This window comes from Schistocerca nitens, chromosome 6, assembly GCF_023898315.1.
Source record: "Schistocerca nitens isolate TAMUIC-IGC-003100 chromosome 6, iqSchNite1.1, whole genome shotgun sequence".
Classification (NCBI taxonomy): Eukaryota; Metazoa; Arthropoda; class Insecta; order Orthoptera; family Acrididae; genus Schistocerca; species Schistocerca nitens.
Window position 1 is genome coordinate 670,447,523 of NC_064619.1, and position 72,089 is coordinate 670,519,611.

Consider the following 72,089-nt stretch of genomic DNA (forward strand, 5'->3'; position numbering starts at 1 on the left):
CCACAGTCGCATCTACAAGCTTACTCTGGCTAGTTCACCAGAAGCGATACGCCATTATTTGTTGTCCTTAAGACTTTCACAGTACTCCTGCCGGGAGCTCCTCGAGTTTGCCGTTGGAATTCTCCTGTTGACGAGGCATTTGGATACCTTATGAGAGTCATAGTTACTCCTGCCACTTGCTCCCCATTTTACCACAGTCACATCTACAAGCTTACTCTGGCTAGTTCACCAGAAGCGATACGCCATTATTTGTTGACCTTAAGACTTTCACAGTACTCCTGCTGGGAGCTCCTCGAGTTTGCCGTTGGAATTCGCCTGTTGACGAGGCATTTGGCTACCTTAAGAGAGTCATAGTTACTCCTGCCACTTGCTCCTCGTTTTACCACAGTCGCATCTACAAGCTTACTCTGGCTAGTTCACCAGAAGCGATACGCCATTATTTGTTGTCCTTAAGACTTTCACAGTACTCCTGCCGGGAGCTCCTCGAGTTTGCCGTTGGAATTCTCCTGTTGACGAGGCATTTGGATACCTTAAGAGAGTCATAGTTACTCCTGCCACTTGCTCCTCGTTTTACCACAGTCGCATCTACAAGCTTACTCTGGCTAGTTCACCAGAAGCGATACGCCATTATTTGTTGTCCTTAAGACTTTCACAGTACTCCTTCCGGGAGCTCCTTGTGTTTGCCGATGTAATTCGCCTTTTGACGAGTCATTTGGCTACCTTAAGAGAGTCATAGTTACTCCTGCCAGTTGCACCCCGTTTCACACAGTCACATCTACAAGCTTACTCTGGCCAGTTCACCAGGAGCGATACGCCATTATTTGTTGACCTTAAGGCTTTCACAGTACTCCTTCCGGGAGCTCCTCGAGTTTGCCGTTGGAATTCGCCTGTTGACGAGGCATTTGGCTACCTTAAGAGAGTCATAGTTACTCCTGCCACTTGCTCCTCGTTTTACCACAGTCGCATCTACAAGCTTACTCTGGCTAGTTCACCAGAAGCGATACGCCATTATTTGTTGATCTTAAGACTTTCACAGTACACCTTCCGGGAGCTCCTCGAGTTTGCCGTTGGAATTCGCCTGTTGACGAGTCATTTGGCAACCTTAAGGGAGTCATAGTTACTCCTGCCACTTGCTCCTCGTTTTACCACAGTCGCATCTACAAGCTTACTCTGGCCAGTTCACCAGAAGCGATACGCCATTATTTGTTGACCTTAAGACTTTCACAGTACTCCTGCCGGGAGCTCCTCGAGTTTGCCGTTGGAATTCTCCTGTTGACGAGGCATTTGGCTACCTTAAGAGAGTCATAGTTACTCCTGCCACTTGCTCCCCATTTTACCACAGTCACATCTACAAGCTTACTCTGGCTAGTTCACCAGAAGCGATACGCCATTATTTGTTGACCTTAAGACTTTCACAGTACTCCTGCTGGGAGCTCCTCGAGTTTGCCGTTGGAATTCGCCTGTTGACGAGGCATTTGGCTACCTTAAGAGAGTCATAGTTACTCCTGCCACTTGCTCCTCGTTTTACCACAGTCGCATCTACAAGCTTACTCTGGCTAGTTCACCAGAAGCGATACGCCATTATTTGTTGATCTTAAGACTTTCACAGTACTCCTTCCGGGAGCTCCTCGAGTTTGCCGTTGGAATTCGCCTGTTGACGAGGCATTTGGCTACCTTAAGAGAGTTATAGTTACTCCTGCCACTTGCTCCTCGTTTTACCACAGTCGCATCTACAAGCTTACTCTGGCTAGTTCACCAGAAGCGATACGCCATTATTTGTTGATCTTAAGACTTTCACAGTACTCCTTCCGGGAGCTCCTCGAGTTTGCCGTTGGAATTCTCCTGTTGACGAGGCATTTGGCTACCTTAAGAGAGTCATAGTTACTCCTGCCACTTGCTCCCCATTTTACCACAGTCACATCTACAAGCTTACTCTGGCTAGTTCACCAGAAGCGATACGCCATTATTTGTTGATCTTAAGACTTTCACAGTACTCCTTCCGGGAGCTCCTTGTGTTTGCCGATGTAATTCGCCTTTTGACGAGTCATTTGGCTACCTTAAGAGAGTCATAGTTACTCCTGCCAGTTGCACCCCGTTTCACACAGTCACATCTACAAGCTTACTCTGGCCAGTTCACCAGGAGCGATACGCCATTATTTGTTGACCTTAAGGCTTTCACAGTACTCCTTCCGGGAGCTCCTCGAGTTTGCCGTTGGAATTCGCCTGTTGACGAGGCATTTGGCTACCTTAAGAGAGTTATAGTTACTCCTGCCACTTGCTCCTCGTTTTACCACAGTCGCATCTACAAGCTTACTCTGGCTAGTTCACCAGAAGCGATACGCCATTATTTGTTGATCTTAAGACTTTCACAGTACTCCTTCCGGGAGCTCCTCGAGTTTGCCGTTGGAATTCTCCTGTTGACGAGGCATTTGGCTACCTTAAGAGAGTCATAGTTACTCCTGCCACTTGCTCCCCATTTTACCACAGTCACATCTACAAGCTTACTCTGGCTAGTTCACCAGAAGCGATACGCCATTATTTGTTGACCTTAAGACTTTCACAGTACTCCTGCTGGGAGCTCCTCGAGTTTGCCGTTGGAATTCGCCTGTTGACGAGGCATTTGGCTACCTTAAGAGAGTCATAGTTACTCCTGCCACTTGCTCCTCGTTTTACCACAGTCGCATCTACAAGCTTACTCTGGCCAGTTCACCAGAAGCGATACGCCATTATTTGTTGATCTTAAGACTTTCACAGTACTCCTTCCGGGAGCTCCTCGAGTTTGCCGTTGGAATTCGCCTGTTGACGAGTCATTTGGCAACCTTTAGGGAGTCATAGTTACTCCAGCCACTTGCTCCTCGTTTTACCACAGTCGCATCTACAAGCTTACTCTGGCCAGTTCACCAGAAGCGATACGCCATTATTTGTTGACCTTAAGACTTTCACAGTACTCCTGCCGGGAGCTCCTCGAGTTTGCCGTTGGAATTCTCCTGTTGACGAGGCATTTGGCTACCTTAAGAGACTCATAGTTACTCCTGCCACTTGCTCCCCATTTTACCACAGTCGCATCTACAAGCTTACTCTGGCTAGTTCACCAGAAGCGATACGCCATTATTTGTTGACCTTAAGACTTTCACAGTACTCCTGCTGGGAGCTCCTCGAGTTTGCCGTTGGAATTCGCCTGTTGACGAGGCATTTGGCTACCTTAAGAGAGTCATAGTTACTCCTGCCACTTGCTCCTCGTTTTACCACAGTCGCATCTACAAGCTTACTCTGGCTAGTTCACCAGAAGCGATACGCCATTATTTGTTGATCTTAAGACTTTCACAGTACTCCTTCCGGGAGCTCCTCGAGTTTGCCGTTGGAATTCGCCTGTTGACGAGTCATTTGGCAACCTTAAGGGAGTCATAGTTACTCCTGCCACTTGCTCCTCGTTTTACCACAGTCGCATCTACAAGCTTACTCTGGCCAGTTCACCAGAAGCGATACGCCATTATTTGTTGACCTTAAGACTTTCACAGTACTCCTGCCGGGAGCTCCTCGAGTTTGCCGTTGGAATTCTCCTGTTGACGAGGCATTTGGCTACCTTAAGAGAGTCATAGTTACTCCTGCCACTTGCTCCCCATTTTACCACAGTCACATCTACAAGCTTACTCTGGCTAGTTCACCAGAAGCGATACGCCATTATTTGTTGACCTTAAGACTTTCACAGTACTCCTTCCGGGAGCTCCTTGGGTTTGCCGATGTAATTCGCCTTTTGACGAGTCATTTGGCTACCTTAAGAGAGTCATAGTTACTCCTGCCAGTTGCACCCCGTTTCACACAGTCACATCTACAAGCTTACTCTGGCCAGTTCACCAGAAGCGATACGCCATTATTTGTTGATCTTAAGACTTTCACAGTACTCCTTCCGGGAGCTCCTCGAGTTTGCCGTTGGAATTCGCCTGTTGACGAGTCATTTGGCAACCTTAAGGGAGTCATAGTTACTCCTGCCACTTGCTCCTCGTTTTACCACAGTCGCATCTACAAGCTTACTCTGGCCAGTTCACCAGAAGCGATACGCCATTATTTGTTGACCTTAAGACTTTCACAGTACTCCTGCTGGGAGCTCCTCGAGTTTGCCGTTGGAATTCGCCTGTTGACGAGGCATTTGGCTACCTTAAGAGAGTCATAGTTACTCCTGCCACTTGCTCCTCGTTTTACCACAGTCGCATCTACAAGCTTACTCTGGCCAGTTCACCAGAGCGATACGCCATTATTTGTTGACCTTAAGACTTTCACAGTACTCCTTCCGGGAGCTCTTCGGGTTTGCCGATGTAATTCGCCTTTTGACGAGTCATTTGGCAACCCTAAGAGAGTCATAGTTACTCCTGCCACTTGCTCCCCATTTTACCACAGTCACATCTACAAGCTTACTCTGGCTAGTTCACCAGAAGCGATACGCCATTATTTGTTGACCTTAAGGCTTTCACAGTACTCCTTCCGGGAGCTCCGCGAGTTTGCCGTTGGAATTCGCCTGTTGACGAGGCATTTGGCTACCTTAAGAGAGTCATAGTTACTCCTGCCACTTGCTCCTCGTTTTACCACAGTCGCATCTACAAGCTTACTCTGGCTAGTTCACCAGAAGCGATACGCCATTATTTGTTGTCCTTAAGACTTTCACAGTACTCCTGCCGGGAGCTCCTCGAGTTTGCCGTTGGAATTCTCCTGTTGACGAGGCATTTGGATACCTTAAGAGAGTCATAGTTACTCCTGCCACTTGCTCCCCATTTTACCACAGTCACATCTACAAGCTTACTCTGGCTAGTTCACCAGAAGCGATACGCCATTATTTGTTGACCTTAAGACTTTCACAGTACTCCTGCTGGGAGCTCCTCGAGTTTGCCGTTGGAATTCGCCTGTTGACGAGGCATTTGGCTACCTTAAGAGAGTCATAGTTACTCCTGCCACTTGCTCCTCGTTTTACCACAGTCGCATCTACAAGCTTACTCTGGCTAGTTCACCAGAAGCGATACGCCATTATTTGTTGTCCTTAAGACTTTCACAGTACTCCTTCCGGGAGCTCCTTGTGTTTGCCGATGTAATTCGCCTTTTGACGAGTCATTTGGCTACCTTAAGAGAGTCATAGTTACTCCTGCCAGTTGCACCCCGTTTCACACAGTCACATCTACAAGCTTACTCTGGCCAGTTCACCAGGAGCGATACGCCATTATTTGTTGACCTTAAGGCTTTCACAGTACTCCTTCCGGGAGCTCCTCGAGTTTGCCGTTGGAATTCGCCTGTTGACGAGGCATTTGGCTACCTTAAGAGAGTTATAGTTACCCCTGCCACTTGCTCCTCGTTTTACCACAGTCGCATCTACAAGCTTACTCTGGCTAGTTCACCAGAAGCGATACGCCATTATTTGTTGATCTTAAGACTTTCACAGTACTCCTTCCGGGAGCTCCTCGAGTTTGCCGTTGGAATTCTCCTGTTGACGAGGCATTTGGCTACCTTAAGAGAGTCATAGTTACTCCTGCCACTTGCTCCCCATTTTACCACAGTCACATCTACAAGCTTACTCTGGCTAGTTCACCAGAAGCGATACGCCATTATTTGTTGACCTTAAGACTTTCACAGTACTCCTGCTGGGAGCTCCTCGAGTTTGCCGTTGGAATTCGCCTGTTGACGAGGCATTTGGCTACCTTAAGAGAGTCATAGTTACTCCTGCCACTTGCTCCTCGTTTTACCACAGTCGCATCTACAAGCTTACTCTGGCTAGTTCACCAGAAGCGATACGCCATTATTTGTTGATCTTAAGACTTTCACAGTACTCCTTCCGGGAGCTCCTCGAGTTTGCCGTTGGAATTCGCCTGTTGACGAGTCATTTGGCAACCTTAAGGGAGTCATAGTTACTCCTGCCACTTGCTCCTCGTTTTACCACAGTCGCATCTACAAGCTTACTCTGGCCAGTTCACCAGAAGCGATACGCCATTATTTGTTGACCTTAAGACTTTCACAGTACTCCTGCCGGGAGCTCCTCGAGTTTGCCGTTGGAATTCTCCTGTTGACGAGGCATTTGGCTACCTTAAGAGAGTCATAGTTACTCCTGCCACTTGCTCCCCATTTTACCACAGTCACATCTACAAGCTTACTCTGGCTAGTTCACCAGAAGCGATACGCCATTATTTGTTGACCTTAAGACTTTCACAGTACTCCTGCTGGGAGCTCCTCGAGTTTGCCGTTGGAATTCGCCTGTTGACGAGGCATTTGGCTACCTTAAGAGAGTCATAGTTACTCCTGCCACTTGCTCCTCGTTTTACCACAGTCGCATCTACAAGCTTACTCTGGCTAGTTCACCAGAAGCGATACGCCATTATTTGTTGATCTTAAGACTTTCACAGTACTCCTTCCGGGAGCTCCTCGAGTTTGCCGTTGGAATTCGCCTGTTGACGAGTCATTTGGCAACCTTAAGGGAGTCATAGTTACTCCTGCCACTTGCTCCTCGTTTTACCACAGTCGCATCTACAAGCTTACTCTGGCCAGTTCACCAGAAGCGATACGCCATTATTTGTTGACCTTAAGACTTTCACAGTACTCCTGCTGGGAGGTCCTCGAGTTTGCCGTTGGAATTCGCCTGATGACGAGGCATTTGGCTACCTTAAGAGAGTCATAGTTACTCCTGCCACTTGCTCCTCGTTTTACCACAGTCGCATCTACAAGCTTACTCTGGCTAGTTCACCAGAAGCGATACGCCATTATTTGTTGATCTTAAGACTTTCACAATACTCCTTCCGGGAGCTCCTCGGGTTTGCCGATGTAATTCGCCTTTTGACGAGTTATTTGGCAACCCTAAGAGAGTCATAGTTACTCCTGCCACTTGCTCCCCATTTTACCACAGTCGCATCTACAAGCTTACTCTGGCCAGTTCACCAGAAGCGATACGCCATGATTTGTTGACCTTAAGACTTTCACAGTACTCCTGCCGGGAGCTCCTCGAGTTTGCCGTTGGAATTCGCCTGTTGACGAGGCATTTGGCTACCTTAAGAGAGTCATAGTTACTCCTGCCACTTGCTCCTCGTTTTACCACAGTCGCATCTACAAGCTTACTCTGGCCAGTTCACCAGAGCGATACGCCATTATTTGTTGACCTTAAGACTTTCACAGTACTCCTTCCGGGAGCTCCTCGGGTTTGCCGATGTAATTCGCCTTTTGACGAGTCATTTGGCAACCCTAAGAGAGTCATAGTTACTCCTGCCACTTGCTCCCCATTTTACCACAGTCACATCTACAAGCTTACTCTGGCTAGTTCACCAGAAGCGATACGCCATTATTTGTTGATCTTAGGACTTTCACAGTACTCCTGCCGGGAGCTCCTCGAGTTTGCCGTTGGAATTCGCCTGTTGACGAGGCATTTGGCTACCTTAAGAGAGTCATAGTTACTCCTGCCACTTGCTCCTCGTTTTACCACAGTCGCATCTACAAGCTTACTCTGGCTAGTTCACCAGAAGCGATACGCCATTATTTGTTGACCTTAAGACTTTCACAGTACTCCTTCCGGGAGCTCCTTGGGTTTGCCGATGTAATTCGCCTTTTGACGAGTCATTTGGCTACCTTAAGAGAGTCATAGTTACTCCTGCCAGTTGCACCCCGTTTCACACAGTCACATCTACAAGCTTACTCTGGCCAGTTCACCAGAGGCGATACGCCATTATTTGTTGATCTTAAGACTTTCACAGTACTCCTTCCGGGAGCTCCTTGGGTTTGCCGATGTAATTCGCCTTTTGACGAGTCATTTGGCTACCTTAAGAGAGTCATAGTTACTCCTGCCAGTTGCACCCCGTTTCACACAGTCACATCTACAAGCTTACTCTGGCCAGTTCACCAGGAGCGATACGCCATTATTTGTTGACCTTAAGGCTTTCACAGTACTCCTTCCGGGAGCTCCTCGAGTTTGCCGTTGGAATTCGCCTGTTGACGAGGCATTTGGCTACCTTAAGAGAGTCATAGTTACTCCTGCCACTTGCTCCTCGTTTTACCACAGTCGCATCTACAAGCTTACTCTGTCTAGTTCACCAGAAGCGATACGCCATTGTTTGTTGATCTTAAGACTTTCACAGTACTCCTTCCGGGAGCTCCTCGAGTTTGCCGTTGGAATTCGCCTGTTGACGAGGCATTTGGCTACCTTAAGAGAGTCATAGTTACTCCTGCCACTTGCTCCTCGTTTTACCACAGTCGCATCTACAAGCTTACTCTGGCCAGTTCACCAGAAGCGATACGCCATTATTTGTTGTCCTTAAGACTTTCACAGTACTCCTGCCGGGAGCTCCTCGAGTTTGCCGTTGGAATTCTCCTGTTGACGAGGCATTTGGCTACCTTAAGAGAGTCATAGTTACTCCTGCCACTTGCTCCCCATTTTACCACAGTCACATCTACAAGCTTACTCTGGCTAGTTCACCAGAAGCGATACGCCATTATTTGTTGACCTTAAGACTTTCACAGTACTCCTGCTGGGAGCTCCTCGAGTTTGCCGTTGGAATTCGCCTGTTGACGAGGCATTTGGCTACCTTAAGAGAGTCATAGTTACTCCTGCCACTTGCTCCTCGTTTTACCACAGTCGCATCTACAAGCTTACTCTGGCTAGTTCACCAGAAGCGATACGCCATTATTTGTTGATCTTAAGACTTTCACAGTACTCCTTCCGGGAGCTCCTCGAGTTTGCCGTTGGAATTCGCCTGTTGACGAGCCATTTGGCAACCTTAAGGGAGTCATAGTTACTCCTGCCACTTGCTCCTCGTTTTACCACAGTCGCATCTACAAGCTTACTCTGGCCAGTTCACCAGAAGCGATACGCCATTATTTGTTGACCTTAAGACTTTCACAGTACTCCTGCTGGGAGGTCCTCGAGTTTGCCGTTGGAATTCGCCTGATGACGAGGCATTTGGCTACCTTAAGAGAGTCATAGTTACTCCTGCCACTTGCTCCTCGTTTTACCACAGTCGCATCTACAAGCTTACTCTGGCTAGTTCACCAGAAGCGATACGCCATTATTTGTTGATCTTAAGACTTTCACAGTACTCCTTCCGGGAGCTCCTCGGGTTTGCCGATGTAATTCGCCTTTTGACGAGTTATTTGGCAACCCTAAGAGAGTCATAGTTACTCCTGCCACTTGCTCCCCATTTTACCACAGTCGCATCTACAAGCTTACTCTGGCCAGTTCACCAGAAGCGATACGCCATTATTTGTTGACCTTAAGACTTTCACAGTACTCCTGCCGGGAGCTCCTCGAGTTTGCCGTTGGAATTCGCCTGTTGACGAGGCATTTGGCTACCTTAAGAGAGTCATAGTTACTCCTGCCACTTGCTCCTCGTTTTACCACAGTCGCATCTACAAGCTTACTCTGGCCAGTTCACCAGAGCGATACGCCATTATTTGTTGACCTTAAGACTTTCACAGTACTCCTTCCGGGAGCTCTTCGGGTTTGCCGATGTAATTCGCCTTTTAGCGAGTCATTTGGCAACCCTAAGAGAGTCATAGTTACTCCTGCCACTTGCTCCCCATTTTACCACAGTCACATCTACAAGCTTACTCTGGCTAGTTCACCAGAAGCGATACGCCATTATTTGTTGACCTTAAGGCCTTCACAGTACTCCTTCCGGGAGCTCCTCGAGTTTGCCTTTGGAATTCGCCTGTTGACGAGGCATTTGGCTACCTTAAGAGAGTCATAGTTACTCCTGCCACTTGCTCCTCGTTTTACCACAGTCGCATCTACAAGCTTACTCTGGCCAGTTCACCAGAAGCGATACGCCATTATTTGTTGTCCTTAAGACTTTCACAGTACTCCTGCCGGGAGCTCCTCGAGTTTGCCGTTGGAATTCTCCTGTTGACGAGGCATTTGGATACCTTAAGAGAGTCATAGTTACTCCTGCCACTTGCTCCCCATTTTACCACAGTCACATCTACAAGCTTACTCTGGCTAGTTCACCAGAAGCGATACGCCATTATTTGTTGACCTTAAGGCTTTCACAGTACTCCTTCCGGGAGCTCCTCGAGTTTGCCGTTGGAATTCGCCTGTTGACGAGGCATTTGGCTACCTTAAGAGAGTCATAGTTACTCCTGCCACTTGCTCCTCGTTTTACCACAGTCGCATCTACAAGCTTACTCTGGCCAGTTCACCAGAAGCGATACGCCATTATTTGTTGTCCTTAAGACTTTCACAGTACTCCTTCCGGGAGCTCCTCGAGTTTGCCGTTGGAATTCGCCTGTTGACGAGGCATTTGGCTACCTTAAGAGAGTCATAGTTACTCCTGCCACTTGCTCCTCGTTTTACCACAGTCGCATCTACAAGCTTACTCTGGCTAGTTCACCAGAAGCGATACGCCATTATTTGTTGTCCTTAAGACTTTCACAGTACTCCTGCCGGGAGCTCCTCGAGTTTGCCGTTGGAATTCTCCTGTTGACGAGGCATTTGGATACCTTAAGAGAGTCATAGTTACTCCTGCCACTTGCTCCCCATTTTACCACAGTCACATCTACAAGCTTACTCTGGCTAGTTCACCAGAAGCGATACGCCATTATTTGTTGTCCTTAAGACTTTCACAGTACTCCTTCCGGGAGCTCCTCGGGTTTGCCGATGTAATTCGCCTTTTGACGAGGTATTTGGCTACCTTAAGAGAGTCATAGTTACTCCTGCCAGCTGCACCCCGTTTCACACAGTCACATCTACAAGCTTACTCTGGCTAGTTCACCAGAAGCGATACGCCATTATTTGTTGACCTTAAGACTTTCACAGTACTCCTGCTGGGAGCTCCTCGAGTTTGCCGTTGGAATTCGCCTGTTGACGAGGCATTTGGCTACCTTAAGAGAGTCATAGTTACTCCTGCCACTTGCTCCTCGTTTTACCACAGTCGCATCTACAAGCTTACTCTGGCTAGTTCACCAGAAGCGATACGCCATTATTTGTTGATCTTAAGACTTTCACAGTACTCCTTCCGGGAGCTCCTCGAGTTTGCCGTTGGAATTCGCCTGTTGACGAGTCATTTGGCAACCTTAAGGGAGTCATAGTTACTCCTGCCACTTGCTACTCGTTTTACCACAGTCGCATCTACAAGCTTACTCTGGCCAGTTCACCAGAAGCGATACGCCATTATTTGTTGACCTTAAGACTTTCACAGTACTCCTGCCGGGAGCTCCTCGAGTTTGCCGTTGGAATTCTCCTGTTGACGAGGCATTTGGCTACCTTAAGAGAGTCATAGTTACTCCTGCCACTTGCTCCCCATTTTACCACAGTCACATCTACAAGCTTACTCTGGCTAGTTCACCAGAAGCGATACGCCATTATTTGTTGACCTTAAGACTTTCACAGTACTCCTGCTGGGAGCTCCTCGAGTTTGCCGTTGGAATTCGCCTGTTGACGAGGCATTTGGCTACCTTAAGAGAGTCATAGTTACTCCTGCCACTTGCTCCTCGTTTTACCACAGTCGCATCTACAAGCTTACTCTGGCTAGTTCACCAGAAGCGATACGCCATTATTTGTTGATCTTAAGACTTTCACAGTACTCCTTCCGGGAGCTCCTCGAGTTTGCCGTTGGAATTCGCCTGTTGACGAGGCATTTGGCTACCTTAAGAGAGTCATAGTTACTCCTGCCACTTGCTCCTCGTTTTACCACAGTCGCATCTACAAGCTTACTCTGGCCAGTTCACCAGAGCGATACGCCATTATTTGTTGACCTTAAGACTTTCACAGTACTCCTTCCGGGAGCTCTTCGGGTTTGCCGATGTAATTCGCCTTTTGACGAGTCATTTGGCAACCCTAAGAGAGTCATAGTTACTCCTGCCACTTGCTCCCCATTTTACCACAGTCACATCTACAAGCTTACTCTGGCTAGTTCACCAGAAGCGATACGCCATTATTTGTTGACCTTAAGGCTTTCACAGTACTCCTTCCGGGAGCTCCTCGAGTTTGCCGTTGGAATTCGCCTGTTGACGAGGCATTTGGCTACCTTAAGAGAGTCATAGTTACTCCTGCCACTTGCTCCTCGTTTTACCACAGTCGCATCTACAAGCTTACTCTGGCCAGTTCACCAGAAGCGATACGCCATTATTTGTTGTCCTTAAGACTTTCACAGTACTCCTGCCGGGAGCTCCTCGAGTTTGCCGTTGGAATTCTCCTGTTGACGAGGCATTTGGATACCTTAAGAGAGTCATAGTTACTCCTGCCACTTGCTCCCCATTTTACCACAGTCACATCTACAAGCTTACTCTGGCTAGTTCACCAGAAGCGATACGCCATTATTTGTTGACCTTAAGGCTTTCACAGTACTCCTTCCGGGAGCTCCTCGAGTTTGCCGTTGGAATTCGCCTGTTGACGAGGCATTTGGCTACCTTAAGAGAGTCATAGTTACTCCTGCCACTTGCTCCTCGTTTTACCACAGTCGCATCTACAAGCTTACTCTGGCCAGTTCACCAGAAGCGATACGCCATTATTTGTTGTCCTTAAGACTTTCACAGTACTCCTTCCGGGAGCTCCTCGAGTTTGCCGTTGGAATTCGCCTGTTGACGAGGCATTTGGCTACCTTAAGAGAGTCATAGTTACTCCTGCCACTTGCTCCTCGTTTTACCACAGTCGCATCTACAAGCTTACTCTGGCTAGTTCACCAGAAGCGATACGCCATTATTTGTTGTCCTTAAGACTTTCACAGTACTCCTGCCGGGAGCTCCTCGAGTTTGCCGTTGGAATTCTCCTGTTGACGAGGCATTTGGATACCTTAAGAGAGTCATAGTTACTCCTGCCACTTGCTCCCCATTTTACCACAGTCACATCTACAAGCTTACTCTGGCTAGTTCACCAGAAGCGATACGCCATTATTTGTTGTCCTTAAGACTTTCACAGTACTCCTTCCGGGAGCTCCTCGGGTTTGCCGATGTAATTCGCCTTTTGACGAGGTATTTGGCTACCTTAAGAGAGTCATAGTTACTCCTGCCAGCTGCACCCCGTTTCACACAGTCACATCTACAAGCTTACTCTGGCTAGTTCACCAGAAGCGATACGCCATTATTTGTTGACCTTAAGACTTTCACAGTACTCCTGCTGGGAGCTCCTCGAGTTTGCCGTTGGAATTCGCCTGTTGACGAGGCATTTGGCTACCTTAAGAGAGTCATAGTTACTCCTGCCACTTGCTCCTCGTTTTACCACAGTCGCATCTACAAGCTTACTCTGGCTAGTTCACCAGAAGCGATACGCCATTATTTGTTGATCTTAAGACTTTCACAGTACTCCTTCCGGGAGCTCCTCGAGTTTGCCGTTGGAATTCGCCTGTTGACGAGTCATTTGGCAACCTTAAGGGAGTCATAGTTACTCCTGCCACTTGCTACTCGTTTTACCACAGTCGCATCTACAAGCTTACTCTGGCCAGTTCACCAGAAGCGATACGCCATTATTTGTTGACCTTAAGACTTTCACAGTACTCCTGCCGGGAGCTCCTCGAGTTTGCCGTTGGAATTCGCCTGTTGACGAGGCATTTGGCTACCTTAAGAGAGTCATAGTTACTCCTGCCACTTGCTCCTCGTTTTACCACAGTCGCATCTACAAGCTTACTCTGGCTAGTTCACCAGAAGCGATACGCCATTATTTGTTGATCTTAAGACTTTCACAGTACTCCTTCCGGGAGCTCCTCGAGTTTGCCGTTGGAATTCGCCTGTTGACGAGGCATTTGGCTACCTTAAGAGAGTCATAGTTACTCCTGCCACTTGCTCCTCGTTTTACCACAGTCGCATCTACAAGCTTACTCTGGCCAGTTCACCAGAGCGATACGCCATTATTTGTTGACCTTAAGACTTTCACAGTACTCCTTCCGGGAGCTCTTCGGGTTTGCCGATGTAATTCGCCTTTTGACGAGTCATTTGGCAACCCTAAGAGAGTCATAGTTACTCCTGCCACTTGCTCCCCATTTTACCACAGTCACATCTACAAGCTTACTCTGGCTAGTTCACCAGAAGCGATACGCCATTATTTGTTGACCTTAAGGCTTTCACAGTACTCCTTCCGGGAGCTCCTCGAGTTTGCCGTTGGAATTCGCCTGTTGACGAGGCATTTGGCTACCTTAAGAGAGTCATAGTTACTCCTGCCACTTGCTCCTCGTTTTACCACAGTCGCATCTACAAGCTTACTCTGGCCAGTTCACCAGAAGCGATACGCCATTATTTGTTGTCCTTAAGACTTTCACAGTACTCCTGCCGGGAGCTCCTCGAGTTTGCCGTTGGAATTCTCCTGTTGACGAGGCATTTGGATACCTTAAGAGAGTCATAGTTACTCCTGCCACCTGCTCCCCATTTTACCACAGTCACATCTACAAGCTTACTCTGGCTAGTTCACCAGAAGCGATACGCCATTATTTGTTGACCTTAAGGCTTTCACAGTACTCCTTCCGGGAGCTCCTCGAGTTTGCCGTTGGAATTCGCCTGTTGACGAGGCATTTGGCTACCTTAAGAGAGTCATAGTTACTCCTGCCACTTGCTCCTCGTTTTACCACAGTCGCATCTACAAGCTTACTCTGGCCAGTTCACCAGAAGCGATACGCCATTATTTGTTGTCCTTAAGACTTTCACAGTACTCCTTCCGGGAGCTCCTCGAGTTTGCCGTTGGAATTCGCCTGTTGACGAGGCATTTGGCTACCTTAAGAGAGTCATAGTTACTCCTGCCACTTGCTCCTCGTTTTACCACAGTCGCATCTACAAGCTTACTCTGGCTAGTTCACCAGAAGCGATACGCCATTATTTGTTGTCCTTAAGACTTTCACAGTACTCCTGCCGGGAGCTCCTCGAGTTTGCCGTTGGAATTCTCCTGTTGACGAGGCATTTGGATACCTTAAGAGAGTCATAGTTACTCCTGCCACTTGCTCCCCATTTTACCACAGTCACATCTACAAGCTTACTCTGGCTAGTTCACCAGAAGCGATACGCCATTATTTGTTGTCCTTAAGACTTTCACAGTACTCCTTCCGGGAGCTCCTCGGGTTTGCCGATGTAATTCGCCTTTTGACGAGGTATTTGGCTACCTTAAGAGAGTCATAGTTACTCCTGCCAGCTGCACCCCGTTTCACACAGTCACATCTACAAGCTTACTCTGGCTAGTTCACCAGAAGCGATACGCCATTATTTGTTGACCTTAAGACTTTCACAGTACTCCTGCTGGGAGCTCCTCGAGTTTGCCGTTGGAATTCGCCTGTTGACGAGGCATTTGGCTACCTTAAGAGAGTCATAGTTACTCCTGCCACTTGCTCCTCGTTTTACCACAGTCGCATCTACAAGCTTACTCTGGCTAGTTCACCAGAAGCGATACGCCATTATTTGTTGATCTTAAGACTTTCACAGTACTCCTTCCGGGAGCTCCTCGAGTTTGCCGTTGGAATTCGCCTGTTGACGAGTCATTTGGCAACCTTAAGGGAGTCATAGTTACTCCTGCCACTTGCTACTCGTTTTACCACAGTCGCATCTACAAGCTTACTCTGGCCAGTTCACCAGAAGCGATACGCCATTATTTGTTGACCTTAAGACTTTCACAGTACTCCTGCCGGGAGCTCCTCGAGTTTGCCGTTGGAATTCTCCTGTTGACGAGGCATTTGGCTACCTTAAGAGAGTCATAGTTACTCCTGCCACTTGCTCCCCATTTTACCACAGTCACATCTACAAGCTTACTCTGGCTAGTTCACCAGAAGCGATACGCCATTATTTGTTGACCTTAAGACTTTCACAGTACTCCTGCTGGGAGCTCCTCGAGTTTGCCGTTGGAATTCGCCTGTTGACGAGGCATTTGGCTACCTTAAGAGAGTCATAGTTACTCCTGCCACTTGCTCCTCGTTTTACCACAGTCGCATCTACAAGCTTACTCTGGCTAGTTCACCAGAAGCGATACGCCATTATTTGTTGATCTTAAGACTTTCACAGTACTCCTTCCGGGAGCTCCTCGAGTTTGCCGTGGGAATTCACCTGTTGACGAGGCATTTGGCTACCTTAAGAGAGTCATAGTTACTCCTGCCACTTGCTCCTCGTTTTACCACAGTCGCATCTACAAGCTTACTCTGGCCAGTTCACCAGAGCGATACGCCATTATTTGTTGACCTTAAGACTTTCACAGTACTCCTTCCGGGAGCTCTTCGGGTTTGCCGATGTAATTCGCCATTTGACGAGTCATTTGGCAACCCTAAGAGAGTCATAGTTACTCCTGCCACTTGCTCCCCATTTTACCACAGTCACATCTACAAGCTTACTCTGGCTAGTTCACCAGAAGCGATACGCCATTATTTGTTGACCTTAAGGCTTTCACAGTACTCCTTCCGGGAGCTCCTCGAGTTTGCCGTTGGAATTCGCCTGTTGACGAGGCATTTGGCTACCTTAAGAGAGTCATAGTTACTCCTGCCACTTGCTCCTCGTTTTACCACAGTCGCATCTACAAGCTTACTCTGGCCAGTTCACCAGAAGCGATACGCCATTATTTGTTGTCCTTAAGACTTTCACAGTACTCCTGCCGGGAGCTCCTCGAGTTTGCCGTTGGAATTCTCCTGTTGACGAGGCATTTGGATACCTTAAGAGAGTCATAGTTACTCCTGCCACTTGCTCCCCATTTTACCACAGTCACATCTACAAGCTTACTCTGGCTAGTTCACCAGAAGCGATACGCCATTATTTGTTGACCTTAAGGCTTTCACAGTACTCCTTCCGGGAGCTCCTCGAGTTTGCCGTTGGAATTCGCCTGTTGACGAGGCATTTGGCTACCTTAAGAGAGTCATAGTTACTCCTGCCACTTGCTCCTCGTTTTACCACAGTCGCATCTACAAGCTTACTCTGGCCAGTTCACCAGAAGCGATACGCCATTATTTGTTGTCCTTAAGACTTTCACAGTACTCCTTCCGGGAGCTCCTCGAGTTTGCCGTTGGAATTCGCCTGTTGACGAGGCATTTGGCTACCTTAAGAGAGTCATAGTTACTCCTGCCACTTGCTCCTCGTTTTACCACAGTCGCATCTACAAGCTTACTCTGGCTAGTTCACCAGAAGCGATACGCCATTATTTGTTGTCCTTAAGACTTTCACAGTACTCCTGCCGGGAGCTCCTCGAGTTTGCCGTTGGAATTCTCCTGTTGACGAGGCATTTGGATACCTTAAGAGGGTCATAGTTACTCCTGCCACTTGCTCCCCATTTTACCACAGTCACATCTACAAGCTTACTCTGGCTAGTTCACCAGAAGCGATACGCCATTATTTGTTGTCCTTAAGACTTTCACAGTACTCCTTCCGGGAGCTCCTCGGGTTTGCCGATGTAATTCGCCTTTTGACGAGGTATTTGGCTACCTTAAGAGAGTCATAGTTACTCCTGCCAGCTGCACCCCGTTTCACACAGTCACATCTACAAGCTTACTCTGGCTAGTTCACCAGAAGCGATACGCCATTATTTGTTGACCTTAAGACTTTCACAGTACTCCTGCTGGGAGCTCCTCGAGTTTGCCGTTGGAATTCGCCTGTTGACGAGGCATTTGGCTACCTTAAGAGAGTCATAGTTACTCCTGCCACTTGCTCCTCGTTTTACCACAGTCGCATCTACAAGCTTACTCTGGCTAGTTCACCAGAAGCGATACGCCATTATTTGTTGATCTTAAGACTTTCACAGTACTCCTTCCGGGAGCTCCTCGAGTTTGCCGTTGGAATTCGCCTGTTGACGAGTCATTTGGCAACCTTAAGGGAGTCATAGTTACTCCTGCCACTTGCTACTCGTTTTACCACAGTCGCATCTACAAGCTTACTCTGGCCAGTTCACCAGAAGCGATACGCCATTATTTGTTGACCTTAAGACTTTCACAGTACTCCTGCCGGGAGCTCCTCGAGTTTGCCGTTGGAATTCTCCTGTTGACGAGGCATTTGGCTACCTTAAGAGAGTCATAGTTACTCCTGCCACTTGCTCCCCATTTTACCACAGTCACATCTACAAGCTTACTCTGGCTAGTTCACCAGAAGCGATACGCCATTATTTGTTGACCTTAAGACTTTCACAGTACTCCTGCTGGGAGCTCCTCGAGTTTGCCGTTGGAATTCGCCTGTTGACGAGGCATTTGGCTACCTTAAGAGAGTCATAGTTACTCCTGCCACTTGCTCCTCGTTTTACCACAGTCGCATCTACAAGCTTACTCTGGCTAGTTCACCAGAAGCGATACGCCATTATTTGTTGATCTTAAGACTTTCACAGTACTCCTTCCGGGAGCTCCTCGAGTTTGCCGTTGGAATTCGCCTGTTGACGAGTCATTTGGCAACCTTAAGGGAGTCATAGTTACTCCTGCCACTTGCTCCTCGTTTTACCACAGTCGCATCTACAAGCTTACTCTGGCCAGTTCACCAGAAGCGATACGCCATTATTTGTTGACCTTAAGACTTTCACAGTACTCCTGCTGGGACCTCCTCGAGTTTGCCGTTGGAATTCGCCTGTTGACGAGGCATTTGGCTACCTTAAGAGAGTCATAGTTACTCCTGCCACTTGCTCCTCGTTTTACCACAGTCGCATCTACAAGCTTACTCTGGCTAGTTCACCAGAAGCGATACGCCATTATTTGTTGATCTTAAGACTTTCACAGTACTCCTTCCGGGAGCTCCTCGAGTTTGCCGTTGGAATTCGCCTGTTGACGAGTCATTTGGCAACCTTAAGGGAGTCATAGTTACTCCTGCCACTTGCTACTCGTTTTACCACAGTCGCATCTACAAGCTTACTCTGGCCAGTTCACCAGAAGCGATACGCCATTATTTGTTGACCTTAAGACTTTCACAGTACTCCTGCCGGGAGCTCCTCGAGTTTGCCGTTGGAATTCTCCTGTTGACGAGGCATTTGGCTACCTTAAGAGAGTCATAGTTACTCCTGCCACTTGCTCCCCATTTTACCACAGTCACATCTACAAGCTTACTCTGGCTAGTTCACCAGAAGCGATACGCCATTATTTGTTGACCTTAAGACTTTCACAGTACTCCTGCTGGGAGCTCCTCGAGTTTGCCGTTGGAATTCGCCTGTTGACGAGGCATTTGGCTACCTTAAGAGAGTCATAGTTACTCCTGCCACTTGCTCCTCGTTTTACCACAGTCGCATCTACAAGCTTACTCTGGCTAGTTCACCAGAAGCGATACGCCATTATTTGTTGATCTTAAGACTTTCACAGTACTCCTTCCGGGAGCTCCTCGAGTTTGCCGTTGGAATTCGCCTGTTGACGAGTCATTTGGCAACCTTAAGGGAGTCATAGTTACTCCTGCCACTTGCTCCTCGTTTTACCACAGTCGCATCTACAAGCTTACTCTGGCCAGTTCACCAGAAGCGATACGCCATTATTTGTTGACCTTAAGACTTTCACAGTACTCCTGCTGGGAGGTCCTCGAGTTTGCCGTTGGAATTCGCCTGATGACGAGGCATTTGGCTACCTTAAGAGAGTCATAGTTACTCCTGCCACTTGCTCCTCGTTTTACCACAGTCGCATCTACAAGCTTACTCTGGCTAGTTCACCAGAAGCGATACGCCATTATTTGTTGATCTTAAGACTTTCACAATACTCCTTCCGGGAGCTCCTCGGGTTTGCCGATGTAATTCGCCTTTTGACGAGGCATTTGGCTACCTTAAGAGAGTCATAGTTACTCCTGCCACTTGCTCCTCGTTTTACCACAGTCGCATCTACAAGCTTACTCTGGCTAGTTCACCAGAAGCGATACGCCATTATTTGTTGATCTTAAGACTTTCACAGTACTCCTTCCGGGAGCTCCTCGAGTTTGCCGTTGGAATTCGCCTGTTGACGAGTCATTTGGCAACCTTAAGGGAGTCATAGTTACTCCTGCCACTTGCTCCTCGTTTTACCACAGTCGCATCTACAAGCTTACTCTGGCCAGTTCACCAGAAGCGATACGCCATTATTTGTTGACCTTAAGACTTTCACAGTACTCCTGCTGGGAGGTCCTCGAGTTTGCCGTTGGAATTCGCCTGATGACGAGGCATTTGGCTACCTTAAGAGAGTCATAGTTACTCCTGCCACTTGCTCCTCGTTTTACCACAGTCGCATCTACAAGCTTACTCTGGCTAGTTCACCAGAAGCGATACGCCATTATTTGTTGATCTTAAGACTTTCACAATACTCCTTCCGGGAGCTCCTCGGGTTTGCCGATGTAATTCGCCTTTTGACGAGTTATTTGGCAACCCTAAGAGAGTCATAGTTACTCCTGCCACTTGCTCCCCATTTTACCACAGTCGCATCTACAAGCTTACTCTGGCCAGTTCACCAGAAGCGATACGCCATGATTTGTTGACCTTAAGACTTTCACAGTACTCCTGCCGGGAGCTCCTCGAGTTTGCCGTTGGAATTCGCCTGTTGACGAGGCATTTGGCTACCTTAAGAGAGTCATAGTTACTCCTGCCACTTGCTCCTCGTTTTACCACAGTCGCATCTACAAGCTTACTCTGGCCAGTTCACCAGAGCGATACGCCATTATTTGTTGACCTTAAGACTTTCACAGTACTCCTTCCGGGAGCTCCTCGGGTTTGCCGATGTAATTCGCCTTTTGACGAGTCATTTGGCAACCCTAAGAGAGTCATAGTTACTCCTGCCACTTGCTCCCCATTTTACCACAGTCACATCTACAAGCTTACTCTGGCTAGTTCACCAGAAGCGATACGCCATTATTTGTTGATCTTAGGACTTTCACAGTACTCCTGCCGGGAGCTCCTCGAGTTTGCCGTTGGAATTCGCCTGTTGACGAGGCATTTGGCTACCTTAAGAGAGTCATAGTTACTCCTGCCACTTGCTCCTCGTTTTACCACAGTCGCATCTACAAGCTTACTCTGGCTAGTTCACCAGAAGCGATACGCCATTATTTGTTGACCTTAAGACTTTCACAGTACTCCTTCCGGGAGCTCCTTGGGTTTGCCGATGTAATTCGCCTTTTGACGAGTCATTTGGCTACCTTAAGAGAGTCATAGTTACTCCTGCCAGTTGCACCCCGTTTCACACAGTCACATCTACAAGCTTACTCTGGCCAGTTCACCAGAGGCGATACGCCATTATTTGTTGATCTTAAGACTTTCACAGTACTCCTTCCGGGAGCTCCTTGGGTTTGCCGATGTAATTCGCCTTTTGACGAGTCATTTGGCTACCTTAAGAGAGTCATAGTTACTCCTGCCAGTTGCACCCCGTTTCACACAGTCACATCTACAAGCTTACTCTGGCCAGTTCACCAGGAGCGATACGCCATTATTTGTTGACCTTAAGGCTTTCACAGTACTCCTTCCGGGAGCTCCTCGAGTTTGCCGTTGGAATTCGCCTGTTGACGAGGCATTTGGCTACCTTAAGAGAGTCATAGTTACTCCTGCCACTTGCTCCTCGTTTTACCACAGTCGCATCTACAAGCTTACTCTGTCTAGTTCACCAGAAGCGATACGCCATTGTTTGTTGATCTTAAGACTTTCACAGTACTCCTTCCGGGAGCTCCTCGAGTTTGCCGTTGGAATTCTCCTGTTGACGAGGCATTTGGATACCTTAAGAGGGTCATAGTTACTCCTGCCACTTGCTCCCCATTTTACCACAGTCACATCTACAAGCTTACTCTGGCTAGTTCACCAGAAGCGATACGCCATTATTTGTTGTCCTTAAGACTTTCACAGTACTCCTTCCGGGAGCTCCTCGGGTTTGCCGATGTAATTCGCCTTTTGACGAGGTATTTGGCTACCTTAAGAGAGTCATAGTTACTCCTGCCAGCTGCACCCCGTTTCACACAGTCACATCTACAAGCTTACTCTGGCTAGTTCACCAGAAGCGATACGCCATTATTTGTTGACCTTAAGACTTTCACAGTACTCCTGCTGGGAGCTCCTCGAGTTTGCCGTTGGAATTCGCCTGTTGACGAGGCATTTGGCTACCTTAAGAGAGTCATAGTTACTCCTGCCACTTGCTCCTCGTTTTACCACAGTCGCATCTACAAGCTTACTCTGGCTAGTTCACCAGAAGCGATACGCCATTATTTGTTGATCTTAAGACTTTCACAGTACTCCTTCCGGGAGCTCCTCGAGTTTGCCGTTGGAATTCGCCTGTTGACGAGTCATTTGGCAACCTTAAGGGAGTCATAGTTACTCCTGCCACTTGCTACTCGTTTTACCACAGTCGCATCTACAAGCTTACTCTGGCCAGTTCACCAGAAGCGATACGCCATTATTTGTTGACCTTAAGACTTTCACAGTACTCCTGCCGGGAGCTCCTCGAGTTTGCCGTTGGAATTCTCCTGTTGACGAGGCATTTGGCTACCTTAAGAGAGTCATAGTTACTCCTGCCACTTGCTCCCCATTTTACCACAGTCACATCTACAAGCTTACTCTGGCTAGTTCACCAGAAGCGATACGCCATTATTTGTTGACCTTAAGACTTTCACAGTACTCCTGCTGGGAGCTCCTCGAGTTTGCCGTTGGAATTCGCCTGTTGACGAGGCATTTGGCTACCTTAAGAGAGTCATAGTTACTCCTGCCACTTGCTCCTCGTTTTACCACAGTCGCATCTACAAGCTTACTCTGGCTAGTTCACCAGAAGCGATACGCCATTATTTGTTGATCTTAAGACTTTCACAGTACTCCTTCCGGGAGCTCCTCGAGTTTGCCGTTGGAATTCGCCTGTTGACGAGTCATTTGGCAACCTTAAGGGAGTCATAGTTACTCCTGCCACTTGCTCCTCGTTTTACCACAGTCGCATCTACAAGCTTACTCTGGCCAGTTCACCAGAAGCGATACGCCATTATTTGTTGACCTTAAGACTTTCACAGTACTCCTGCTGGGACCTCCTCGAGTTTGCCGTTGGAATTCGCCTGTTGACGAGGCATTTGGCTACCTTAAGAGAGTCATAGTTACTCCTGCCACTTGCTCCTCGTTTTACCACAGTCGCATCTACAAGCTTACTCTGGCTAGTTCACCAGAAGCGATACGCCATTATTTGTTGATCTTAAGACTTTCACAGTACTCCTTCCGGGAGCTCCTCGAGTTTGCCGTTGGAATTCGCCTGTTGACGAGTCATTTGGCAACCTTAAGGGAGTCATAGTTACTCCTGCCACTTGCTACTCGTTTTACCACAGTCGCATCTACAAGCTTACTCTGGCCAGTTCACCAGAAGCGATACGCCATTATTTGTTGACCTTAAGACTTTCACAGTACTCCTGCCGGGAGCTCCTCGAGTTTGCCGTTGGAATTCTCCTGTTGACGAGGCATTTGGCTACCTTAAGAGAGTCATAGTTACTCCTGCCACTTGCTCCCCATTTTACCACAGTCACATCTACAAGCTTACTCTGGCTAGTTCACCAGAAGCGATACGCCATTATTTGTTGACCTTAAGACTTTCACAGTACTCCTGCTGGGAGCTCCTCGAGTTTGCCGTTGGAATTCGCCTGTTGACGAGGCATTTGGCTACCTTAAGAGAGTCATAGTTACTCCTGCCACTTGCTCCTCGTTTTACCACAGTCGCATCTACAAGCTTACTCTGGCTAGTTCACCAGAAGCGATACGCCATTATTTGTTGATCTTAAGACTTTCACAGTACTCCTTCCGGGAGCTCCTCGAGTTTGCCGTTGGAATTCGCCTGTTGACGAGTCATTTGGCAACCTTAAGGGAGTCATAGTTACTCCTGCCACTTGCTCCTCGTTTTACCACAGTCGCATCTACAAGCTTACTCTGGCCAGTTCACCAGAAGCGATACGCCATTATTTGTTGACCTTAAGACTTTCACAGTACTCCTGCTGGGAGGTCCTCGAGTTTGCCGTTGGAATTCGCCTGATGACGAGGCATTTGGCTACCTTAAGAGAGTCATAGTTACTCCTGCCACTTGCTCCTCGTTTTACCACAGTCGCATCTACAAGCTTACTCTGGCTAGTTCACCAGAAGCGATACGCCATTATTTGTTGATCTTAAGACTTTCACAATACTCCTTCCGGGAGCTCCTCGGGTTTGCCGATGTAATTCGCCTTTTGACGAGGCATTTGGCTACCTTAAGAGAGTCATAGTTACTCCTGCCACTTGCTCCTCGTTTTACCACAGTCGCATCTACAAGCTTACTCTGGCTAGTTCACCAGAAGCGATACGCCATTATTTGTTGATCTTAAGACTTTCACAGTACTCCTTCCGGGAGCTCCTCGAGTTTGCCGTTGGAATTCGCCTGTTGACGAGTCATTTGGCAACCTTAAGGGAGTCATAGTTACTCCTGCCACTTGCTCCTCGTTTTACCACAGTCGCATCTACAAGCTTACTCTGGCCAGTTCACCAGAAGCGATACGCCATTATTTGTTGACCTTAAGACTTTCACAGTACTCCTGCTGGGAGGTCCTCGAGTTTGCCGTTGGAATTCGCCTGATGACGAGGCATTTGGCTACCTTAAGAGAGTCATAGTTACTCCTGCCACTTGCTCCTCGTTTTACCACAGTCGCATCTACAAGCTTACTCTGGCTAGTTCACCAGAAGCGATACGCCATTATTTGTTGATCTTAAGACTTTCACAATACTCCTTCCGGGAGCTCCTCGGGTTTGCCGATGTAATTCGCCTTTTGACGAGTTATTTGGCAACCCTAAGAGAGTCATAGTTACTCCTGCCACTTGCTCCCCATTTTACCACAGTCGCATCTACAAGCTTACTCTGGCCAGTTCACCAGAAGCGATACGCCATGATTTGTTGACCTTAAGACTTTCACAGTACTCCTGCCGGGAGCTCCTCGAGTTTGCCGTTGGAATTCGCCTGTTGACGAGGCATTTGGCTACCTTAAGAGAGTCATAGTTACTCCTGCCACTTGCTCCTCGTTTTACCACAGTCGCATCTACAAGCTTACTCTGGCCAGTTCACCAGAGCGATACGCCATTATTTGTTGACCTTAAGACTTTCACAGTACTCCTTCCGGGAGCTCCTCGGGTTTGCCGATGTAATTCGCCTTTTGACGAGTCATTTGGCAACCCTAAGAGAGTCATAGTTACTCCTGCCACTTGCTCCCCATTTTACCACAGTCACATCTACAAGCTTACTCTGGCTAGTTCACCAGAAGCGATACGCCATTATTTGTTGATCTTAGGACTTTCACAGTACTCCTGCCGGGAGCTCCTCGAGTTTGCCGTTGGAATTCGCCTGTTGACGAGGCATTTGGCTACCTTAAGAGAGTCATAGTTACTCCTGCCACTTGCTCCTCGTTTTACCACAGTCGCATCTACAAGCTTACTCTGGCTAGTTCACCAGAAGCGATACGCCATTATTTGTTGACCTTAAGACTTTCACAGTACTCCTTCCGGGAGCTCCTTGGGTTTGCCGATGTAATTCGCCTTTTGACGAGTCATTTGGCTACCTTAAGAGAGTCATAGTTACTCCTGCCAGTTGCACCCCGTTTCACACAGTCACATCTACAAGCTTACTCTGGCCAGTTCACCAGAGGCGATACGCCATTATTTGTTGATCTTAAGACTTTCACAGTACTCCTTCCGGGAGCTCCTTGGGTTTGCCGATGTAATTCGCCTTTTGACGAGTCATTTGGCTACCTTAAGAGAGTCATAGTTACTCCTGCCAGTTGCACCCCGTTTCACACAGTCACATCTACAAGCTTACTCTGGCCAGTTCACCAGGAGCGATACGCCATTATTTGTTGACCTTAAGGCTTTCACAGTACTCCTTCCGGGAGCTCCTCGAGTTTGCCGTTGGAATTCGCCTGTTGACGAGGCATTTGGCTACCTTAAGAGAGTCATAGTTACTCCTGCCACTTGCTCCTCGTTTTACCACAGTCGCATCTACAAGCTTACTCTGTCTAGTTCACCAGAAGCGATACGCCATTGTTTGTTGATCTTAAGACTTTCACAGTACTCCTTCCGGGAGCTCCTCGAGTTTGCCGTTGGAATTCGCCTGTTGACGAGGCATTTGGCTACCTTAAGAGAGTCATAGTTACTCCTGCCAGTTGCACCCCGTTTCACACAGTCACATCTACAAGCTTACTCTGGCTAGTTCACCAGAAGCGATACGCCATTATTTGTTGATCTTAAGACTTTCACAATACTCCTTCCGGGAGCTCCTCGGGTTTGCCGATGTAATTCGCCTTTTGACGAGTTATTTGGCAACCCTAAGAGAGTCATAGTTACTCCTGCCACTTGCTCCCCATTTTACCACAGTCGCATCTACAAGCTTACTCTGGCCAGTTCACCAGAAGCGATACGCCATGATTTGTTGACCTTAAGACTTTCACAGTACTCCTGCCGGGAGCTCCTCGAGTTTGCCGTTGGAATTCGCCTGTTGACGAGGCATTTGGCTACCTTAAGAGAGTCATAGTTACTCCTGCCACTTGCTCCTCGTTTTACCACAGTCGCATCTACAAGCTTACTCTGGCCAGTTCACCAGAGCGATACGCCATTATTTGTTGACCTTAAGACTTTCACAGTACTCCTTCCGGGAGCTCCTCGGGTATGCCGATGTAATTCGCCTTTTGACGAGTCATTTGGCAACCCTAAGAGAGTCATAGTTACTCCTGCCACTTGCTCCCCATTTTACCACAGTCACATCTACAAGCTTACTCTGGCTAGTTCACCAGAAGCGATACGCCATTATTTGTTGATCTTAGGACTTTCACAGTACTCCTGCCGGGAGCTCCTCGAGTTTGCCGTTGGAATTCGCCTGTTGACGAGGCATTTGGCTACCTTAAGAGAGTCATAGTTACTCCTGCCACTTGCTCCTCGTTTTACCACAGTCGCATCTACAAGCTTACTCTGGCTAGTTCACCAGAAGCGATACGCCATTATTTGTTGACCTTAAGACTTTCACAGTACTCCTTCCGGGAGCTCCTTGGGTTTGCCGATGTAATTCGCCTTTTGACGAGTCATTTGGCTACCTTAAGAGAGTCATAGTAACTCCTGCCAGTTGCACCCCGTTTCACACAGTCACATCTACAAGCTTACTCTGGCCAGTTCACCAGAGGCGATACGCCATTATTTGTTGATCTTAAGACTTTCACAGTACTCCTTCCGGGAGCTCCTTGGGTTTGCCGATGTAATTCGCCTTTTGACGAGTCATTTGGCTACCTTAAGAGAGTCATAGTTACTCCTGCCAGTTGCACCCCGTTTCACACAGTCACATCTACAAGCTTACTCTGGCCAGTTCACCAGGAGCGATACGCCATTATTTGTTGACCTTAAGGCTTTCACAGTACTCCTTCCGGGAGCTCCTCGAGTTTGCCGTTGGAATTCGCCTGTTGACGAGGCATTTGGCTACCTTAAGAGAGTCATAGTTACTCCTGCCACTTGCTCCTCGTTTTACCACAGTCGCATCTACAAGCTTACTCTGTCTAGTTCACCAGAAGCGATACGCCATTGTTTGTTGATCTTAAGACTTTCACAGTACTCCTTCCGGGAGCTCCTCGAGTTTGCCGTTGGAATTCGCCTGTTGACGAGGCATTTGGCTACCTTAAGAGAGTCATAGTTACTCCTGCCACTTGCTCCTCGTTTTACCACAGTCGCATCTACAAGCTTACTCTGGCCAGTTCACCAGAAGCGATACGCCATTATTTGTTGTCCTTAAGACTTTCACAGTACTCCTGCCGGGAGCTCCTCGAGTTTGCCGTTGGAATTCTCCTGTTGACGAGGCATTTGGCTACCTTAAGAGAGTCATAGTTACTCCTGCCACTTGCTCCCCATTTTACCACAGTCACATCTACAAGCTTACTCTGGCTAGTTCACCAGAAGCGATACGCTATTATTTGTTGACCTTAAGACTTTCACAGTACTCCTGCTGGGAGCTCCTCGAGTTTGCCGTTGGAATTCGCCTGTTGACGAGGCATTTGGCTACCTTAAGAGAGTCATAGTTACTCCTGCCACTTGCTCCTCGTTTTACCACAGTCGCATCTACAAGCTTACTCTGGCTAGTTCACCAGAAGCGATACGCCATTATTTGTTGATCTTAAGACTTTCACAGTACTCCTTCCGGGAGCTCCTCGAGTTTGCCGTTGGAATTCGCCTGTTGACGAGTCATTTGGCAACCTTAAGGGAGTCATAGTTACTCCTGCCACTTGCTCCTCGTTTTACCACAGTCGCATCTACAAGCTTACTCTGGCCAGTTCACCAGAAGCGATACGCCATTATTTGTTGACCTTAAGACTTTCACAGTACTCCTGCTGGGAGGTCCTCGAGTTTGCCGTTGGAAATCGCCTGATGACGAGGCATTTGGCTACCTTAAGAGAGTCATAGTTACTCCTGCCACTTGCTCCTCGTTTTACCACAGTCGCATCTACAAGCTTACTCTGGCTAGTTCACCAGAAGCGATACGCCATTATTTGTTGATCTTAAGACTTTCACAGTACTCCTTCCGGGAGCTCCTCGGGTTTGCCGATGTAATTCGCCTTTTGACGAGTTATTTGGCAACCCTAAGAGAGTCATAGTTACTCCTGCCACTTGCTCCCCATTTTACCACAGTCGCATCTACAAGCTTACTCTGGCCAGTTCACCAGAAGCGATACGCCATTATTTGTTGACCTTAAGACTTTCACAGTACTCCTGCCGGGAGCTCCTCGAGTTTGCCGTTGGAATTCGCCTGTTGACGAGGCATTTGGCTACCTTAAGAGAGTCATAGTTACTCCTGCCACTTGCTCCTCGTTTTACCACAGTCGCATCTACAAGCTTACTCTGGCCAGTTCACCAGAGCGATACGCCATTATTTGTTGACCTTAAGACTTTCACAGTACTCCTTCCGGGAGCTCTTCGGGTTTGCCGATGTAATTCGCCTTTTGACGAGTCATTTGGCAACCCTAAGAGAGTCATAGTTACTCCTGCCACTTGCTCCCCATTTTACCACAGTCACATCTACAAGCTTACTCTGGCTAGTTCACCAGAAGCGATACGCCATTATTTGTTGACCTTAAGGCTTTCACAGTACTCCTTCCGGGAGCTCCTCGAGTTTGCCGTTGGAATTCGCCTGTTGACGAGGCATTTGGCTACCTTAAGAGAGTCATAGTTACTCCTGCCACTTGCTCCTCGTTTTACCACAGTCGCATCTACAAGCTTACTCTGGCCAGTTCACCAGAAGCGATACGCCATTATTTGTTGTCCTTAAGACTTTCACAGTACTCCTGCCGGGAGCTCCTCGAGTTTGCCGTTGGAATTCTCCTGTTGACGAGGCATTTGGATACCTTAAGAGAGTCATAGTTACTCCTGCCACTTGCTCCCCATTTTACCACAGTCACATCTACAAGCTTACTCTGGCTAGTTCACCAGAAGCGATACGCCATTATTTGTTGACCTTAAGGCTTTCACAGTACTCCTTCCGGGAGCTCCTCGAGTTTGCCGTTGGAATTCGCCTGTTGACGAGGCATTTGGCTACCTTAAGAGAGTCATAGTTACTCCTGCCACTTGCTCCTCGTTTTACCACAGTCGCATCTACAAGCTTACTCTGGCCAGTTCACCAGAAGCGATACGCCATTATTTGTTGTCCTTAAGACTTTCACAGTACTCCTTCCGGGAGCTCCTCGAGTTTGCCGTTGGAATTCGCCTGTTGACGAGGCATTTGGCTACCTTAAGAGAGTCATAGTTACTCCTGCCACTTGCTCCTCGTTTTACCACAGTCGCATCTACAAGCTTACTCTGGCTAGTTCACCAGAAGCGATACGCCATTATTTGTTGTCCTTAAGACTTTCACAGTACTCCTGCCGGGAGCTCCTCGAGTTTGCCGTTGGAATTCTCCTGTTGACGAGGCATTTGGATACCTTAAGAGAGTCATAGTTACTCCTGCCACTTGCTCCCCATTTTACCACAGTCACATCTACAAGCTTACTCTGGCTAGTTCACCAGAAGCGATACGCCATTATTTGTTGACCTTAAGACTTTCACAGTACTCCTGCTGGGAGCTCCTTGAGTTTGCCGTTGGAATTCGCCTGTTGACGAGGCATTTGGCTACCTTAAGAGAGTCATAGTTACTCCTGCCACTTGCTCCTCGTTTTACCACAGTCGCATCTACAAGCTTACTCTGGCTAGTTCACCAGAAGCGATACGCCATTATTTGTTGTCCTTAAGACTTTCACAGTACTCCTTCCGGGAGCTCCTTGTGTTTGCCGATGTAATTCGCCTTTTGACGAGTCATTTGGCTACCTTAAGAGAGTCATAGTTACTCCTGCCAGTTGCACCCCGTTTCACACAGTCACATCTACAAGCTTACTCTGGCCAGTTCACCAGGAGCGATACGCCATTATTTGTTGACCTTAAGGCTTTCACAGTACTCCTTCCGGGAGCTCCTCGAGTTTGCCGTTGGAATTCGCCTGTTGACGAGGCATTTGGCTACCTTAAGAGAGTCATAGTTACTCCTGCCACTTGCTCCTCGTTTTACCACAGTCGCATCTACAAGCTTACTCTGGCTAGTTCACCAGAAGCGATACGCCATTATTTGTTGATCTTAAGACTTTCACAGTACTCCTTCCGGGAGCTCCTCGGGTTTGCCGATGTAATTCGCCTTTTGACGAGGTATTTGGCTACCTTAAGAGAGTCATAGTTACTCCTGCCAGCTGCACCCCGTTTCACACAGTCACATCTACAAGCTTACTCTAGTTAGTTCACCAGGAGCGATACGCCATTATTTGTTGATCTTAAGACTTTCACAGTACTCCTTCCGGGAGCTCCTCGAGTTTGCCGTTGGAATTCTCCTGTTGACGAGGCATTTGGCTACCTTAAGAGAGTCATAGTTACTCCTGCCACTTGCTCCCCATTTTACCACAGTCACATCTACAAGCTTACTCTGGCTAGTTCACCAGAAGCGATACGCCATTATTTGTTGACCTTAAGACTTTCACAGTACTCCTGCTGGGAGCTCCTCGAGTTTGCCGTTGGAATTCGCCTGTTGACGAGGCATTTGGCTACCTTAAGAGAGTCATAGTTACTCCTGCCACTTGCTCCTCGTTTTACCACAGTCGCATCTACAAGCTTACTCTGGCTAGTTCACCAGAAGCGATACGCCATTATTTGTTGATCTTAAGACTTTCACAGTACTCCTTCCGGGAGCTCCTCGAGTTTGCCGTTGGAATTCGCCTGTTGACGAGTCATTTGGCAACCTTAAGGGAGTCATAGTTACTCCTGCCACTTGCTCCTCGTTTTACCACAGTCGCATCTACAAGCTTACTCTGGCCAGTTCACCAGAAGCGATACGCCATTATTTGTTGACCTTAAGACTTTCACAGTACTCCTGCCGGGAGCTCCTCGAGTTTGCCGTTGGAATTCTCCTGTTGACGAGGCATTTGGCTACCTTAAGAGAGTCATAGTTACTCCTGCCACTTGCTCCTCGTTTTACCACAGTCGCATCTACAAGCTTACTCTGGCTAGTTCACCAGAAGCGATACGCCATTATTTGTTGATCTTAAGACTTTCACAGTACTCCTTCCGGGAGCTCCTCGGGTTTGCCGATGTAATTCGCCTTTTGACGAGGTATTTGGCTACCTTAAGAGAGTCATAGTTTCTCCTGCCAGCTGCACCCCGTTTCACACAGTCACATCTACAAGCTTACTCTAGTTAGTTCACCAGGAGCGATACGCCATTATTTGTTGATCTTAAGACTTTCACAGTACTCCTTCCGGGAGCTCCTCGAGTTTGCCGTTGGAATTCTCCTGTTGACGAGGCATTTGGCTACCTTAAGAGAGTCATAGTTACTCCTGCCACTTGCTCCCCATTTTACCACAGTCACATCTACAAGCTTACTCTGGCTAGTTCACCAGAAGCGATACGCCATTATTTGTTGACCTTAAGACTTTCACAGTACTCCTGCTGGGAGCTCCTCGAGTTTGCCGTTGGAATTCGCCTGTTAACGAGGCATTTGGCTACCTTAAGAGAGTCATAGTTACTCCTGCCACTTGCTCCTCGTTTTACCACAGTCGCATCTACAAGCTTACTCTGGCTAGTTCACCAGAAGCGATACGCCATTATTTGTTGATCTTAAGACTTTCACAGTACTCCTTCCGGGAGCTCCTCGAGTTTGCCGTTGGAATTCGCCTGTTGACGAGTCATTTGGCAACCTTAAGGGAGTCATAGTTACTCCTGCCACTTGCTCCTCGTTTTACCACAGTCGCATCTACAAGCTTACTCTGGCCAGTTCACCAGAAGCGATACGCCATTATTTGTTGACCTTAAGACTTTCACAGTACTCCTGCCGGGAGCTCCTCGAGTTTGCCGTTGGAATTCTCCTGTTGACGAGGCATTTGGCTACCTTAAGAGAGTCATAGTTACTCCTGCCACTTGCTCCCCATTTTACCACAGTCACATCTACAAGCTTACTCTGGCTAGTTCACCAGAAGCGATACGCCATTATTTGTTGACCTTAAGACTTTCACAGTACTCCTGCTGGGAGCTCCTCGAGTTTGCCGTTGGAATTCGCCTGTTGACGAGGCATTTGGCTACCTTAAGAGAGTCATAGTTACTCCTGCCACTTGCTCCTCGTTTTACCACAGTCGCATCTACAAGCTTACTCTGGCTAGTTCACCAGAAGCGATACGCCATTATTTGTTGATCTTAAGACTTTCACAGTACTCCTTCCGGGAGCTCCTCGAGTTTGCCGTTGGAATTCGCCTGTTGACGAGTCATTTGGCAACCTTAAGGGAGTCATAGTTACTCCTGCCACTTGCTCCTCGTTTTACCACAGTCGCATCTACAAGCTTACTCTGGCCAGTTCACCAGAAGCGATACGCCATTATTTGTTGACCTTAAGACTTTCACAGTACTCCTGCTGGGAGGTCCTCGAGTTTGCCGTTGGAATTCGCCTGATGACGAGGCATTTGGCTACCTTAAGAGAGTCATAGTTACTCCTGCCACTTGCTCCTCGTTTTACCACAGTCGCATCTACAAGCTTACTCTGGCTAGTTCACCAGAAGCGATACGCCATTATTTGTTGATCTTAAGACTTTCACAGTACTCCTTCCGGGAGCTCCTCGGGTTTGCCGATGTAATTCGCCTTTTGACGAGTTATTTGGCTACCCTAAGAGAGTCATAGTTACTCCTGCCACTTGCTCCCCATTTTACCACAGTCGCATCTACAAGCTTACTCTGGCCAGTTCACCAGAAGCGATACGCCATGATTTGTTGACCTTAAGACTTTCACAGTACTCCTGCCGGGAGCTCCTCGAGTTTGCCGTTGGAATTCGCCTGTTGACGAGGCATTTGGCTACCTTAAGAGAGTCATAGTTACTCCTGCCACTTGCTCCTCGTTTTACCACAGTCGCATCTACAAGCTTACTCTGGCCAGTTCACCAGAGCGATACGCCATTATTTGTTGACCTTAAGACTTTCACAGTACTCCTTCCGGGAGCTCCTCGGGTTTGCCGATGTAATTCGCCTTTTGACGAGTCATTTGGCAACCCTAAGAGAGTCATAGTTACTCCTGCCACTTGCTCCCCATTTTACCACAGTCACATCTACAAGCTTACTCTGGCTAGTTCACCAGAAGCGATACGCCATTATTTGTTGACCTTAAGGCTTTCACAGTACTCCTTCCGGGAGCTCCTCGAGTTTGCCGTTGGAATTCGCCTGTTGACGAGGCATTTGGCTACCTTAAGAGAGTCATAGTTACTCCTGCCACTTGCTCCTCGTTTTACCACAGTCGCATCTACAAGCTTACTCTGGCCAGTTCACCAGAAGCGATACGCCATTATTTGTTGTCCTTAAGACTTTCACAGTACTCCTGCCGGGAGCTCCTCGAGTTTGCCGTTGGAATTCTCCTGTTGACGAGGCATTTGGATACCTTAAGAGAGTCATAGTTACTCCTGCCACTTGCTCCCCATTTTACCACAGTCACATCTACAAGCTTACTCTGGCTAGTTCACCAGAAGCGATACGCCATTATTTGTTGACCTTAAGACTTTCACAGTACTCCTGCTGGGAGCTCCTCGAGTTTGCCGTTGGAATTCGCCTGTTGACGAGGCATTTGGCTACCTTAAGAGAGTCATAGTTACTCCTGCCACTTGCTCCTCGTTTTACCACAGTCGCATCTACAAGCTTACTCTGGCTAGTTCACCAGAAGCGATACGCCATTATTTGTTGTCCTTAAGACTTTCACAGTACTCCTTCCGGGAGCTCCTTGGGTTTGCCGATGTAATTCGCCTTTTGACGAGTCATTTGGCTACCTTAAGAGAGTCATAGTTACTCCTGCCAGTTGCACCCCGTTTCACACAGTCACATCTACAAGCTTACTCTGGCCAGTTCACCAGGAGCGATACGCCATTATTTGTTGACCTTAAGGCTTTCACAGTACTCCTTCCGGGAGCTCCTCGAGTTTGCCGTTGGAATTCGCCTGTTGACGAGGCATTTGGCTACCTTAAGAGGGTTATAGTTACTCCTGCCACTTGCTCCTCGTTTTACCACAGTCGCATCTACAAGCTTACTCTGGCTAGTTCACCAGAAGCGATACGCCATTATTTGTTGATCTTAAGACTTTCACAGTACTCCTTCCGGGAGCTCCTCGAGTTTGCCGTTGGAATTCGCCTGTTGACGAGGCATTTGGCTACCTTAAGAGAGTCATAGTTACTCCTGCCACTTGCTCTTCGTTTTACCACAGTCGCATCTACAAGCTTACTCTGGCCAGTTCACCAGAAGCGATACGCCATTATTTGTTGACCTTAAGACTTTCACAGTACTCCTGCCGGGAGCTCCTCGAGTTTGCCGTTGGAATTCTCCTGTTGACGAGGCATTTGGCTACCTTAAGAGAGTCATAGTTACTCCTGCCACTTGCTCCCCATTTTACCACAGTCACATCTACAAGCTTACTCTGGCTAGTTCACCAGAAGCGATACGCCATTATTTGTTGACCTTAAGACTTTCACAGTACTCCTGCTGGGAGGTCCTCGAGTTTGCCGTTGGAATTCGCCTGATGACGAGGCATTTGGCTACCTTAAGAGAGTCATAGTTACTCCTGCCACTTGCTCCTCGTTTTACCACAGTCGCATCTACAAGCTTACTCTGGCTAGTTCACCAGAAGCGATACGCCATTATTTGTTGATCTTAAGACTTTCACAGTACTCCTTCCGGGAGCTCCTCGGGTTTGCCGATGTAATTCGCCTTTTGACGAGTTATTTGGCAACCCTAAGAGAGTCATAGTTACTCCTGCCACTTGCTCCCCATTTTACCACAGTCGCATCTACAAGCTTACTCTGGCCAGTTCACCAGAAGCGATACGCCATTATTTGTTGACCTTAAGACTTTCACAGTACTCCTGCCGGGAGCTCCTCGAGTTTGCCGTTGGAATTCGCCTGTTGACGAGGCATTTGGCTACCTTAAGAGAGTCATAGTTACTCCTGCCACTTGCTCCTCGTTTTACCACAGTCGCATCTACAAGCTTACTCTGGCCAGTTCACCAGAGCGATACGCCATTATTTGTTGACCTTAAGACTTTCACAGTACTCCTTCCGGGAGCTCCTCGGGTTTGCCGATGTAATTCGCCTTTTGACGAGTCATTTGGCAACCCTAAGAGAGTCATAGTTACTCCTGCCACTTGCTCCCCATTTTACCACAGACACATCTACAAGCTTACTCTGGCTAGTTCACCAGAAGCGATACGCCATTATTTGTTGACCTTAAGGCTTTCACAGTACTCCTTCCGGGAGCTCCTCGAGTTTGCCGTTGGAATTCGCCTGTTGACGAGGCATTTGGCTACCTTAAGAGAGTCATAGTTACTCCTGCCACTTGCTCCTCGTTTTACCACAGTCGCATCTACAAGCTTACTCTGGCCAGTTCACCAGAAGCGATACGCCATTATTTGTTGTCCTTAAGACTTTCACAGTACTCCTGCCGGGAGCTCCTCGAGTTTGCCGTTGGAATTCTCCTGTTGACGAGGCATTTGGATACCTTAAGAGAGTCATAGTTACTCCTGCCACTTGCTCCCCATTTTACCACAGTCACATCTACAAGCTTACTCTGGCTAGTTCACCAGAAGCGATACGCCATTATTTGTTGACCTTAAGACTTTCACAGTACTCCTGCTGGGAGCTCCTCGAGTTTGCCGTTGGAATTCGCCTGTTGACGAGGCATTTGGCTACCTTAAGAGAGTCATAGTTACTCCTGCCACTTGCTCCTCGTTTTACCACAGTCGCATCTACAAGCTTACTCTGGCTAGTTCACCAGAAGCGATACGCCATTATTTGTTGTCCTTAAGACTTTCACAGTACTCCTTCCGGGAGCTCCTTGGGTTTGCCGATGTAATTCGCCTTTTGACGAGTCATTTGGCTACCTTAAGAGAGTCATAGTTACTCCTGCCAGTTGCACCCCGTTTCACACAGTCACATCTACAAGCTTACTCTGGCCAGTTCACCAGGAGCGATACGCCATTATTTGTTGACCTTAAGGCTTTCACAGTACTCCTTCCGGGAGCTCCTCGAGTTTGCCGTTGGAATTCGCCTGTTGACGAGGCATTTGGCTACCTTAAGAGAGTTATAGTTACTCCTGCCACTTGCTCCTCGTTTTACCACAGTCGCATCTACAAGCTTACTCTGGCTAGTTCACCAGAAGCGATACGCCATTATTTGTTGATCTTAAGACTTTCACAGTACTCCTTCCGGGAGCTCCTCGAGTTTGCCGTTGGAATTCGCCTGTTGACGAGGCATTTGGCTACCTTAAGAGAGTCATAGTTACTCCTGCCACTTGCTCTTCGTTTTACCACAGTCGCATCTACAAGCTTACTCTGGCCAGTTCACCAGAAGCGATACGCCATTATTTGTTGACCTTAAGACTTTCACAGTACTCCTGCCGGGAGCTCCTCGAGTTTGCCGTTGGAATTCTCCTGTTGACGAGGCATTTGGCTACCTTAAGAGAGTCATAGTTACTCCTGCCACTTGCTCCCCATTTTACCACAGTCACATCTACAAGCTTACTCTGGCTAGTTCACCAGAAGCGATACGCCATTATTTGTTGACCTTAAGACTTTCACAGTACTCCTGCTGGGAGCTCCTCGAGTTTGCCGTTGGAATTCGCCTGTTGACGAGGCATTTGGCTACCTTAAGAGAGTCATAGTTACTCCTGCCACTTGCTCCTCGTTTTACCACAGTCGCATCTACAAGCTTACTCTGGCTAGTTCACCAGAAGCGATACGCCATTATTTGTTGATCTTAAGACTTTCACAGTACTCCTTCCGGGAGCTCCTCGAGTTTGCCGTTGGAATTCGCCTGTTGACGAGTCATTTGGCAACCTTAAGGGAGTCATAGTTACTCCTGCCACTTGCTCCTCGTTTTACCACAGTCGCATCTACAAGCTTACTCTGGCCAGTTCACCAGAAGCGATACGCCATTATTTGTTGACCTTAAGACTTTCACAGTACTCCTGCTGGGAGGTCCTCGAGTTTGACGTTGGAATTCGCCTGATGACGAGGCATTTGGCTACCTTAAGAGAGTCATAGTTACTCCTGCCACTTGCTCCTCGTTTTACCACAGTCGCATCTACAAGCTTACTCTGGCTAGTTCACCAGAAGCGATACGCCATTATTTGTTGATCTTAAGACTTTCACAGTACTCCTTCCGGGAGCTCCTCGGGTTTGCCGATGTAATTCGCCTTTTGACGAGTTATTTGGCAACCCTAAGAGAGTCATAGTTACTCCTGCCACTTGCTCCCCACTTTACCACAGTCGCATCTACAAGCTTACTCTGGCCAGTTCACCAGAAGCGATACGCCATTATTTGTTGACCTTAAGACTTTCACAGTACTCCTGCCGGGAGCTCCTCGAGTTTGCCGTTGGAATTCGCCTGTTGACGAGGCATTTGGCTACCTTAAGAGAGTCATAGTTACTCCTGCCACTTGCTCCTCGTTTTACCACAGTCGCATCTACAAGCTTACTCTGGCCAGTTCACCAGAGCGATACGCCATTATTTGTTGACCTTAAGACTTTCACAGTACTCCTTCCGGGAGCTCCTCGGGTTTGCCGATGTAATTCGCCTTTTGACGAGTCATTTGGCAACCCTAAGAGAGTCATAGTTACTCCTGCCACTTGCTCCCCATTTTACCACAGTCACATCTACAAGCTTACTCTGGCTAGTTCACCAGAAGCGATACGCCATTATTTGTTGATCTTAAGACTTTCACAGTACTCCTTCCGGGAGCTCCTCGGGTTTGCCGATGTAATTCGCCTTTTGACGAGGTATTTGGCTACCTTAAGAGAGTCATAGTTACTCCTGCCAGCTGCACCCCGTTTCACACAGTCACATCTACAAGCTTACTCTAGTTAGTTCACCAGGAGCGATACGCCATTATTTGTTGATCTTAAGACTTTCACAGTACTCCTTCCGGGAGCTCCTCGAGTTTGCCGTTGGAATTCTCCTGTTGACGAGGCATTTGGCTACCTTAAGAGAGTCATAGTTACTCCTGCCACTTGCTCCCCATTTTACCACAGTCACATCTACAAGCTTACTCTGGCTAGTTCACCAGAAGCGATACGCCATTATTTGTTGACCTTAAGACTTTCACAGTACTCCTGCTGGGAGCTCCTCGAGTTTGCCGTTGGAATTCGCCTGTTGACGAGGCATTTGGCTACCTTAAGAGAGTCATAGTTACTCCTGCCACTTGCTCCTCGTTTTACCACAGTCGCATCTACAAGCTTACTCTGGCTAGTTCACCAGAAGCGATACGCCATTATTTGTTGATCTTAAGACTTTCACAGTACTCCTTCCGGGAGCTCCTCGGGTTTGCCGATGTAATTCGCCTTTTGACGAGGTATTTGGCTACCTTAAGAGAGTCATAGTTACTCCTGCCAGCTGCACCCCGTTTCACACAGTCACATCTACAAGCTTACTCTAGTTAGTTCACCAGGAGCGATACGCCATTATTTGTTGATCTTAAGACTTTCACAGTACTCCTTCCGGGAGCTCCTCGAGTTTGCCGTTGGAATTCTCCTGTTGACGAGGCATTTGGCTACCTTAAGAGAGTCATAGTTACTCCTGCCACTTGCTCCCCATTTTACCACAGTCACATCTACAAGCTTACTCTGGCTAGTTCACCAGAAGCGATACGCCATTATTTGTTGACCTTAAGACTTTCACAGTACTCCTGCTGGGAGCTCCTCGAGTTTGCCGTTGGAATTCGCCTGTTGACGAGGCATTTGGCTACCTTAAGAGAGTCATAGTTACTCCTGCCACTTGCTCCTCGTTTTACCACAGTCGCATCTACAAGCTTACTCTGGCTAGTTCACCAGAAGCGATACGCCATTATTTGTTGATCTTAAGACTTTCACAGTACTCCTTCCGGGAGCTCCTCGAGTTTGCCGTTGGAATTCGCCTGTTGACGAGTCATTTGGCAACCTTAAGGGAGTCATAGTTACTCCTGCCACTTGCTCCTCGTTTTACCACAGTCGCATCTACAAGCTTACTCTGGCCAGTTCACCAGAAGCGATACGCCATTATTTGTTGACCTTAAAACTTTCACAGTACTCCTGCCGGGAGCTCCTCGAGTTTGCCGTTGGAATTCTCCTGTTGACGAGGCATTTGGCTACCTTAAGAGAGTCATAGTTACTCCTGCCACTTGCTCCCCATTTTACCACAGTCACATCTACAAGCTTACTCTGGCTAGTTCACCAGAAGCGATACGCCATTATTTGTTGACCTTAAGACTTTCACAGTACTCCTGCTGGGAGCTCCTCGAGTTTGCCGTTGGAATTCGCCTGTTGACGAGGCATTTGGCTACCTTAAGAGAGTCATAGTTACTCCTGCCACTTGCTCCTCGTTTTACCACAGTCGCATCTACAAGCTTACTCTGGCTAGTTCACCAGAAGCGATACGCCATTATTTGTTGATCTTAAGACTTTCACAGTACTCCTTCCGGGAGCTCCTCGAGTTTGCCGTTGGAATTCGCCTGTTGACGAGTCATTTGGCAACCTTAAGGGAGTCATAGTTACTCCTGCCACTTGCTCCTCGTTTTACCACAGTCGCATCTACAAGCTTACTCTGGCCAGTTCACCAGAAGCGATACGCCATTATTTGTTGACCTTAAGACTTTCACAGTACTCCTGCCGGGAGCTCCTCGAGTTTGCCGTTGGAATTCTCCTGTTGACGAGGCATTTGGCTACCTTAAGAGAGTCATAGTTACTCCTGCCACTTGCTCCCCATTTTACCACAGTCACATCTACAAGCTTACTCTGGCTAGTTCACCAGAAGCGATACGCCATTATTTGTTGACCTTAAGACTTTCACAGTACTCCTGCTGGGAGCTCCTCGAGTTTGCCGTTGGAATTCGCCTGTTGACGAGGCATTTGGCTACCTTAAGAGAGTCATAGTTACTCCTGCCACTTGCTCCTCGTTTTACCACAGTCGCATCTACAAGCTTACTCTGGCTAGTTCACCAGAAGCGATACGCCATTATTTGTTGATCTTAAGACTTTCACAGTACTCCTTCCGGGAGCTCCTCGAGTTTGCCGTTGGAATTCGCCTGTTGACGAGTCATTTGGCAACCTTAAGGGAGTCATAGTTACTCCTGCCACTTGCTCCTCGTTTTACCACAGTCGCATCTACAAGCTTACTCTGGCCAGTTCACCAGAAGCGATACGCCATTATTTGTTGACCTTAAGACTTTCACAGTACTCCTGCTGGGAGGTCCTCGAGTTTGCCGTTGGAATTCGCCTGATGACGAGGCATTTGGCTACCTTAAGAGAGTCATAGTTACTCCTGCCACTTGCTCCTCGTTTTACCACAGTCGCATCTACAAGCTTACTCTGGCTAGTTCACCAGAAGCGATACGCCATTATTTGTTGATCTTAAGACTTTCACAGTACTCCTTCCGGGAGCTCCTCGGGTTTGCCGATGTAATTCGCCTTTTGACGAGTTATTTGGCAACCCTAAGAGAGTCATAGTTACTCCTGCCACTTGCTCCCCATTTTACCACAGTCGCATCTACAAGCTTACTCTGGCCAGTTCACCAGAAGCGATACGCCATTATTTGTTGACCTTAAGACTTTCACAGTACTCCTGCCGGGAGCTCCTCGAGTTTGCCGTTGGAATTCGCCTGTTGACGAGGCATTTGGCTACCTTAAAAGAGTCATAGTTACTCCTGCCACTTGCTCCTCGTTTTACCACAGTCGCATCTACAAGCTTACTCTGGCCAGTTCACCAGAGCGATACGCCATTATTTGTTGACCTTAAGACTTTCACAGTACTCCTTCCGGGAGCTCCTCGGGTTTGCCGATGTAATTCGCCTTTTGACGAGTCATTTGGCAACCCTAAGAGAGTCATAGTTACTCCTGCCACTTGCTCCCCATTTTACCACAGTCACATCTACAAGCTTACTCTGGCTAGTTCACCAGAAGCGATACGCCATTATTTGTTGACCTTAAGGCTTTCACAGTACTCCTTCCGGGAGCTCCTCGAGTTTGCCGTTGGAATTCGCCTGTTGACGAGGCATTTGGCTACCTTAAGAGAGTCATAGTTACTCCTGCCACTTGCTCCTCGTTTTACCACAGTCGCATCTACAAGCTTACTCTGGCCAGTTCACCAGAAGCGATACGCCATTATTTGTTGTCCTTAAGACTTTCACAGTACTCCTGCCGGGAGCTCCTCGAGTTTGCCGTTGGAATTCTCCTGTTGACGAGGCATTTGGATACCTTAAGAGAGTCATAGTTACTCCTGCCACTTGCTCCCCATTTTACCACAGTCACATCTACAAGCTTACTCTGGCTAGTTCACCAGAAGCGATACGCCATTATTTGTTGACCTTAAGACTTTCACAGTACTCCTGCTGGGAGCTCCTCGAGTTTGCCGTTGGAATTCGCCTGTTGACGAGGCATTTGGCTACCTTAAGAGAGTCATAGTTACTCCTGCCACTTGCTCCTCGTTTTACCACAGTCGCATCTACAAGCTTACTCTGGCTAGTTCACCAGAAGCGATACGCCATTATTTGTTGTCCTTAAGACTTTCACAGTACTCCTTCCGGGAGCTCCTTGGGTTTGCCGATGTAATTCGCCTTTTGACGAGTCATTTGGCTACCTTAAGAGAGTCATAGTTACTCCTGCCAGTTGCACCCCGTTTCACACAGTCACATCTACAAGCTTACTCTGGCCAGTTCACCAGGAGCGATACGCCATTATTTGTTGACCTTAAGGCTTTCACAGTACTCCTTCCGGGAGCTCCTCGAGTTTGCCGTTGGAATTCGCCTGTTGACGAGGCATTTGGCTACCTTAAGAGAGTTATAGTTACTCCTGCCACTTGCTCCTCGTTTTACCACAGTCGCATCTACAAGCTTACTCTGGCTAGTTCACCAGAAGCGATACGCCATTATTTGTTGATCTTAAGACTTTCACAGTACTCCTTCCGGGAGCTCCTCGAGTTTGCCGTTGGAATTCGCCTGTTGACGAGGCATTTGGCTACCTTAAGAGAGTCATAGTTACTCCTGCCACTTGCTCTTCGTTTTACCACAGTCGCATCTACAAGCTTACTCTGGCCAGTTCACCAGAAGCGATACGCCATTATTTGTTGACCTTAAGACTTTCACAGTACTCCTGCCGGGAGCTCCTCGAGTTTGCCGTTGGAATTCTCCTGTTGACGAGGCATTTGGCTACCTTAAGAGAGTCATAGTTACTCCTGCCACTTGCTCCCCATTTTACCACAGTCACATCTACAAGCTTACTCTGGCTAGTTCACCAGAAGCGATACGCCATTATTTGTTGACCTTAAGACTTTCACAGTACTCCTGCTGGGAGCTCCTCGAGTTTGCCGTTGGAATTCGCCTGTTGACGAGGCATTTGGCTACCTTAAGAGAGTCATAGTTACTCCTGCCACTTGCTCCTCGTTTTACCACAGTCGCATCTACAAGCTTACTCTGGCTAGTTCACCAGAAGCGATACGCCATTATTTGTTGTCCTTAAGACTTTCACAGTACTCCTTCCGGGAGCTCCTTGGGTTTGCCGATGTAATTCGCCTTTTGACGAGTCATTTGGCTACCTTAAGAGAGTCATAGTTACTCCTGCCAGTTGCACCCCGTTTCACACAGTCACATCTACAAGCTTACTCTGGCCAGTTCACCAGGAGCGATACGCCATTATTTGTTGACCTTAAGGCTTTCACAGTACTCCTTCCGGGAGCTCCTCGAGTTTGCCGTTGGAATTCGCCTGTTGACGAGGCATTTGGCTACCTTAAGAGAGTTATAGTTACTCCTGCCACTTGCTCCTCGTTTTACCACAGTCGCATCTACAAGCTTACTCTGGCTAGTTCACCAGAAGCGATACGCCATTATTTGTTGATCTTAAGACTTTCACAGTACTCCTTCCGGGAGCTCCTCGAGTTTGCCGTTGGAATTCGCCTGTTGACGAGGCATTTGGCTACCTTAAGAGAGTCATAGTTACTCCTGCCACTTGCTCTTCGTTTTACCACAGTCGCATCTACAAGCTTACTCTGGCCAGTTCACCAGAAGCGATACGCCATTATTTGTTGACCTTAAGACTTTCACAGTACTCCTGCCGGGAGCTCCTCGAGTTTGCCGTTGGAATTCTCCTGTTGACGAGGCATTTGGCTACCTTAAGAGAGTCATAGTTACTCCTGCCACTTGCTCCCCATTTTACCACAGTCACATCTACAAGCTTACTCTGGCTAGTTCACCAGAAGCGATACGCCATTATTTGTTGACCTTAAGACTTTCACAGTACTCCTGCTGGGAGCTCCTCGAGTTTGCCGTTGGAATTCGCCTGTTGACGAGGCATTTGGCTACCTTAAGAGAGTCATAGTTACTCCTGCCACTTGCTCCTCGTTTTACCACAGTCGCATCTACAAGCTTACTCTGGCTAGTTCACCAGAAGCGATACGCCATTATTTGTTGATCTTAAGACTTTCACAGTACTCCTTCCGGGAGCTCCTCGAGTTTGCCGTTGGAATTCGCCTGTTGACGAGTCATTTGGCAACCTTAAGGGAGTCATAGTTACTCCTGCCACTTGCTCCTCGTTTTACCACAGTCGCATCTACAAGCTTACTCTGGCCAGTTCACCAGAAGCGATACGCCATTATTTGTTGACCTTAAGACTTTCACAGTACTCCTGCTGGGAGGTCCTCGAGTTTGACGTTGGAATTCGCCTGATGACGAGGCATTTGGCTACCTTAAGAGAGTCATAGTTACTCCTGCCACTTGCTCCTCGTTTTACCACAGTCGCATCTACAAGCTTACTCTGGCTAGTTCACCAGAAGCGATACGCCATTATTTGTTGATCTTAAGACTTTCACAGTACTCCTTCCGGGAGCTCCTCGGGTTTGCCGATGTAATTCGCCTTTTGACGAGTTATTTGGCAACCCTAAGAGAGTCATAGTTACTCCTGCCACTTGCTCCCCATTTTACCACAGTCACATCTACAAGCTTACTCTGGCTAGTTCACCAGAAGCGATACGCCATTATTTGTTGACCTTAAGGCTTTCACAGTACTCCTTCCGGGAGCTCCTCGAGTTTGCCGTTGGAATTCGCCTGTTGACGAGGCATTTGGCTACCTTAAGAGAGTCATAGTTACTCCTGCCACTTGCTCCTCGTTTTACCACAGTCGCATCTACAAGCTTACTCTGGCCAGTTCACCAGAAGCGATACGCCATTATTTGTTGTCCTTAAGACTTTCACAGTACTCCTGCCGGGAGCTCCTCGAGTTTGCCGTTGGAATTCTCCTGTTGACGAGGCATTTGGCTACCTTAAGAGAGTCATAGTTACTCCTGCCACTTGCTCCCCATTTTACCACAGTCACATCTACAAGCTTACTCTGGCTAGTTCACCAGAAGCGATACGCCATTATTTGTTGACCTTAAGACTTTCACAGTACTCCTGCTGGGAGCTCCTCGAGTTTGCCGTTGGAATTCGCCTGTTGACGAGGCATTTGGCTACCTTAAGAGAGTCATAGTTACTCCTGCCACTTGCTCCTCGTTTTACCACAGTCGCATCTACAAGCTTACTCTGGCTAGTTCACCAGAAGCGATACGCCATTATTTGTTGTCCTTAAGACTTTCACAGTACTCCTTCCGGGAGCTCCTTGGGTTTGCCGATGTAATTCGCCTTTTGACGAGTCATTTGGCTACCTTAAGAGAGTCATAGTTACTCCTGCCAGTTGCACCCCGTTTCACACAGTCACATCTACAAGCTTACTCTGGCCAGTTCACCAGGAGCGATACGCCATTATTTGTTGACCTTAAGGCTTTCACAGTACTCCTTCCGGGAGCTCCTCGAGTTTGCCGTTGGAATTCGCCTGTTGACGAGGCATTTGGCTACCTTAAGAGAGTTATAGTTACTCCTGCCACTTGCTCCTCGTTTTACCACAGTCGCATCTACAAGCTTACTCTGGCTAGTTCACCAGAAGCGATACGCCATTATTTGTTGATCTTAAGACTTTCACAGTACTCCTTCCGGGAGCTCCTCGAGTTTGCCGCTGGAATTCGCCTGTTGACGAGGCATTTGGCTACCTTAAGAGAGTCATAGTTACTCCTGCCACTTGCTCTTCGTTTTACCACAGTCGCATCTACAAGCTTACTCTGGCCAGTTCACCAGAAGCGATACGCCATTATTTGTTGTCCTTAAGACTTTCACAGTACTCCTGCCGGGAGCTCCTCGAGTTTGCCGTTGGAATTCTCCTGTTGACGAGGCATTTGGCTATTTCATAGCCGTCTTTATTCAAATAAATTGAATAATACATATATATGTACAAGGTGTGGCAGGTGTATTTTCGCCCATGTCCACCACCGGGGTGGGGACTTACAGGGCGGCCACAAAAGAGTTTTAAAACTAGAGTACACATATATATATTGGAAGAAAACACAAATTAAAGACACAAAGAAGAAAGAACAAAGACGGGTTATTCCTCCTGTGGATAGGCCCCAGGAGTCAAGGCGAAGAGAATATCCAGCAGCCTAGCCGACGCCGACACGTTCCATCAGCCTAGGTGCCGTCATACGCTCGTAGATTCTGTAACTATTGCAGCAACTCAGCAGTGTACGGGTGCTCAGCACCGCCAGTTCTCGGGGTCGGAAGCCTAGGGCGGCGAGGTCACTCGCCGACGCTGGAGACCATACACCCCTCCAGTTCAACGTCGCGGTGGACACCGTCACCTCCTCAACGTCACGGTGCAGGTTGGAGATGGCACGCCTGATGGACGGCGTGTCATAGTAGGCCGCCTTCTGATCGTGACACCAGTCGAGTCGGAGATGGTCCCCGACTACCTGGGCGTCGATCACGCGGGCGATGCCGTCTTTGACCGCCACCACGTCAGGCTTGCGGATACCCTCAGGTGTTCGGAGGTGGGGCTCTACGGAGATGTTGTAGCCCCTCTGCACGAGTCCACGAGCGACATAGCGCACTATTGCGTCGTGCCGCTTAACTCGGGACCCGTGCGTCCTGAAGCAAGCCTGCAAAACGTGGTTGGCGGTCTCCACGGCCTGGCAGCCCGCGCGGCATCTGGTGTCCGCCCCCCGCCCGCGACTGCGCCGTGCCTTCGTGGGGAAGGCGTTGATGCGGGCGCGGAGGGCGTCGATGTATTCACGCCCAGATAGCAGGCGACTGGTGTCGGCGACCCACTGATGTTGGCCCTTGACGGCGGCAGAAGCTGACAGTGCCGCACCGTCAATGGCGATGTGTAGGCGTGCTGCCCACATTTCCCCAACCTGCGTCGACGATTTGAGGAGGTGGCCCTCCCACGTCAAGCGTCGCTCCAGCACCTCAATCTCACGCTGTACCTCATCCAGGCCTGCACCGTCGCAGGCTGGCCCTATCTTCTTCAAGGCCAGGAGACGGGACCGACGGAGAAGCGTCCCCATCCAACGGCACGATGGAATGCCGAGGCCCCCCTGGGCAACAGGAGCGTGGAAGTAGCCCAGAGGGGTGTCCGCCGGAAGGCGGAACCATCTCCTGACCGCGGCTCTTATGGTGATGTCAGCCGCTTTGAGGGCACCCACCAGGGTGCGGCTGAGGGCCAGCCCATGGTACAGGCCAGGGAGAAGCACATTGGTGAGAGCGTGGAGGCGCTGTTGCGGCTTCAGCGGAGCTCGGGAGATGACGTCAAGCTGTTCCACAAGATGGCGTCGTGGATTAAACATGCAGCGACCCGCCGTGGAGAATTGCAGCCCCAGGTACCGGAAGGTTTCACCCACACGCAGGGCAGGCATGGTGGCATTGCCTGCCTTGAAGGTGACGTCACCGTCCACCTTCACCTTCTTCTCGCGGCCTGACGCGACCAAGGCGAGGGTGAAACACTTCCGGGCGTTGATCTGCAGCCCCAGGTGTGCGAGGGCTGCGACGGCTGCGTCGATGAGGGACTGCAAGCCCCTCGCGGTCGATGCAAACAGCAAGACGTCATCTGCAAAGGCCGCAGCGTTGACTCTGCGACCAAGTATCCGAGCTCCGATGTGGGAGGGCAGCTGGTTTAAAACGTAGTCCACCGCAAAGTTGAACAAGAGGGGGGAGAGGGGATCGCCCTGTCGAACGCCCCGTGATGGCTGCACAGACACGCCCACGCCGGCGCCGCCCGCTATCACCGTCGTGCTGCCCTCGTAGCACCGCTCGACGTATTCAATAAAGCAATCCGGCAGGCCATGAGCCCTCAGCACAGGGCGAAGGGCAGCATGATCTACCGAATCGAATGCTTTAGAAACGTCGATCGACGCCACAAAGACAGAGCGACAGGAGCGAACTGCGTCGGTGAGAGCTGTGTCCAAGATGAAGGTGTTTTCCAACATCCCATCCCGGGGGATGAATGCCCGCTGACGTTCGTCCACAGCACATGCGCGCATCAGGCGTGACGCGAGAACCTTGTGAAAGGTCCGCGCCAGCACCGAGCAGACCGTAATGGGGCGAAAGTCAGCGGGGGATGCTGGTGCAGCCGTTTTGGGGAGAAGGGACGTCCGCGCGCGAAGTAGACGCTCCGGAAGGGCGCGGGCCAGAAGGAAGAGATTCATCAGTTTCACCAGGACTTCGTGCGGCAGGCGCCGCAGCTCCGCTGGAGTTAGGCCGTCCGGTCCGGCTGCTGATCCCCTGGGCGGCAAGGCGGCAGCGACCTCCTCAAGTGTGACCGGCCCCCATAGGCACTCAACAGCGACAGGCTGCGAGTGCGGGAGGAGGCGGTCACGGATGAAGCCCGCGGTCGAGATGGGCTTCTTAGTGAAGAGGTCCGCCCAGAAGTCCAGCAGACCTGGGATGACAGGTGGCGGCTGCAGCAGGGTGCCATCCAGAAGGCCGCGCACGCAACGTGCACGCGACCTCCGGAAGGCATCCTGCGTTCTTGCGTATTCCCAGCGGCGCCGCTTGCGCTTCTGCAGCGGCGGAGCGGCAGGCGGCCGCTTAGATGGTTGGCGCGGCCGCTGTGTCCTGGTGATCGATCTCTCCCCTCTGGACCCGACCGACGAAAGGGCATCCGGGAGCATGCCCAGGATGACATCGGGCGGCGTGCCCCGCCCCAGACCAATGACTCGAACCAGAGCAGAGAAACGCTGGGCGGAAGCAGGTAGCCCCGCCAGATGCTCCCAGATGGCGGCGTCAGTCGGCCCCTCCGGCGGCGGCCCGGTGGTGTCGGCCGCGAAGTCCTCGGCTGCGTCGTCGGACGGCGCAGCGGCATCGCCCGCATCGGGCGGCGGAGTCACCGCACCCCGGCGGGACGCCGGCTCTTCCCCCCGACCGAGCTCAAGTGCATCCATGAATTGGCGGACAAGCTGCTTGTGGGCAGCTTTCCGCCGTTGGCACTTGATTGCTTCAAGCGTTCGGTCGGGGAACATGCTAGTTAGCTCCTGGTTGACAAAGAAGAACCGTGCGTCCCTCTCGAGGAACAGTTCGGCCTCCGCCTTGGCGAGCGATAGGACTTCTTCCTCCGTCCACCTCGCGCGATGCCTCTCCGTGACGATCTCCGCGTTGGCGGCCGCTAGATGTTGGCGGCGGCGATGGACCCCGAGACCATTCTTGGTTGTGAAGCTGCGGTGACACTCACTGCAGGTATAGGCTGCAACAGTTACAGAATCTACGGCACGGCCGGTTGGCCGGCTAGGTGCTGGGGAAGCTGGGGTGGCGCCTTCAGCGGAAGGGCCACCACTCGTGTTTTCTTGTGTGCTGCCCCCAACTAATAGGTATAATGCGAGGGGGGGCTGGTAACCCCCCCAAGCCCCTGGTGCGGTCTTCTACTCTGCGAAATCAGCGGGCCCACGTGAAGGGGAGAAGACCGCAGGAGAGGAGAGGCTATGAGGGCTAGGCCCATGAGTCATAGTTACTCCTGCCACTTGCTCCCCATTTTACCACAGTCACATCTACAAGCTTACTCTGGCTAGTTCACCAGAAGCGATACGCCATTATTTGTTGACCTTAAGACTTTCACAGTACTCCTGCTGGGAGCTCCTCGAGTTTGCCGTTGGAATTCGCCTGTTGACGAGGCATTTGGCTACCTTAAGAGAGTCATAGTTACTCCTGCCACTTGCTCCTCGTTTTACCACAGTCGCATCTACAAGCTTACTCTGGCTAGTTCACCAGAAGCGATACGCCATTATTTGTTGTCCTTAAGACTTTCACAGTACTCCTTCCGGGAGCTCCTTGGGTTTGCCGATGTAATTCGCCTTTTGACGAGTCATTTGGCTACCTTAAGAGAGTCATAGTTACTCCTGCCAGTTGCACCCCGTTTCACACAGTCACATCTACAAGCTTACTCTGGCCAGTTCACCAGGAGCGATACGCCATTATTTGTTGACCTTAAGGCTTTCACAGTACTCCTTCCGGGAGCTCCTCGAGTTTGCCGTTGGAATTCGCCTGTTGACGAGGCATTTGGCTACCTTAAGAGAGTTATAGTTACTCCTGCCACTTGCTCCTCGTTTTACCACAGTCGCATCTACAAGCTTACTCTGGCTAGTTCACCAGAAGCGATACGCCATTATTTGTTGATCTTAAGACTTTCACAGTACTCCTTCCGGGAGCTCCTCGAGTTTGCCGCTGGAATTCGCCTGTTGACGAGGCATTTGGCTACCTTAAGAGAGTCATAGTTACTCCTGCCACTTGCTCTTCGTTTTACCACAGTCGCATCTACAAGCTTACTCTGGCCAGTTCACCAGAAGCGATACGCCATTATTTGTTGACCTTAAGACTTTCACAGTACTCCTGCCGGGAGCTCCTCGAGTTTGCCGTTGGAATTCGCCTGTTGACGAGGCATTTGGCTACCTTAAGAGAGTCATAGTTACTCCTGCCACTTGCTCCTCGTTTTACCACAGTCGCATCTACAAGCTTACTCTGGCCAGTTCACCAGAGCGATACGCCATTATTTGTTGACCTTAAGACTTTCACAGTACTCCTTCCGGGAGCTCCTCGGGTTTGCCGATGTAATTCGCCTTTTGACGAGTCATTTGGCAACCCTAAGAGAGTCATAGTTACTCCTGCCACTTGCTCCCCATTTTACCACAGTCACATCTACAAGCTTACTCTGGCTAGTTCACCAGAAGCGATACGCCATTATTTGTTGACCTTAAGGCTTTCACAGTACTCCTTCCGGGAGCTCCTCGAGTTTGCCGTTGGAATTCGCCTGTTGACGAGGCATTTGGCTACCTTAAGAGAGTCATAGTTACTCCTGCCACTTGCTCCTCGTTTTACCACAGTCGCATCTACAAGCTTACTCTGGCCAGTTCACCAGAAGCGATACGCCATTATTTGTTGTCCTTAAGACTTTCACAGTACTCCTGCCGGGAGCTCCTCGAGTTTGCCGTTGGAATTCTCCTGTTGACGAGGCATTTGGCTACCTTAAGAGAGTCATAGTTACTCCTGCCACTTGCTCCCCATTTTACCACAGTCACATCTACAAGCTTACTCTGGCTAGTTCACCAGAAGCGATACGCCATTATTTGTTGACCTTAAGACTTTCACAGTACTCCTGCTGGGAGCTCCTCGAGTTTGCCGTTGGAATTCGCCTGTTGACGAGGCATTTGGCTACCTTAAGAGAGTCATAGTTACTCCTGCCACTTGCTCCTCGTTTTACCACAGTCGCATCTACAAGCTTACTCTGGCTAGTTCACCAGAAGCGATACGCCATTATTTGTTGTCCTTAAGACTTTCACAGTACTCCTTCCGGGAGCTCCTTGGGTTTGCCGATGTAATTCGCCTTTTGACGAGTCATTTGGCTACCTTAAGAGAGTCATAGTTACTCCTGCCAGTTGCACCCCGTTTCACACAGTCACATCTACAAGCTTACTCTGGCCAGTTCACCAGGAGCGATACGCCATTATTTGTTGACCTTAAGGCTTTCACAGTACTCCTTCCGGGAGCTCCTCGAGTTTGCCGTTGGAATTCGCCTGTTGACGAGGCATTTGGCTACCTTAAGAGAGTTATAGTTACTCCTGCCACTTGCTCCTCGTTTTACCACAGTCGCATCTACAAGCTTACTCTGGCTAGTTCACCAGAAGCGATACGCCATTATTTGTTGATCTTAAGACTTTCACAGTACTCCTTCCGGGAGCTCCTCGAGTTTGCCGCTGGAATTCGCCTGTTGACGAGGCATTTGGCTACCTTAAGAGAGTCATAGTTACTCCTGCCACTTGCTCTTCGTTTTACCACAGTCGCATCTACAAGCTTACTCTGGCCAGTTCACCAGAAGCGATACGCCATTATTTGTTGTCCTTAAGACTTTCACAGTACTCCTGCCGGGAGCTCCTCGAGTTTGCCGTTGGAATTCTCCTGTTGACGAGGCATTTGGCTACCTTAAGAGAGTCATAGTTACTCCTGCCACTTGCTCCCCATTTTACCACAGTCACATCTACAAGCTTACTCTGGCTAGTTCACCAGAAGCGATACGCCATTATTTGTTGACCTTAAGACTTTCACAGTACTCCTGCTGGGAGCTCCTCGAGTTTGCCGTTGGAATTCGCCTGTTGACGAGGCATTTGGCTACCTTAAGAGAGTCATAGTTACTCCTGCCACTTGCTCCTCGTTTTACCACAGTCGCATCTACAAGCTTACTCTGGCTAGTTCACCAGAAGCGATACGCCATTATTTGTTGATCTTAAGACTTTCACAGTACTCCTTCCGGGAGCTCCTCGGGTTTGCCGATGTAATTCGCCTTTTGACGAGTTATTTGGCAACCCTAAGAGAGTCATAGTTACTCCTGCCACTTGCTCCCCATTTTACCACAGTCGCATCTACAAGCTTACTCTGGCCAGTTCACCAGAAGCGATACGCCATTATTTGTTGACCTTAAGACTTTCACAGTACTCCTGCCGGGAGCTCCTCGAGTTTGCCGTTGGAATTCGCCTGTTGACGAGGCATTTGGCTACCTTAAGAGACTCATAGTTACTCCTGCCACTTGCTCCTCGTTTTACCACAGTCACATCTACAAGCTTACTCTGGCTACTTCACCAGAAGCGATACGCCATTATTTGTTGTCCTTAAGACTTTCACAGTACTCCTTCCGGGAGCTCCTTGGGTTTGCCGATGTAATTCGCCTTTTGACGAGTCATTTGGCTACCTTAAGAGAGTCATAGTTACTCCTGCCAGTTGCACCCCGTTTCACACAGTCACATCTACAAGCTTACTCTGGCTAGTTCACCAGAAGCGATACGCCATTATTTGTTGACCTTAAGACTTTCACAGTACTCCTGCTGGGAGCTCCTCGAGTTTGCCGTTGGAATTCGCCTGTTGACGAGGCATTTGGCTACCTTAAGAGAGTCATAGTTACTCCTGCCACTTGCTCCTCGTTTTACCACAGTCGCATCTTGAAGCTTACTCTGGCTAGTTCACCAGAAGCGATACGCCATTATTTGTTGATCTTAAGACTTTCACAGTACTCCTTCCGGGAGCTCCTCGGGTTTGCCGATGTAATTCGCCTTTTGACGAGTTATTTGGCAACCCTAAGAGAGTCATAGTTACTCCTGCCACTTGCTCCCCATTTTACCACAGTCGCATCTACAAGCTTACTCTGGCCAGTTCACCAGAAGCGATACGCCATTATTTGTTGACCTTAAGACTTTCACAGTACTCCTGCCGGGAGCTCCTCGAGTTTGCCGTTGGAATTCGCCTGTTGACGAGGCATTTGGCTACCTTAAGAGACTCATAGTTACTCCTGCCACTTGCTCCTCGTTTTACCACAGTCACATCTACAAGCTTACTCTGGCTAGTTCACCAGAAGCGATACGCCATTATTTGTTGTCCTTAAGACTTTCACAGTACTCCTTCCGGGAGCTCCTTGGGTTTGCCGATGTAATTCGCCTTTTGACGAGTCATTTGGCTACCTTAAGAGAGTCATAGTTACTCCTGCCAGTTGCACCCCGTTTCACACAGTCACATCTACAAGCTTACTCTGGCCAGTTCACCAGGAGCGATACGCCATTATTTGTTGACCTTAAGGCTTTCACAGTACTCCTTCCGGGAGCTCCTCGAGTTTGCCGTTGGAATTCGCCTGTTGACGAGGCATTTGGCTACCTTAAGAGAGTTATAGTTACTCCTGCCACTTGCTCCTCGTTTTACCACAGTCGCATCTACAAGCTTACTCTGGCTAGTTCACCAGAAGCGATACGCCATTATTTGTTGATCTTAAGACTTTCACAGTACTCCTTCCGGGAGCTCCTCGAGTTTGCCGTTGGAATTCGCCTGTTGACGAGGCATTTGGCTACCTTAAGAGAGTCATAGTTACTCCTGCCACTTGCTCTTCGTTTTACCACAGTCGCATCTACAAGCTTACTCTGGCCAGTTCACCAGAAGCGATACGCCATTATTTGTTGACCTTAAGACTTTCACAGTACTCCTGCCGGGAGCTCCTCGAGTTTGCCGTTGGAATTCGCCTGTTGACGAGGCATTTGGCTACCTTAAGAGACTCATAGTTACTCCTGCCACTTGCTCCTCGTTTTACCACAGTCACATCTACAAGCTTACTCTGGCTAGTTCACCAGAAGCGATACGCCATTATTTGTTGTCCTTAAGACTTTCACAGTACTCCTTCCGGGAGCTCCTTGGGTTTGCCGATGTAATTCGCCTTTTGACGAGTCATTTGGCTACCTTAAGAGAGTCATAGTTACTGTTGTGTCGATTCCCTAAGGTCTCGACACAATGAGTGGCTAGGTGCACGCGAAACTAACGCAGACGGGCGTAAATTCTGAAACAGGAGACTGGATGAAAACTATAAAGAAAAGAAGAGAGATTTTAATATACTTAACTTTAATGTAGTCTTGTTCTTGTTGAAATACATCTCTTGCATAGTAGTAAGCAATTAGCAATGATACACATGGCGCCTTGCTAGGTAGTAGCGATGGACTAGCTGAAGGCTATTTAATCTGTCTCTCGGCAAATGAGAGGAAGACGTGATACGTCTTGTCGCAAGCTATGTCGTCCGTACAACTGGGGCGAGGTCATGTCCGTGTCTTGTGACCTGCCATGTGGTGGCGCTAGGTTTGCGAATACACAGTGGCGACACGCGGGTCCGACATGTACTACAGGACCGCGGCCGATTTAAGTTACCACCTAGCAAGTGTGGTGTCTAGCGGTGACACCACAGTTACTCCTGCCAGTTGCACCCCGTTTCACACAGTCACATCTACAAGCTTACTCTGGCCAGTTCACCAGGAGCGATACGCCATTATTTGTTGACCTTAAGGCTTTCACAGTACTCCTTCCGGGAGCTCCTCGAGTTTGCCGTTGGAATTCGCCTGTTGACGAGGCATTTGGCTACCTTAAGAGAGTTATAGTTACTCCTGCCACTTGCTCCTCGTTTTACCACAGTCGCATCTACAAGCTTACTCTGGCTAGTTCACCAGAAGCGATACGCCATTATTTGTTGATCTTAAGACTTTCACAGTACTCCTTCCGGGAGCTCCTCGAGTTTGCCGTTGGAATTCGCCTGTTGACGAGGCATTTGGCTACCTTAAGAGAGTCATAGTTACTCCTGCCACTTGCTCTTCGTTTTACCACAGTCGCATCTACAAGCTTACTCTGGCCAGTTCACCAGAAGCGATACGCCATTATTTGTTGACCTTAAGACTTTCACAGTACTCCTGCCGGGAGCTCCTCGAGTTTGCCGTTGGAATTCTCCTGTTGACGAGGCATTTGGCTACCTTAAGAGAGTCATAGTTACTCCTGCCACTTGCTCCCCATTTTACCACAGTCACATCTACAAGCTTACTCTGGCTAGTTCACCAGAAGCGATACGCCATTATTTGTTGACCTTAAGACTTTCACAGTACTCCTGCTGGGAGCTCCTCGAGTTTGCCGTTGGAATTCGCCTGTTGACGAGGCATTTGGCTACCTTAAGAGAGTCATAGTTACTCCTGCCACTTGCTCCTCGTTTTACCACAGTCGCATCTACAAGCTTACTCTGGCTAGTTCACCAGAAGCGATACGCCATTATTTGTTGATCTTAAGACTTTCACAGTACTCCTTCCGGGAGCTCCTCGAGTTTGCCGTTGGAATTCGCCTGTTGACGAGTCATTTGGCAACCTTAAGGGAGTCATAGTTACTCCTGCCACTTGCTCCTCGTTTTACCACAGTCGCATCTACAAGCTTACTCTGGCCAGTTCACCAGAGGCGATACGCCATTATTTGTTGACCTTAAGACTTTCACAGTACTCCTGCTGGGAGGTCCTCGAGTTTGCCGTTGGAATTCGCCTGATGACGAGGCATTTGGCTACCTTAAGAGAGTCATAGTTACTCCTGCCACTTGCTCCTCGTTTTACCACAGTCGCATCTACAAGCTTACTCTGGCTAGTTCACCAGAAGCGATACGCCATTATTTGTTGATCTTAAGACTTTCACAGTACTCCTTCCGGGAGCTCCTCGGGTTTGCCGATGTAATTCGCCTTTTGACGAGTTATTTGGCAACCCTAAGAGAGTCATAGTTACTCCTGCCACTTGCTCCCCATTTTACCACAGTCGCATCTACAAGCTTACTCTGGCCAGTTCACCAGAAGCGATACGCCATTATTTGTTGACCTTAAGACTTTCACAGTACTCCTGCCGGGAGCTCCTCGAGTTTGCCGTTGGAATTCGCCTGTTGACGAGGCATTTGGCTACCTTAAGAGAGTCATAGTTACTCCTGCCACTTGCTCCTCGTTTTACCACAGTCGCATCTACAAGCTTACTCTGGCCAGTTCACCAGAGCGATACGCCATTATTTGTTGACCTTAAGACTTTCACAGTACTCCTTCCGGGAGCTCCTCGGGTTTGCCGATGTAATTCGCCTTTTGACGAGTCATTTGGCAACCCTAAGAGAGTCATAGTTACTCCTGCCACTTGCTCCCCATTTTACCACAGTCACATCTACAAGCTTACTCTGGCTAGTTCACCAGAAGCGATACGCCATTATTTGTTGACCTTAAGGCTTTCACAGTACTCCTTCCGGGAGCTCCTCGAGTTTGCCGTTGGAATTCGCCTGTTGACGAGGCATTTGGCTACCTTAAGAGAGTCATAGTTACTCCTGCCACTTGCTCCCCATTTTACCACAGTCACATCTACAAGCTTACTCTGGCTAGTTCACCAGAAGCGATACGCCATTATTTGTTGACCTTAAGGCTTTCACAGTACTCCTTCCGGGAGCTCCTCGAGTTTGCCGTTGGAATTCGCCTGTTGACGAGGCATTTGGCTACCTTAAGAGAGTCATAGTTACTCCTGCCACTTGCTCCTCGTTTTACCACAGTCGCATCTACAAGCTTACTCTGGCTAGTTCACCAGAAGCGATACGCCATTATTTGTTGATCTTAAGACTTTCACAGTACTCCTTCCGGGAGCTCCTCGGGTTTGCCGATGTAATTCGCCTTTTGACGAGTTATTTGGCAACCCTAAGAGAGTCATAGTTACTCCTGCCACTTGCTCCCCATTTTACCACAGTCGCATCTACAAGCTTACTCTGGCCAGTTCACCAGAAGCGATACGCCATTATTTGTTGACCTTAAGACTTTCACAGTACTCCTGCCGGGAGCTCCTCGAGTTTGCCGTTGGAATTCGCCTGTTGACGAGGCATTTGGCTACCTTAAGAGACTCATAGTTACTCCTGCCACTTGCTCCTCGTTTTACCACAGTCACATCTACAAGCTTACTCTGGCTAGTTCACCAGAAGCGATACGCCATTATTTGTTGTCCTTAAGACTTTCACAGTACTCCTTCCGGGAGCTCCTTGGGTTTGCCGATGTAATTCGCCTTTTGACGAGTCATTTGGCTACCTTAAGAGAGTCATAGTTACTCCTGCCAGTTGCACCCCGTTTCACACAGTCACATCTACAAGCTTACTCTGGCCAGTTCACCAGGAGCGATACGCCATTATTTGTTGACCTTAAGGCTTTCACAGTACTCCTTCCGGGAGCTCCTCGAGTTTGCCGTTGGAATTCGCCTGTTGACGAGGCATTTGGCTACCTTAAGAGAGTTATAGTTACTCCTGCCACTTGCTCCTCGTTTTACCACAGTCGCATCTACAAGCTTACTCTGGCTAGTTCACCAGAAGCGATACGCCATTATTTGTTGATCTTAAGACTTTCACAGTACTCCTTCCGGGAGCTCCTCGAGTTTGCCGTTGGAATTCGCCTGTTGACGAGGCATTTGGCTACCTTAAGAGAGTCATAGTTACTCCTGCCACTTGCTCTTCGTTTTACCACAGTCGCATCTACAAGCTTACTCTGGCCAGTTCACCAGAAGCGATACGCCATTATTTGTTGACCTTAAGACTTTCACAGTACTCCTGCCGGGAGCTCCTCGAGTTTGCCGTTGGAATTCTCCTGTTGACGAGGCATTTGGCTACCTTAAGAGAGTCATAGTTACTCCTGCCACTTGCTCCCCATTTTACCACAGTCACATCTACAAGCTTACTCTGGCTAGTTCACCAGAAGCGATACGCCATTATTTGTTGACCTTAAGACTTTCACAGTACTCCTGCTGGGAGCTCCTCGAGTTTGCCGTTGGAATTCGCCTGTTGACGAGGCATTTGGCTACCTTAAGAGAGTCATAGTTACTCCTGCCACTTGCTCCTCGTTTTACCACAGTCGCATCTACAAGCTTACTCTGGCTAGTTCACCAGAAGCGATACGCCATTATTTGTTGATCTTAAGACTTTCACAGTACTCCTTCCGGGAGCTCCTCGAGTTTGCCGTTGGAATTCGCCTGTTGACGAGTCATTTGGCAACCTTAAGGGAGTCATAGTTACTCCTGCCACTTGCTCCTCGTTTTACCACAGTCGCATCTACAAGCTTACTCTGGCCAGTTCACCAGAAGCGATACGCCATTATTTGTTGACCTTAAGACTTTCACAGTACTCCTGCTGGGAGGTCCTCGAGTTTGCCGTTGGAATTCGCCTGATGACGAGGCATTTGGCTACCTTAAGAGAGTCATAGTTACTCCTGCCACTTGCTCCTCGTTTTACCACAGTCGCATCTACAAGCTTACTCTGGCTAGTTCACCAGAAGCGATACGCCATTATTTGTTGATCTTAAGACTTTCACAGTACTCCTTCCGGGAGCTCCTCGGGTTTGCCGATGTAATTCGCCTTTTGACGAGTTATTTGGCAACCCTAAGAGAGTCATAGTTACTCCTGCCACTTGCTCCCCATTTTACCACAGTCGCATCTACAAGCTTACTCTGGCCAGTTCACCAGAAGCGATACGCCATTATTTGTTGACCTTAAGACTTTCACAGTACTCCTGCCGGGAGCTCCTCGAGTTTGCCGTTGGAATTCGCCTGTTGACGAGGCATTTGGCTACCTTAAGAGAGTCATAGTTACTCCTGCCACTTGCTCCTCGTTTTACCACAGTCGCATCTACAAGCTTACTCTGGCCAGTTCACCAGAGCGATACGCCATTATTTGTTGACCTTAAGACTTTCACAGTACTCCTTCCGGGAGCTCCTCGGGTTTGCCGATGTAATTCGCCTTTTGACGAGTCATTTGGCAACCCTAAGAGAGTCATAGTTACTCCTGCCACTTGCTCCCCATTTTACCACAGTCACATCTACAAGCTTACTCTGGCTAGTTCACCAGAAGCGATACGCCATTATTTGTTGACCTTAAGGCTTTCACAGTACTCCTTCCGGGAGCTCCTCGAGTTTGCCGTTGGAATTCGCCTGTTGACGAGGCATTTGGCTACCTTAAGAGAGTCATAGTTACTCCTGCCACTTGCTCCCCATTTTACCACAGTCACATCTACAAGCTTACTCTGGCTAGTTCACCAGAAGCGATACGCCATTATTTGTTGACCTTAAGGCTTTCACAGTACTCCTTCCGGGAGCTCCTCGAGTTTGCCGTTGGAATTCGCCTGTTGACGAGGCATTTGGCTACCTTAAGAGAGTCATAGTTACTCCTGCCACTTGCTCCTCGTTTTACCACAGTCGCATCTACAAGCTTACTCTGGCCAGTTCACCAGAAGCGATACGCCATTATTTGTTGTCCTTAAGACTTTCACAGTACTCCTTCCGGGAGCTCCTCGAGTTTGCCGTTGGAATTCGCCTGTTGACGAGGCATTTGGCTACCTTAAGAGAGTCATAGTTACTCCTGCCACTTGCTCCTCGTTTTACCACAGTCGCATCTACAAGCTTACTCTGGCTAGTTCACCAGAAGCGATACGCCATTATTTGTTGTCCTTAAGACTTTCACAGTACTCCTGCCGGGAGCTCCTCGAGTTTGCCGTTGGAATTCTCCTGTTGACGAGGCATTTGGATACCTTAAGAGAGTCATAGTTACTCCTGCCACTTGCTCCCCATTTTACCACAGTCACATCTACAAGCTTACTCTGGCTAGTTCACCAGAAGCGATACGCCATTATTTGTTGACCTTAAGACTTTCACAGTACTCCTGCTGGGAGCTCCTCGAGTTTGCCGTTGGAATTCGCCTGTTGACGAGGCATTTGGCTACCTTAAGAGAGTCATAGTTACTCCCGCCACTTGCTCCTCGTTTTACCACAGTCGCATCTACAAGCTTACTCTGGCTAGTTCACCAGAAGCGATACGCCATTATTTGTTGTCCTTAAGACTTTCACAGTACTCCTTCCGGGAGCTCCTTGTGTTTGCCGATGTAATTCGCCTTTTGACGAGTCATTTGGCTACCTTAAGAGAGTCATAGTTACTCCTGCCAGTTGCACCCCGTTTCACACAGTCACATCTACAAGCTTACTCTGGCCAGTTCACCAGGAGCGATACGCCATTATTTGTTGACCTTAAGGCTTTCACAGTACTCCTTCCGGGAGCTCCTCGAGTTTGCCGTTGGAATTCGCCTGTTGACGAGGCATTTGGCTACATTAAGAGAGTCATAGTTACTCCTGCCACTTGCTCCTCGTTTTACCACAGTCGCATCTACAAGCTTACTCTGGCTAGTTCACCAGAAGCGATACGCCATTATTTGTTGATCTTAAGACTTTCACAGTACTCCTTCCGGGAGCTCCTCGGGTTTGCCGATGTAATTCGCCTTTTGACGAGGTATTTGGCTACCTTAAGAGAGTCATAGTTACTCCTGCCAGCTGCACCCCGTTTCACACAGTCACATCTACAAGCTTACTCTAGTTAGTTCACCAGGAGCGATACGCCATTATTTGTTGATCTTAAGACTTTCACAGTACTCCTTCCGGGAGCTCCTCGAGTTTGCCGTTGGAATTCTCCTGTTGACGAGGCATTTGGCTACCTTAAGAGAGTCATAGTTACTCCTGCCACTTGCTCCCCATTTTACCACAGTCACATCTACAAGCTTACTCTGGCTAGTTCACCAGAAGCGATACGCCATTATTTGTTGACCTTAAGACTTTCACAGTACTCCTGCTGGGAGCTCCTCGAGTTTGCCGTTGGAATTCGCCTGTTGACGAGGCATTTGGCTACCTTAAGAGAGTCATAGTTACTCCTGCCACTTGCTCCTCGTTTTACCACAGTCGCATCTACAAGCTTACTCTGGCTAGTTCACCAGAAGCGATACGCCATTATTTGTTGATCTTAAGACTTTCACAGTACTCCTTCCGGGAGCTCCTCGAGTTTGCCGTTGGAATTCGCCTGTTGACGAGTCATTTGGCAACCTTAAGGGAGTCATAGTTACTCCTGCCACTTGCTCCTCGTTTTACCACAGTCGCATCTACAAGCTTACTCTGGCCAGTTCACCAGAAGCGATACGCCATTATTTGTTGACCTTAAGACTTTCACAGTACTCCTGCCGGGAGCTCCTCGAGTTTGCCGTTGGAATTCTCCTGTTGACGAGGCATTTGGCTACCTTAAGAGAGTCATAGTTACTCCTGCCACTTGCTCCCCATTTTACCACAGTCACATCTACAAGCTTACTCTGGCTAGTTCACCAGAAGCGATACACCATTATTTGTTGACCTTAAGACTTTCACAGTACTCCTGCTGGGAGCTCCTCGAGTTTGCCGTTGGAATTCGCCTGTTGACGAGGCATTTGGCTACCTTAAGAGAGTCATAGTTACTCCTGCCACTTGCTCCTCGTTTTACCACAGTCGCATCTACAAGCTTACTCTGGCTAGTTCACCAGAAGCGATACGCCATTATTTGTTGATCTTAAGACTTTCACAGTACTCCTTCCGGGAGCTCCTCGAGTTTGCCGTTGGAATTCGCCTGTTGACGAGTCATTTGGCAACCTTAAGGGAGTCATAGTTACTCCTGCCACTTGCTCCTCGTTTTACCACAGTCGCATCTACAAGCTTACTCTGGCCAGTTCACCAGAAGCGATACGCCATTATTTGTTGACCTTAAGACTTTCACAGTACTCCTGCTGGGAGCTCCTCGAGTTTGCCGTTGGAATTCGCCTGTTGACGAGGCATTTGGCTACCTTAAGAGAGTCATAGTTACTCCTGCCACTTGCTCCTCGTTTTACCACAGTCGCATCTACAAGCTTACTCTGGCTAGTTCACCAGAAGCGATACGCCATTATTTGTTGATCTTAAGACTTTCACAGTACTCCTTCCGGGAGCTCCTCGAGTTTGCCGTTGGAATTCGCCTGTTGACGAGTCATTTGGCAACCTTAAGGGAGTCATAGTTACTCCTGCCACTTGCTCCTCGTTTTACCACAGTCGCATCTACAAGCTTACTCTGGCCAGTTCACCAGAAGCGATACGCCATTATTTGTTGACCTTAAGACTTTCACAGTACTCCTGCTGGGAGGTCCTCGAGTTTGCCGTTTGAATTCGCTTGATGACGAGGCATTTGGCTACCTTAAGAGAGTCATAGTTACTCCTGCCACTTGCTCCTCGTTTTACCACAGTCGCATCTACAAGCTTACTCTGGCTAGTTCACCAGAAGCGATACGCCATTATTTGTTGATCTTAAGACTTTCACAGTACTCCTTCCGGGAGCTCCTCGGGTTTGCCGATGTAATTCGCCTTTTGACGAGTTATTTGGCAACCCTAAGAGAGTCATAGTTACTCCTGCCACTTGCTCCCCATTTTACCACAGTCGCATCTACAAGCTTACTCTGGCCAGTTCACCAGAAGCGATACGCCATTATTTGTTGACCTTAAGACTTTCACAGTACTCCTGCCGGGAGCTCCTCGAGTTTGCCGTTGGAATTCGCCTGTTGACGAGGCATTTGGCTACCTTAAGAGAGTCATAGTTACTCCTGCCACTTGCTCCTCGTTTTACCACAGTCGCATCTACAAGCTTACTCTGGCCAGTTCACCAGAGCGATACGCCATTATTTGTTGACCTTAAGACTTTCACAGTACTCCTTCCGGGAGCTCCTCGGGTTTGCCGATGTAATTCGCCTTTTGACGAGTCATTTGGCAACCCTAAGAGAGTCATAGTTACTCCTGCCACTTGCTCCCCATTTTACCACAGTCACATCTACAAGCTTACTCTGGCTAGTTCACCAGAAGCGATACGCCATTATTTGTTGACCTTAAGGCTTTCACAGTACTCCTTCCGGGAGCTCCTCGAGTTTGCCGTTGGAATTCGCCTGTTGACGAGGCATTTGGCTACCTTAAGAGAGTCATAGTTACTCCTGCCACTTGCTCCTCGTTTTACCACAGTCGCATCTACAAGCTTACTCTGGCCAGTTCACCAGAAGCGATACGCCATTATTTGTTGTCCTTAAGACTTTCACAGTACTCCTTCCGGGAGCTCCTCGAGTTTGCCGTTGGAATTCGCCTGTTGACGAGGCATTTGGCTACCTTAAGAGAGTCATAGTTACTCCTGCCACTTGCTCCTCGTTTTACCACAGTCGCATCTACAAGCTTACTTTGGCTAGTTCACCAGAAGCGATACGCCATTATTTGTTGTCCTTAAGACTTTCACAGTACTCCTGCCGGGAGCTCCTCGAGTTTGCCGTTGGAATTCTCCTGTTGACGAGGCATTTGGATACCTTAAGAGAGTCATAGTTACTCCTGCCACTTGCTCCCCATTTTACCACAGTCACATCTACAAGCTTACTCTGGCTAGTTCACCAGAAGCGATACGCCATTATTTGTTGACCTTAAGACTTTCACAGTACTCCTGCTGGGAGCTCCTCGAGTTTGCCGTTGGAATTCGCCTGTTGACGAGGCATTTGGCTACCTTAAGAGAGTCATAGTTACTCCTGCCACTTGCTCCTCGTTTTACCACAGTCGCATCTACAAGCTTACTCTGGCTAGTTCACCAGAAGCGATACGCCATTATTTGTTGTCCTTAAGACTTTCACAGTACTCCTTCCGGGAGCTCCTTGTGTTTGCCGATGTAATTCGCCTTTTGACGAGTCATTTGGCTACCTTAAGAGAGTCATAGTTACTCCTGCCAGTTGCACCCCGTTTCACACAGTCACATCTACAAGCTTACTCTGGCCAGTTCACCAGGAGCTGATACGCCATTATTTGTTGACCTTAAGGCTTTCACAGTACTCCTTCCGGGAGCTCCTCGAGTTTGCCGTTGGAATTCGCCTGTTGACGAGGCATTTGGCTACCTTAAGAGAGTCATAGTTACTCCTGCCACTTGCTCCTCGTTTTACCACAGTCGCATCTACAAGCTTACTCTGGCTAGTTCACCAGAAGCGATACGCCATTATTTGTTGATCTTAAGACTTTCACAGTACTCCTTCCGGGAGCTCCTCGGGTTTGCCGATGTAATTCGCCTTTTGACGAGGTATTTGGCTACCTTAAGAGAGTCATAGTTACTCCTGCCAGCTGCACCCCGTTTCACACAGTCACATCTACAAGCTTACTCTAGTTAGTTCACCAGGAGCGATACGCCATTATTTGTTGATCTTAAGACTTTCACAGTACTCCTTCCGGGAGCTCCTCGAGTTTGCCGTTGGAATTCTCCTGTTGACGAGGCATTTGGCTACCTTAAGAGAGTCATAGTTACTCCTGCCACTTGCTCCCCATTTTACCACAGTCACATCTACAAGCTTACTCTGGCTAGTTCACCAGAAGCGATACGCCATTATTTGTTGACCTTAAGACTTTCACAGTACTCCTGCTGGGAGCTCCTCGAGTTTGCCGTTGGAATTCGCCTGTTGACGAGGCATTTGGCTACCTTAAGAGAGTCATAGTTACTCCTGCCACTTGCTCCTCGTTTTACCACAGTCGCATCTACAAGCTTACTCTGGCTAGTTCACCAGAAGCGATACGCCATTATTTGTTGATCTTAAGACTTTCACAGTACTCCTTCCGGGAGCTCCTCGAGTTTGCCGTTGGAATTCGCCTGTTGACGAGTCATTTGGCAACCTTAAGGGAGTCATAGTTACTCCTGCCACTTGCTCCTCGTTTTACCACAGTCGCATCTACAAGCTTACTCTGGCCAGTTCACCAGAAGCGATACGCCATTATTTGTTGACCTCAAGACTTTCACAGTACTCCTGCCGGGAGCTCCTCAAGTTTGCCGTTGGAATTCTCCTGTTGACGAGGCATTTGGCTACCTTAAGAGAGTCATAGTTACTCCTGCCACTTGCTCCCCATTTTACCACAGTCACATCTACAAGCTTACTCTGGCTAGTTCACCAGAAGCGATACGCCATTATTTGTTGACCTTAAGACTTTCACAGTACTCCTGCTGGGAGCTCCTCGAGTTTGCCGTTGGAATTCGCCTGTTGACGAGGCATTTGGCAACCTTAAGGGAGTCATAGTTACTCCTGCCACTTGCTCCTCGTTTTACCACAGTCGCATCTACAAGCTTACTCTGGCCAGTTCACCAGAAGCGATACGCCATTATTTGTTGACCTTAAGACTTTCACAGTACTCCTGCTGGGAGCTCCTCGAGTTTGCCGTTTGAATTCGCTTGATGACGAGGCATTTGGCTACCTTAAGAGAGTCATAGTTACTCCTGCCACTTGCTCCTCGTTTTACCACAGTCGCATCTACAAGCTTACTCTGGCTAGTTCACCAGAAGCGATACGCCATTATTTGTTGATCTTAAGACTTTCACAGTACTCCTTCCGGGAGCTCCTCGGGTTTGCCGATGTAATTCGCCTTTTGACGAGTTATTTGGCAACCCTAAGAGAGTCATAGTTACTCCTGCCACTTGCTCCCCATTTTACCACAGTCGCATCTACAAGCTTACTCTGGCCAGTTCACCAGAAGCGATACGCCATTATTTGTTGACCTTAAGACTTTCACAGTACTCCTGCCGGGAGCTCCTCGAGTTTGCCGTTGGAATTCGCCTGTTGACGAGGCATTTGGCTACCTTAAGAGAGTCATAGTTACTCCTGCCACTTGCTCCTCGTTTTACCACAGTCGCATCTACAAGCTTACTCTGGCCAGTTCACCAGAGCGATACGCCATTATTTGTTGACCTTAAGACTTTCACAGTACTCCTTCCGGGAGCTCCTCGGGTTTGCCGATGTAATTCGCCTTTTGACGAGTCATTTGGCAACCCTAAGAGAGTCATAGTTACTCCTGCCACTTGCTCCCCATTTTACCACAGTCACATCTACAAGCTTACTCTGGCTAGTTCACCAGAAGCGATACGCCATTATTTGTTGACCTTAAGGCTTTCACAGTACTCCTTCCGGGAGCTCCTCGAGTTTGCCGTTGGAATTCGCCTGTTGACGAGGCATTTGGCTACCTTAAGAGAGTCATAGTTACTCCTGCCACTTGCTCCTCGTTTTACCACAGTCGCATCTACAAGCTTACTCTGGCCAGTTCACCAGAAGCGATACGCCATTATTTGTTGTCCTTAAGACTTTCACAGTACTCCTTCCGGGAGCTCCTCGAGTTTGCCGTTGGAATTCGCCTGTTGACGAGGCATTTGGCTACCTTAAGAGAGTCATAGTTACTCCTGCCACTTGCTCCTCGTTTTACCACAGTCGCATCTACAAGCTTACTTTGGCTAGTTCACCAGAAGCGATACGCCATTATTTGTTGTCCTTAAGACTTTCACAGTACTCCTGCCGGGAGCTCCTCGAGTTTGCCGTTGGAATTCTCCTGTTGACGAGGCATTTGGATACCTTAAGAGAGTCATAGTTACTCCTGCCACTTGCTCCCCATTTTACCACAGTCACATCTACAAGCTTACTCTGGCTAGTTCACCAGAAGCGATACGCCATTATTTGTTGACCTTAAGACTTTCACAGTACTCCTGCTGGGAGCTCCTCGAGTTTGCCGTTGGAATTCGCCTGTTGACGAGGCATTTGGCTACCTTAAGAGAGTCATAGTTACTCCTGCCACTTGCTCCTCGTTTTACCACAGTCGCATCTACAAGCTTACTCTGGCTAGTTCACCAGAAGCGATACGCCATTATTTGTTGTCCTTAAGACTTTCACAGTACTCCTTCCGGGAGCTCCTTGTGTTTGCCGATGTAATTCGCCTTGAGACGAGTCATTTGGCTACCTTAAGAGAGTCATAGTTACTCCTGCCAGTTGCACCCCGTTTCACACAGTCACATCTACAAGCTTACTCTGGCCAGTTCACCAGGAGCTGATACGCCATTATTTGTTGACCTTAAGGCTTTCACAGTACTCCTTCCGGGAGCTCCTCGAGTTTGCCGTTGGAATTCGCCTGTTGACGAGGCATTTGGCTACCTTAAGAGAGTCATAGTTACTCCTGCCACTTGCTCCTCGTTTTACCACAGTCGCATCTACAAGCTTACTCTGGCTAGTTCACCAGAAGCGATACGCCATTATTTGTTGATCTTAAGACTTTCACAGTACTCCTTCCGGGAGCTCCTCGGGTTTGCCGATGTAATTCGCCTTTTGACGAGGTATTTGGCTACCTTAAGAGAGTCATAGTTACTCCTGCCAGCTGCACCCCGTTTCACACAGTCACATCTACAAGCTTACTCTAGTTAGTTCACCAGGAGCGATACGCCATTATTTGTTGATCTTAAGACTTTCACAGTACTCCTTCCGGGAGCTCCTCGAGTTTGCCGTTGGAATTCTCCTGTTGACGAGGCATTTGGCTACCTTAAGAGAGTCATAGTTACTCCTGCCACTTGCTCCCCATTTTACCACAGTCACATCTACAAGCTTACTCTGGCTAGTTCACCAGAAGCGATACGCCATTATTTGTTGACCTTAAGACTTTCACAGTACTCCTGCTGGGAGCTCCTCGAGTTTGCCGTTGGAATTCGCCTGTTGACGAGGCATTTGGCTACCTTAAGAGAGTCATAGTTACTCCTGCCACTTGCTCCTCGTTTTACCACAGTCGCATCTACAAGCTTACTCTGGCTAGTTCACCAGAAGCGATACGCCATTATTTGTTGATCTTAAGACTTTCACAGTACTCCTTCCGGGAGCTCCTCGAGTTTGCCGTTGGAATTCGCCTGTTGACGAGTCATTTGGCAACCTTAAGGGAGTCATAGTTACTCCTGCCACTTGCTCCTCGTTTTACCACAGTCGCATCTACAAGCTTACTCTGGCCAGTTCACCAGAAGCGATACGCCATTATTTGTTGACCTCAAGACTTTCACAGTACTCCTGCCGGGAGCTCCTCAAGTTTGCCGTTGGAATTCTCCTGTTGACGAGGCATTTGGCTACCTTAAGAGAGTCATAGTTACTCCTGCCACTTGCTCCCCATTTTACCACAGTCACATCTACAAGCTTACTCTGGCTAGTTCACCAGAAGCGATACGCCATTATTTGTTGACCTTAAGACTTTCACAGTACTCCTGCTGGGAGCTCCTCGAGTTTGCCGTTGGAATTCGCCTGTTGACGAGGCATTTGGCTACCTTAAGAGAGTCATAGTTACTCCTGCCACTTGCTCCTCGTTTTACCACAGTCGCATCTACAAGCTTACTCTGGCTAGTTCACCAGAAGCGATACGCCATTATTTGTTGTCCTTAAGACTTTCACAGTACTCCTTCCGGGAGCTCCTTGTGTTTGCCGATGTAATTCGCCTTTTGACGAGTCATTTGGCTACCTTAAGAGAGTCATAGTTACTCCTGCCAGTTGCACCCCGTTTCACACAGTCACATCTACAAGCTTACTCTGGCCAGTTCACCAGGAGCTGATACGCCATTATTTGTTGACCTTAAGGCTTTCACAGTACTCCTTCCGGGAGCTCCTCGAGTTTGCCGTTGGAATTCGCCTGTTGACGAGGCATTTGGCTACCTTAAGAGAGTCATAGTTGCTCCTGCCACTTGCTCCTCGTTTTACCACAGTCGCATCTACAAGCTTACTCTGGCTAGTTCACCAGAAGCGATACGCCATTATTTGTTGATCTTAAGACTTTCACAGTACTCCTTCCGGGAGCTCCTCGGGTTTGCCGATGTAATTCGCCTTTTGACGAGGTATTTGGCTACCTTAAGAGAGTCATAGTTACTCCTGCCAGCTGCACCCCGTTTCACACAGTCACATCTACAAGCTTACTCTAGTTAGTTCACCAGGAGCGATACGCCATTATTTGTTGATCTTAAGACTTTCACAGTACTCCTTCCGGGAGCTCCTCGAGTTTGCCGTTGGAATTCTCCTGTTGACGAGGCATTTGGCTACCTTAAGAGAGTCATAGTTACTCCTGCCACTTGCTCCCCATTTTACCACAGTCACATCTACAAGCTTACTCTGGCTAGTTCACCAGAAGCGATACGCCATTATTTGTTGACCTTAAGACTTTCACAGTACTCCTGCTGGGAGCTCCTCGAGTTTGCCGTTGGAATTCGCCTGTTGACGAGGCATTTGGCTACCTTAAGAGAGTCATAGTTACTCCTGCCACTTGCTCCTCGTTTTACCACAGTCGCATCTACAAGCTTACTCTGGCTAGTTCACCAGAAGCGATACGCCATTATTTGTTGATCTTAAGACTTTCACAGTACTCCTTCCGGGAGCTCCTCGAGTTTGCCGTTGGAATTCGCCTGTTGACGAGTCATTTGGCAACCTTAAGGGAGTCATAGTTACTCCTGCCACTTGCTCCTCGTTTTACCACAGTCGCATCTACAAGCTTACTCTGGCCAGTTCACCAGAAGCGATACGCCATTATTTGTTGACCTTAAGACTTTCACAGTACTCCTGCCGGGAGCTCCTCGAGTTTGCCGTTGGAATTCTCCTGTTGACGAGGCATTTGGCTACCTTAAGAGAGTCATAGTTACTCCTGCCACTTGCTCCCCATTTTACCACAGTCACATCTACAAGCTTACTCTGGCTAGTTCACCAGAAGCGATACACCATTATTTGTTGACCTTAAGACTTTCACAGTACTCCTGCTGGGAGCTCCTCGAGTTTGCCGTTGGAATTCGCCTGTTGACGAGGCATTTGGCTACCTTAAGAGAGTCATAGTTACTCCTGCCACTTGCTCCTCGTTTTACCACAGTCGCATCTACAAGCTTACTCTGGCTAGTTCACCAGAAGCGATACGCCATTATTTGTTGATCTTAAGACTTTCACAGTACTCCTTCCGGGAGCTCCTCGAGTTTGCCGTTGGAATTCGCCTGTTGACGAGTCATTTGGCAACCTTAAGGGAGTCATAGTTACTCCTGCCACTTGCTCCTCGTTTTACCACAGTCGCATCTACAAGCTTACTCTGGCCAGTTCACCAGAAGCGATACGCCATTATTTGTTGACCTTAAGACTTTCACAGTACTCCTGCTGGGAGGTCCTCGAGTTTGCCGTTGGAATTCGCCTGATGACGAGGCATTTGGCTACCTTAAGAGAGTCATAGTTACTCCTGCCACTTGCTCCTCGTTTTACCACAGTCGCATCTACAAGCTTACTCTGGCTAGTTCACCAGAAGCGATACGCCATTATTTGTTGATCTTAAGACTTTCACAGTACTCCTTCCGGGAGCTCCTCGGGTTTGCCGTTGGAATTCGCCTGTTGACGAGTTATTTGGCAACCTTAAGGGAGTCATAGTTACTCCTGCCACTTGCTCCTCGTTTTACCACAGTCGCATCTACAAGCTTACTCTGGCCAGTTCACCAGAAGCGATACGCCATTATTTGTTGACCTTAAGACTTTCACAGTACTCCTGCTGGGAGGTCCTCGAGTTTGCCGTTGGAATTCGCCTGATGACGAGGCATTTGGCTACCTTAAGAGAGTCATAGTTACTCCTGCCACTTGCTCCTCGTTTTACCACAGTCGCATCTACAAGCTTACTCTGGCTAGTTCACCAGAAGCGATACGCCATTATTTGTTGATCTTAAGACTTTCACAGTACTCCTTCCGGGAGCTCCTCGGGTTTGCCGATGTAATTCGCCTTTTGACGAGTTATTTGGCAACCCTAAGAGAGTCATAGTTACTCCTGCCACTTGCTCCCCATTTTACCACAGTCGCATCTACAAGCTTACTCTGGCCAGTTCACCAGAAGCGATACGCCATTATTTGTTGACCTTAAGACTTTCACAGTACTCCTGCCGGGAGCTCCTCGAGTTTGCCGTTGGAATTCGCCTGTTGACGAGGCATTTGGCTACCTTAAGGGAGTCATAGTTACTCCTGCCACTTGCTCCTCGTTTTACCACAGTCGCATCTACAAGCTTACTCTGGCCAGTTCACCAGAGCGATACGCCATTATTTGTTGACCTTAAGACTTTCACAGTACTCCTTCCGGGAGCTCCTCGGGTTTGCCGATGTAATTCGCCTTTTGACGAGTCATTTGGCAACCCTAAGAGAGTCATAGTTACTCCTGCCACTTGCTCCCCATTTTACCACAGTCACATCTACAAGCTTACTCTGGCTAGTTCACCAGAAGCGATACGCCATTATTTGTTGACCTTAAGGCTTTCACAGTACTCCTTCCGGGAGCTCCTCGAGTTTGCCGTTGGAATTCGCCTGTTGACGAGGCATTTGGCTACCTTAAGAGAGTCATAGTTACTCCTGCCACTTGCTCCTCGTTTTACCACAGTCGCATCTACAAGCTTACTCTGGCCAGTTCACCAGAAGCGATACGCCATTATTTGTTGTCCTTAAGACTTTCACAGTACTCCTGCCGGGAGCTCCTCGAGTTTGCCGTTGGAATTCTCCTGTTGACGAGGCATTTGGATACCTTAAGAGAGTCATAGTTACTCCTGCCACTTGCTCCCCATTTTACCACAGTCACATCTACAAGCTTACTCTGGCTAGTTCACCAGAAGCGATACGCCATTATTTGTTGACCTTAAGACTTTCACAGTACTCCTGCTGGGAGCTCCTCGAGTTTGCCGTTGGAATTCGCCTGTTGACGAGGCATTTGGCTACCTTAAGAGAGTCATAGTTACTCCTGCCAGTTGCACCCCGTTTCACACAGTCACATCTACAAGCTTACTCTGGCTAGTTCACCAGAAGCGATACGCCATTATTTGTTGACCTTAAGACTTTCACAGTACTCCTGCTGGGAGCTCCTCGAGTTTGCCGTTGGAATTCGCCTGTTGACGAGGCATTTGGCTACCTTAAGAGAGTCATAGTTACTCCTGCCACTTGCTCCTCGTTTTACCACAGTCGCATCTACAAGCTTACTCTGGCTAGTTCACCAGAAGCGATACGCCATTATTTGTTGATCTTAAGACTTTCACAGTACTCCTTCCGGGAGCTCCTCGAGTTTGCCGTTGGAATTCGCCTGTTGACGAGTCATTTGGCAACCTTAAGGGAGTCATAGTTACTCCTGCCACTTGCTCCTCGTTTTACCACAGTCGCATCTACAAGCTTACTCTGGCCAGTTCACCAGAAGCGATACGCCATTATTTGTTGACCTTAAGACTTTCACAGTACTCCTGCTGGGAGGTCCTCGAGTTTGACGTTGGAATTCGCCTGATGACGAGGCATTTGGCTACCTTAAGAGAGTCATAGTTACTCCTGCCACTTGCTCCTCGTTTTACCACAGTCGCATCTACAAGCTTACTCTGGCTAGTTCACCAGAAGCGATACGCCATTATTTGTTGATCTTAAGACTTTCACAGTACTCCTTCCGGGAGCTCC